Below are 72,089 nucleotides of genomic sequence, written 5' to 3'. Positions count from 1 at the left end.
ACGCAATGGGCGAGGAGGAGGCCAGGAGATCGCGCAGCGGCGGCAGAGTTCAAAGAGTGGCAGTACTTTCAAATTATCAAGGGACTTTACATATTCCTACGCTGTGGCGCCATCTATGGGCAGGCGGCATGCTGGCTTGGGCGAGTGCTCCGTTTCGCAAGACAGGTAAACGCTCGGCGGTAGTTTCTGGTGTTTGTCTTCGCACTCGCACGGTCTATTAGCAGGACGTGCGTCTTCTACGCGCTATGCGGTTCTGTGAGACGTACTAAAGCGGTTTAAGTCACTATGGCCGGACTTTCTACTGGCGTTGAGGCGGACGGAGCACGCAGCGCGGTGTGTGCGCGCATGTTCGAGCCTACAATTAGCCTCGGAGATCAATTGTGCATTACTGACAGTTCCATTCACTAATCTGAGCTTATTGCAGTATTATCCTCAACATTTAAGCTACCGTTTCGTAGAACTGCAACATACATGACGATTGTAACAGCGTGGGAACCGTTCTGCTACAATAGAAGCTGTACCGTTGTACTTTGACAAGCGTTCAAGCTGTTAGCTGCAGATTACATTGCGTGATTACTTGGTTCTGTGTATGAGGTTTCTACCCATGAATATAATATAGCTTTCGTTAGTAATAACAGCATGCCTTATAGTGTAAATTATATTTTTTTGAGCACAGCGAACGTTTACCAACTGTGCGAGTATCCTAAGCAGTGGTAGGTGCTGGATTATAGATATCTTTGTTCCATATAGCGTATGTTACAAGCATGCGGCGTCAATGTTTATGTATCTATAAACGTTGTGCGGTGTAACTATTCGAGCTTCTACTGTGGCGTTGGAACGTGTTTCACGAGAAAGAGGATGATAACCGATTTTTTTTTAGGTTGTGTTCCTTCTGTGCTTTGTGACGCACTCACATACCGTCTAGCAGCGCCGCGCTCCCTTTCCTTCTACCCCAATGAAAAGCTCTATATACATGGAAAGAGCGTGGCGAAGAAGAGACGAGAAGAACTCGTTTGGACCTCACCGCGTCGAATGTGCACAATGCCTCCTGAAGCTTCCGGGTCAAGGCCACATTAGCCTTTTGACAGCTGTAATTATCCGTGACCCCTCGCAAACACTTACCTCTTTACCAACGTGCCGATCCAGAGTTTAGCTAGATAGAATGGAAGGAAGGAGCGAAAAGAGAAGGCAGAGAATGTGTTGAACAGACGCAGTCGCGAATCGAGAGACTAACAGCCTTGCCACCTCTTGTTCGCAGTTTTCCTACAAATACAACGGGAGAGGGGTGGAATAGAAAAAGGTAACCGCAGGGGGCAAATAAACGCTAGATAAACTTAAGTTCAAGGTACGGTACGGTCCGCTTCTGTCATTTATAAAAATAAAACCATCAAATGTCTAGCGGTAAGCATAAACAGGACATGCGTAAGCAGAGTAGCGTTCATTAAAGGGCCCCTCAGGGTCTAGACGACAAAACGGAGGCGGTCGCACGTCAAATAAGCACTTCTGTTCCCGCCGAAGTAGCACTGCGGCTATGGAATTGCTCGAGGGCGCAGATTTGACCGAGGCACCCGCATTTTTACGAGGGAGAAATAAAAAACGCTCGCGCACTTTGATTTAGGGACACGTTAACGAGCACCATGGTGCCAAAATTAATCCGGAGTGCGCCACTACGGCATGCCTCATAATGCGATCGTGGTTTTGGCACGCAGAGCCCCGTCATCAAATTCAAGTTTAAGGCTTCTCCCATGATGCGATGTGCCATGTGAGGCAATGACAATGCTCCGCCCTCTCTGAGGTGACGAGATATGGCGGACACCACCTAAAAGCAAACTCCTCTCCATTTGTACGTGTTTTGTGTATTAAGCAGACAAACTGTAATGTTGCAAACAGCGGAACGTTCAACATCAACTCACCACACTCGTCTTGAGAAACCGTTAAAAAATTTAAATATTTGCCGTCAACATCACCAGTAATGACATCACCAGATCACTAGAGGCCATCTACAGACGTCCGGCAACAGGTGGAAAGCAAACATGAGGTTCGTGTTCCAACTCCGCGCCGCCCTTAACCAAGCAAAAAAAAACAAAGAATACATTTTTATGTGCTCAAGTGCGTCCATTGTGCCGGCTATGGTGGTGTTCTTATAATTGCTACAATAACGGAATAAACATTTCTTGCATGTGTGAAATGAAAGCGCTTTCAGAGCAGGTTTCGTCGATCGGCGCATGTCCTGGTTTGGGAATTTGGCTTGTTTTCATTTTTTTCAGCCACTCTTCATTACGTTCACCTAATGAAGAGCCACTCTTCATTACGTTCACCTAATGAAGAGTGGCTGTTGTCAAGCGCCGTGTAGCGCCACGGTGTTTCTTCCCTGCCACTCTTAGCCGACATTATCCTCATGCTCATTCATTTGCTACAGTTTCAACTAATGTTAAACACTTTTTTACTCTTGAAAACTTTCTTAACAGTGGTTTAACCATCCCCCATGTCATGGAAAACTTTGAGAGCTACACAATAAATATAAATTATCAAGTCCCCCTTGGATATTCATCACCAAAGTTCTCAAAGTATCTTCAGCCAAAAGTCTCCAAAAATTAACTTTTTGGCATAGAGGTTCACAAACCGTTCTTTGGTGAAACATTTCGGAAGTGAATTATTTCGGAAATGGCGCCGCTAACGTGCTTTGCGTAATCAAAATTATTACTGTCAATACACCCTTAAGGAGAATAATCGTGTTGCGAAGTATGTGGATTATTTCTTTACTGTCGGGTCATGCTTCAAGTCCGAGAGCAGGAGCACCTGTGGAGAGCAGCGTCCGGGTAGACAAGCGTATATGGTGACCTCCTCCTCTCCTATTGTTCAACAGTTGGACCCATTAGCGAGCACCTCCGTGCCAGGGGGCCACAGTTGGGTGCCAGTAGCACTTCCAGCGCCTAAAACGAGCGGAGGATCGGATTTTTTAGCGGATCATTTGTCCTGCGCGACTAGAGAACTCTTCGGTCCCGCAAAAGACGGCACCGTCATTTGACTAATACCTCTGTCTCACGGGCACATTTGGAAGGCCTTCCAGTCAACGGCCTTTGAAACGCCACAACTCTATCGACTCAAAGGAGTTGTCGCGCTGCTACACGGCACTTTTGAAAGGCCGTTGAGTGGTTCAGGTGTTTCTCGCAAAATTGTGTGGCGCTGCGGATCTTTATTTTCGTTTTCATGTCACGAAAAGTTAAACAATATTAAAACCATTTAAAAGCACTATAATTTCTTTTGTGTTCGTTTATACATTAAAAAAAAATTGTTTATACATTGCCATACATAGATGTTTAGTTTTTAAGTTGTTGAGTAGCGAAACTGCGGCAACGTTTGCGCCGCTCGATGCGGCTGCCGTTTTGGTGTGTGTTCGCGCATGTCAAGTGGCAAAAACACTTTATTGAATAATGAATAACACACATATATAGTACTTTAGAGCATTTGGTTTGATTTGTTCTTTCTGACCGTGAGTACGAGCACACTGTGAACGAGAGGGCATGCTGGGGCTGTTTCCGCTTCTTTTGCTCAAAGGCCATCGAGATTTCGATAGAGTTGTAGTACAGTGTATTAGAATACTTCTAGTACACTGTAGTTGTAGGGTGCTCCGTTGACTCGATAGACTATTGACTTGGCGGCCTTAGAAACCGCCCGTGTAGCAGCTCGAACTTGACCTTTGAGTCAACTGAGTATTGGTTGAAAGGCCTTGCAAACGCCAATGTGACACGGGTATAACTCCAAATGAAACCTCTTTAGATACGTAATACAGACTGGCTATTTTCAGACTCCTAAGTTAGCTTACCAATTAACACTGTCCACAAAACCAAGTCTGGTTCTCTTAATTGACATGCATATTCGATTAAATTATTTACGCGGGCCAGAAAATTGAAAATCACCTTGAGGCCTTGCCATAAATATCTGACTGCCTAAATACTAACGCTGAAATCGTCAGACAAGTCAGGTGTTCCGTTTCATAAACCATCAGAAGTGGCGAGGGAACAAAAAAAGTTGACCCCGATTAGAGTGCAGATAATTTGGGAAAATGCTTGTCATTCTGCTATCTCTGCATCATTCTACTTACGTGAGAGAAATAGCTGTCACGGTAACAACTGTGATCGGGGAATCAGACATCAGGTACACATTCAGCATACCGGCAACTAAAAGGAATCGTCTATATTCTCAGACGCAAAATAGATGTTATGTACCTGCTTTCGCGAAGCATTTAGGTGTCTGTCAAAACAGAAAATCATGTCTGATTCCACGAATTGTACAAACGTGTGATTTTCCTTCAACTGCGTAGAAAAAAAAAAGCTGTGTTGCATATGGCAGTTCTGCAGCACTGCTTCCAAAGGCTATCGACTAGGTCCGCGCACATTGTGATCCGCGAAAAAAATTTTAATTATGCAGATCCCACGCACTGTAGAATCTCTGCAAGTGAAGCTTTCTGTGCTGTTTGCTTTGACTCTCATAATAACTGGTGATGTTGACGGCAATTATTTCATTTTTTCAACGGTTTCTCAACACGAGTGTGGTGATTTGATGTTAAACGTTACCTTGGTTGCCGCTTGTTTGCCGTTACCTTGTTTGCCATTACTGTTTGCCTGCTTAGTACACAAAATACAAAGGGAGAGGTGTTTGCTTTAGGTGTTGTCCGACATATTATGTCACCTCAGAGAGGGTTGAGCATTGTCATTGCGTCACATGGCATATCGCATCATGGTAGAAGCACTAAACAATATTAATTTGATGAAGCGGCCCTGCTTGCCAAAACCACGATCGGATTATGAGGCATGTCGTAGTGGCGCACTCCGGATTAATTTTGGCACCATTGTGCTCATTAACGTCTCCCTAAATCAAAGTGCCCGAGCGTTTTTTATTTCTCCCTCGTCGGAATGCGGGTGCCTCGGTCAAATCTGCGACCTCGAGCAATGCCATAGCCGCAGTGCCACTTCGGTGGGGATAGAAGTGTTTATTTCACGTGCGACCACTTCCGTTGTGTCGACTAGACCCTGAGGTTCACTTTATTTACGCAACTCTGCTTACGCATGTCCAGCGTATGCTTACCGCTAGACATATTTGATGGTTTTATTTTTATAAATAGGAGAAGCGGACCATACCATACCTTGAACTTAAGTTTATCTAGCGTTTATTTGCCGTCTGCGGTTACCTTTTTCTATTCCACCCCTCACCCGTTGTATTTGTATGAGAACTGTGAACAAGAGGTGGCAAGGCTCTTAGTCTCTCGTTTCGCGGCTGCGTCTGTTCAACCCATTCTCTGCCTTCTCATCCCGCTCCTTCCTTGCATTCTGCGTACATTCCACTCCTTCCATTTCATTCTGCGATTCTTCAATCTAGCTAAACTCTGGATTGGCACGTTGGTAAAAAGGTAAGCGCTGGTGGGAGGTCACGGCCAATTACAGCTGTAAAAAGGCTAATGTGGCCTTGACCCGAAAGCTCCAGCAGACATTGTGCACATTCGATGCGGTGCGGTCCAAACGAGTTCTTCGCGTTTCTTCTCTGCCACGCTCTTTCCGTGTATATAGAGCTTTTCATCGGGCGAGAAGGAAAGAGTGTGGTGCTGCTTGACGGTATTGCTATCGCGAGCTGCGGAACGATTTCAGGATGGTTTACATCTTATTTTGTAAAATTTACACATGTCCGTTCATATATGGTCGTGAGGGAAGCCTTTCGGTGCACCGGTGACTACAGTACACGCTTGGGCCCCCTCACCTCTTTTCTTTCACTCACTCTCGCGCTGCATAGGTTCAAGACTGGGATGGACTCAGCCAAGAGGACAGATTGTTCTTGAACCTATGCAGTGCGAGATTGAGTGAACGAGTGAGTGGTGTTCTTCAGCCTAACCACTGCGTGACATCTGCGAGAGGTACGGGGAACGTTACCCGCTCCTCCGCCAGATGTCACGTGGTGGTGACGCTGAAGAACACAGAAGCAATACTGTGAAAGACAAAACTACTTTTTATTGGTCGAACCTGTGCCCACAAAAACAGGCTACACTTATAACTCAACGATAGCAGCGAACAGGGTCGGCGATCGTCGAAAATCTGATCAGCGGTTTAAGCGCGTCGGCTTTTATACAGCAGTCGTCGAATGTTCTAGACTAATCACTCGGACCCGCCTGCCTTCCACAAAGCTCTACACCATTTCCGTCACGCGATGAAATCAGATAACACAAAGTTCGGTGACAACAGACAGCCAGATAGAAGCATCGATAATTTTCCAGAAACTTCGGATACATGCAGGCGCATCCCACGCTGTGCGAGAAAATTTGTTAGGCGGCGAAACGGGGTCGCCCGATAAAGATAACTACACGTAACAGTATAAGCGTGGGCAAGAGAGGGGGGGGGAGAGGCCTGCAGGTGGCTCTTCTTGGCGGCAATCTGCGGTGGTTGTAAACGCTAAGCAATCAGGTATGATTGATGGCTTCCAGAATGATGTGTATGTTTTCCCAAGCATAATTTGCGCTAAGGTCAGAGGCAACGGGACAGGTAATTGGCTGACCACTGCGGCCACTCTTCATCACCCCAGGTTTGCGACACCAAGTGGACGTGATCATCGACAGAGATGTGCTCGTGAGTTGCCGTACGTGTGTCTGAACACGTTCTTTAATTTATTAGGAGAGGAACGATTAGTGGAATTTCTACGGCGGACAAAAAAAATAACTCTCTTTGTGTAGTTTTCTTTGGCACAAAGGTACGTGACACGTGCATCTGCCGTCGCGTACCGATGCTACACAACGTGGCAGATGTTACATTGTCTTGTATTTCCTTTTCATTTCTTCTTGATTATTGCGCATGTACAAGTTGCTTCATCACAGATCACCTGGGATGTGCCAATGTATGGAAAATATATTCCTTGACAACAAGCGGAAATGATGTAAAAGAGCTACGGACACTATTCTTGACAGTGTCGATTCCGCAACGTCGTGGAATTGGGCAATGACAGCATTTTGAGCCAATTAGAGATGCCCACAGGTGCCTCCGATATGATCTAAATGCCGCCATTACCAAATATGACAAGATGACAGAATTCAACACTGTCCAGGATAGTATCTCCAGTCGGTTGCACGATATGTAACGGCCACTTCTTGGTAAATACCCCATTGTGGGTATGTGCAGTAATAAAATCATCCCATGTAAAGTACAATATATCATATCTGCTACGCTGTGTTTTATGCGCCGCAACGATAAAAGAAACAAAGAAAACCTAAAGCAAAGCCCCTATGTCGTTTTTTATATGTTGGAGTGACGTTTCACCTTTGGATAGCCTAAAAACAATAAACAATTCATTAATTAGCACAATAAATAGGTTACACCATAAAAAATATTTCTTGGTTCTTTTTCAACGTATGTACTCTCCATGGCCCCCCGAATAACTGTGAGCAATTTGTTCGAAATTTCCTTGATGAGCAACTGTGCTAGGACATTGGAGACAATCAAAACACGGACACGGTTCTTTGCCAATTTTCTGTTGTGGCCATGTGTTATAGAATGCACATCACTATATTTAACCCGCAGTGACCATATGAACTGGCTACCTGGTGTGGGGAAGAGAGAAGTATACGTCAATGCTTACTTTGTAAGAAGCTGCAAACTATATCAAGTATTTTCATGGTCAGTGGAGATTCCAGTGATTTCTTGGACATTATCCTGTGTACCATCGATAACGAGTTGCATTTACCCTAACAGATAATTTGATTTCTTGCAGTTGAATACACGGCAGCTGTACAAAATTATTTTATCTTGATCCTAAGCTTCCGCAGTTTATGTAACACACGTGTGGAATCGAGGCACCGAGATGTCAACGTACCTCCTCGCGTAAAACCTTCATCGAGATTGCCGCATATGTAAGAGTGACCTAACGGGCACGGTCTAAACCTCCCGAGTGGACCAATGTATTTGATACGATGATTAGTATTAGAAAAATTAAATAATTTGTTTCCGTCTCAGATTTCCCGACCACCATGTGGCCTAACATGGGCAGATGGAATTTTTACGAGAAGGGAATTTGTGGAACACCGCTAGAAAAGCTGCTTCTGCAACACGACATTTCACCACGTCCAAAAATCCGACATGCTGTTTGTTTGCCGTGGCGGTTACAGATGGCGCCGTCATTACGTTGTAGTGACATCGCAAGCTGCCTGTATGAGACCCTAAGCAAGGCCTTGATCCCTGTCACGGTCCGTTTATGGAAAGCGACCTAAAATAATATCGCTATCTATGTTTTCCATTCAAATGAAGGATGAAAGCGGTAAATTTCAGAAGTGAAAGAAGAATGTGTATTGACACATGAAAGTGGAAAGAAAACACCCATTGAAAAGCACTCTACACTGCTTGTAACAAACGCAGTTCTCATTAATCAAAGTCACCGCAATTCTAATCCTAAAGTTGTTAGGTGTATGCGAATACACAAGGACATTAGAATAAGAGGGGGTTCGGCTCACCAACAGTTCTTGTCACGTGGTCGCGAAGTTAAAAAGCGCCGAGCCGTCGTGGCAACTCAAGGTTGCCACGCGATGGGACCTTGTGCTGACTGAGCAGGTTAGGCAGTCCAGGTTCTGCCTGTGGTAATCTGCAAGCTCGGGCCCACGGCCCGACTGCTTACTCCCGCTGCCAGTGGACGCTGACTTGTTCGGCGCTCACTTGCGTCCGAACACCACCACGCCGTTCTAGGGTCTCGATGATGATGACAATGGCCTCACGTTATGGCTCTTACGCACACGTGGGATTGGCGAAGGTACGCTAGACCATATGATATGGGAGTGTGCTGGCTCCCCAGGGGCCAAGGAAAACATTGTCAGTAGAGAAGCCTGGGAGGCCTTGCTCCAGAGCGAGGCTGAAGACGACCAGCGTTGAGCAATCCGCCTGGCCGTTGAGGCCGTGAAGACTCACCGTCCTCAACGCGCGGGGACTGCTTCGTCCTCCTCCCCTACCTACGTGTAGGTTAAGAGGCGGGCACCCCAGCTCGGTGGAACAATAAAGTTTTCAATCAATCAATCAATGGCGAAGAATTGCGTGCTGAAACGATTACCTATACTTTTGGAATGTTACGAATTCGATGTGAGCAAAAAAGAAAGAAAATGAAACATACAAAAAGAAGCAAATTGTAAGAACAATGAAAAAGTTATTCGTTTTGTTGATTATATGTAAATGCAAACGGCATCAAACACGGCCTTTGGTCTCTCGCTCATCTATTCGTCTTCCTTCATTTTCTCCTACGTCACCCGACGTGTACGGTCCTTAATGGTTCATTTCTTCTTTGTATTTTGTTTTGACGTCGCATCAGACATCACGCGCGTCGCTTCTTCTCGTCGCCTTCTTGCGCTCACCCGTTCGCTCTCGATGTTAAGTTGTCTTCGCCCCACCGGTCCCTTTATCTGCGACAGTGGCTTCGCACACTGTCACTCACCAATGCACAATAATCCCTCAATATTCAACATCACTTTGAATATGTATGTCTAGATAACACCGGAACGCAGCATACTAGCTTACATAGGGCGCCGCGAAAAATCACAGCACAACTTACTTAAAACGTGAAGGGGGCGAACAAGTTCGAAGTGGCTGCCGATCCCGCATGAAATGGGTGGCAAGGTTAGGCGATCAAGTAACATCAGCTGCATTCAGAAGTCTGCGTTTAACCTCGAGAATTTGTGGCATGAACAAAAGCAAGCGCAAGTTAGGAGGCTGAGTATAGCGTATGCTTCTACGGAAAATGAAAAAAGAAGAAACTTGAGAGGGAAATGGCGAAGTGCGGCATTGGCATTGATAGCGTGTACTGGCGTTAACACATGAACGCGTAAGCGCTGAGTCGTCGACGGCAGCGTCGCAGGGGCCTATAGTTTCTTTCACATAATAGCTGCAGCCAATCAATCAGTTGTGCGTGCTGTATGGTCATTCATAATGCTTCCTCTATTCAAAAAATTTGGGACAACTCAATTTAAGCTAAAATCAGAAATCCTTATACTCTGCAATGCAATTTTACAGCACTTATCTACAGTCCCAGCTGATACATGCTTAAGGGAACAATATTTCCTCACTGATTGGCTTTACTATACCTTTAACCAAGCCTACGGGGTGTAAATAAATGTGCTTCACTCGCACCCGGTTCCTGTATAGCACACACCACATGCGTCTTCGGGCTATTCAAGCCAAATGGCGTAGAACTGCAGCGGTTAATAACGGAAAAGCCACCGTGTTTCCCTGTAACTGAGCGAAGACGAAAAGCTGACACCCTCCTCGACTGTCATGGCCGCGATGTCCCACTGACGGAAAAACAATTTCAAAATGTTGACCATGCATGGTGGATGTTCAATCGTCCGGTTAACGCCGTCCGAGTTAAACATTATACAACGCTGAATTGGAGCACGAAGTCGAGTGAAGGAAACGCACCTGATATACGGAACAATGAACTATACAGCAGCCAGTTTGCAGCTCGGACGCGAACGCTGCTAGGAAAGACACGACTGTTTTCCGCGCTTACCTTAAACAGTCATGACAGAACGTCAATCGTTTAAGTGTGGATCAGTCTCGTTTTCAAACCTGACTATTTATGTGTTCGTTGGGAGAGCAGCATGGTGTAGTGGTAATTTTCGGCTTTTGTATTGCTGCCGTCGCCACAGGTGGGAATGTCTGAGCCGGGACAAGGTAAACATATTCCAAATTTCTTTGCATTACAAATGCGCAATTACTCCTCCGTTTTATGTTAAAGTGTGTCGGATCCAGCTCCTGCGGGGGGGGGGGGGCAGCACGAGTATGGGCGGGGCCTGAGATACATTGACCTTGCACGGCCGCTTCCTAACCAACCACCCCATTGGTTGGTGCAGTGGGAGAGGGAAAGGGAAAGACACGCGTTGCCTTGCGAGAGAAAAAAAATTCATTCGACGCCAGACTTCGTTGTGTGCGGACGTGCATCGGATTCGCTGTACCGAGCAAAGGAGTCATGCCAGCAAAGCGAGTGCGTTTCACCCTGCCCAGTGACCGCGTGGTGAGCCCAAGGAGAGTGGAGCTGGCTGCCCGAGATACGGTCATCCTAGCGACAGGCGCTGCAGTGGCCTCCAAGCGGGCTGCATGCGGTGACGCTGTTTCCGAGCCCGGCCCTTCGTCAGGACCCGCAGCTCAGAAACGCATCGTCTACCGTGGTGGTGAGTACTTTTTTTGCATTGCAGAGTTTATGACAGTTTTTAACACTGATTTAGGCTTCTTTTGTGGTTGGTTTATTCGTGTATACTGCAATTTGTTGCCAGACGTGCGAGATATGTACAGGATGTCCCAATTACCATGAATTATATTTTAAGAAAAATACCTCGCCTTCGATGCAGATAAAACACTGTTTCGTTCGGTAATGTGTCCATCGTTTCTCTATAATTCTTAATTGTTAGGTTTGTAATCAATATTGAAGCATATAATTAATATGCTAACAGCAGGTACGCCAACATAACATTTTAGACGGAATTGGAACATATTACCATGACTTGTGCGGCAGGTACATCTCGTGTGGCCTTTGTTGCCACATCATGTTGAAAGCTTCCGAAATATCTGAAAAAGTGATAAAGCTTTCCGCTTGCTTGCCCCCGCAGGGCCGTCCTCAAATAAGTGTGCCGCTATTTTTTGGGTATTTCGCCTAAGCGCAGGGCTTCCAATTTTGATATAAACATATTCTGTACTGCAACATTTATATCCAAAACATTTCACGTGAATTTTGTTTAATGTGGATCGTCTACTGCTCTCAACGCTCGCAGTCGTATTAGGTGCGCATGTGTGTCTTACGTTTCATTTTTTTGAAGTTTTAGCATTGGTAGTCCGCTTAGCGTTCTCACAAAAGGTTTGCACAGAAGCGAGGCTTGTCGCTAGCGGGACTTTCTCGAGCATGCCAACATTTACAACGTGTCCTATCGATGCAATACGCAATACTTTTAAAGCGCCGTTTTGCGTGGCAGCTCTGCTGCAAGCAAAACGGCGCTTTAAAAGTGTTGCGCATTGCATCGACAGGACACGTTGTAAATGTTGGCATGCTCGAGAAAGTCCCGCTAGCGACAAGCCTCAGCATTTCTTTTGTATTCTTTTTAAATACTAGGCGTCCTAACAAACTCTTCACAACGTTTCAAAATTGGCCGAAACATTTGAGGAGAGCGTGAGTAATCTAGTTTGTTTACGGTGGTACGCACCACGTCACACTGATTTTGTCGTGTGCCCGATTGCATAACTTTTCAAAATTGATTATTCAACGTTACAAGTTAAGCTACAGCGGTAAACTTCCAATAATATAACCGCACAACTTTCTATGAAATATCTTGTTCAGCAGCTTATATTTCCTACTTTCTAAGCAATAGCAAAACGAGAACAAGGTGAAGTCCACTTGTCGAAACGTTGCCTCCCGCTTTCACCTAGTTCTCGTCTTGCTCATCTTCTTGAATTTCCACCTCCCGTCTTCCACCTGTTTTACTTGGTAAGCAATAATTTCTTACGCGCACCCAGGGAAAGACTGTGATATATGAAAACAATAGGGTCAACAAGGTTCTCTGGATCTCTCGAGAACTTTATAAATGTAGGCTTGTCCCTATTCTCAATACTTGAGAACTGTGGTAATTAGCATGCCTAATTAGGCCGATAAGGAGAACATAAAATATTTTGCGACTTCCCCCGTAATGTTCAGAACACGCATTTTGCCTGGGATAGAAACCTACTTCGGTTGATAAGTTTGTTTCCTTCTCTGTATTGTTTCTTCTTGCAAAATTCCTGTGATCTTGCGAGATGTATGTTTCTGCCTTGATTTCTAAATTTCGTATCTTCGAGAACCCTAACCTATGGCCTTCCATTTATTGTGCTATGCGCAGGCATTCCTCTGAAGCGGTTCAAGGGATGCCGCAGTATCAGCGACGTTGCAGTTGAAGAAACCATCAGAGTTGGCGCCGAGACAGCGTCACGCGAGCACAGGCTGGATATCAACCGTGACCTGGTGTCCTGTGCCAACAGTCCCGCAACGTGTCACCATTCCACCGTGAATGACGGGTTCATGGAGGAGCTCATGGCCATGGCCGACGACTAGTCCGGCAAGAAATGAATATTCTAGAGACCGCGAATATTCTAGAGACCGCAGAGCGCGAAAGTGAAGATAGTCACATGACGTTTTCTTCAAGTAGTTCATTCATTGTTCAATTGTTGAAGGTGTTGGGCAGGGACCAATGAATTCGTTCTTTCATTCACCCTCCATTGTGTGCTATGGTTTCTGCTTTTGTTTTTGCAGTTTACGGCATGCAGGACTTACTCGGATTTAGGTGGTATACTCGATGCTAGTCTAGTACGAAATGCTAATATGTGCTTATGTGAGTTTTAAAGCGAAATTTTCTCTGCGTTTTCTTTCGTCCTTCCCACTGTTCCTGCTGCTGCTGTCGGGGAGCGGCTGAGAGCGGGTATACACCGTTTTTTCACAGGCGCCAACATGGATGGATGGATGCTATGAGCGTCCCCTTTGGAACGGGGTGGTGGGTTGCGCCACCAAGCTCTTGCTACTATACTGCTAAATATTCTACCTAATCGGATGGATGTTATGAGCGTCCCCTTTGGAACGGGGCGGTGGGTTGCGCCACCAAGCTCTTGCTAATATACTGCCTAATATTCTACCTAGGTTAAATAATGAAAAAAGACAAAAAAACACTATGAACTACCACGCCCACATTTTCTGATCCCCTATTGCGAACTGTGCTTTTGTACGTCTCCGCCTTATGTCGTTTCCCTACTTTTCTTCCACCAATCCTCCAGTCGCCTCTTACTAATGTCTATTGCGGACATGTTTGCATTACCACTGCTTCCACTGAACCCAAGGGCTTCAAGGAGGCCAGTGGAGCCTAAATCGACCGCTGGGTAGACGTCTTCACATTCTAATAAAACATGCTCCGTAGTTTCCCTAGCTTTACCACAGCAAGCACATGCTTCTTCTTCCTTCTTATATCTCGCTTTATAGGTGCGTGTTCTAAGGCATCCTGATCTCGCTTCGAAAAGTAATGAGCTTCCCTTTGAGTTATCATAAATGGTTTCTTTCCTGATTTCATTTTTTCCTCTTGAGTAGTTACTCATGGCAGGTTTCTTTTCCATTGCCGCCACCCATGAGAATAATTCAGCTTCTCTGACTTTCCCCTTGACCTTTGTTGTTGTGTTGTCCACCCTACAGGCCGCATACTTGCTGGTAAGCTTCCCAGTTCATTTCCTCCACTGTGAATCAATGTTTTTCCTGTACAGATACCTGAACACTCGCCTAGCCCATTTACTTTGTTCTATATTCCTCAGCCGTTCTTCATACTCAATTTTACTGCAAGCTTCCCTCACTTCAAAACCAGTCCAGCCCATATCACCCTGCACAGCTTCATTTGTAGTCTTCCCGTGAGCGCCCAATGCGAGGCGACCCACTGACCTTTGGTTCCCGTCGAGTCCTGATTGTACCCCTGATTTATAGCAAACAACTGCATTTCCAAAAGTAAGTCCTGGAACCGTTACACCTTTCCACATACCTCGGAGGACCTCGTACCTATTGCATCCCCATAGCGCTCGATGCTTCATTATGCCTGCATTTCTCTTCCCCTTTACTGTTATGGTTTTTTCCTGTGTTTCCATATATCCATTGCCTTCGTTTATCCATATAGCAAGGTATTTATATTCTGTTACCCGAGGTATTTCTTGGCCCTGTATCTCCACTGTCTGTTCACAGTTTTCATTGAATACCATAACACCTGATTTTCTAACACTAAACTTCAAGCCTAAATCGTTGCCTTCCTGTCCACAGATATTAGCCAGACTTTTCAAATCACTTTGCTTATTAGCTAGCAACAGAATTTCATCCGCATAAAATAAACCTGGGAGTTGCTGCTCTATTACTGTACCCGCGTGTTTGTATGAGAGATTAAACCCGATATTACTTCATTCTTGCGCCCTCTCCATCCTCACCATGTACATCATAAACAACAGCGGGGATACAGGGCACCCCTGCCTCAGTCCCTTGTTGATATGAACTTTCTCCTCGCTCCTCATCCCTTCCAGTTCAACGCAAACGGTATTTTCTAGGTAAATCTCTCTCAAAAGCTGTATACAATCGTTACCTACGCCTTCCCCTTCCAGGATATCCCACAATATGTTGCGGTCCACGTTGTCGTAGGCTCCTGTAATGTCTCAAAAGGCCACATACAACGGTCTGCTTTCTGCTTTTGATATTTCAGTACACTGAGTAAGAACAAACAAGTTGTCATCCAAACGCCTACCTATTCTGAAACCATTCTGAAGCTCTCCCAAAATGCCATTATTCTCTGTCCATGCTTGAAGCTTTAATTTGATTGCCTGCATTGCTAGCCTGTATATTACCGGTCAACGGTCTATACGAGTGAATTCTGTCTTTCTCCCCCTTTCCTTTATAAATCAAATTCATTATTCTTTGTCGCCAGCTGTCTGGTATTCTTCTATCTTTTAAAGTTCTTTCCACTGCTTTCACCAGAGCTTCCTTACCTTTTGGTCCTAGTTCATTTATCAGCCTAATGGGAACCTCGTCTAGCCCTGTGGCTGTACGCTTAGGAATTTTCTCTTCCGCTTTCTTCCAGTTTAAATTTGATAGCACCAGCTGCTTTTCCCCTTGGGTCTATTTCATGCTCTTTTTTTTCAACAAGTATAACTTCGTCTTTGCCTTGGAAATTTTCGGATGTAATTTATTGCCGCTTCTCCTTCGAGTCTGTTTTCATCTTCGTCTAGGATATGTTGTTCTATTGTTGTTGACTTCCTGCCTAATAATTTTATGTGGTTCCAAAACATTCTAGGTGCGGCCTTCTGTTTCTCACGTATTTCTGACAACCAACGTTCACTTTCACATTTTAATTTTGTTTGCACCAGTATTTGAACCATAGACTTTCTCTCCCGGTATATTTCCCATTTACTAGTTACTTCATCCTGTGGCGACTGCGCCTTCTTTGCCTGCCTGTGCTCTCGAGATGCTTTCTGTCGTTCGGCGATCGCTTCTCGTATCTCCTTGTTCCACCAGCGTTTCGGTTTCTTTTTTCCATTCCAACGAACATGTTGGTTCTCTTTCCGTATTTCTGTCTTTATTACACTTATACGCTCACCATATTCCCACTCTTTACTTGGCCATTTGCCAAGTTGTTCCTCAACTCTAGTGACTGTATTTGCTATTTGTTCAGCGTTCAAATTTGGACTGGCCATTTTGCTCTCCTTGCTCCCTTTCCCAACTACATATCCCATTTTCAATATGATGCGTTTATGGTCGCTCCCTATGCTGTTAAACCCTTCCTCATCGATGACCGTTTCTCTCAACTTATCATGAATTCCTTCTGTCATCAGACAGTAATCAATGGTCGATTGCCGGTTTCCCACTTCCCACGTGATCTGTCCTTCACACTTAGGCCCTGTATTCACGATCACGAGGTTATTTTGCTCACAAAGGTCCAGCATTGACTTTCCGTTATTGTCGGTATAGCCATCTTAATCCTGTATGTGGGCACTCATGTCACCTAACAGGGAAATTTCAGCACCACTCCCGAAACCCTTAATATCAGCGCTTATGCATTCCACTAACTCTTTATTTTTCTCTGTGCAATTTTTTCCGGCCCACAATAACGTAACGCCCAGCCAAGTTTCTTTGCCATTTATTTTACCTGATAACCAAAGATGCTCTTGACATTGTGAATTTACTCTTTTTCATTTGGCTTCCCTGATGGATGGGCGTTCCGACTCCCCCTCCCTTTCTTTCTGACTTAGTTCTGTTGCACCCTTCCCAAACATAATTGTCAATAACTGGTGGCTCTTATGAGTTTCTAAGGTGCGTTTCCTACGCTGTGGCGCCATCTATGGGCAGTGGGCATGCTTGCTTGGACGAGCGCTCCCTTTCGCATGGCAGGTATACGCTCGGTGGTAGTTTCTGGTGTTTGTGTTCGCGCTCGTACGGTCTATTTAGCAGGACGTGCGTATTGTACGCGCTAAACGGTTGCGTGAGACGTACTGATGTGGGTTAAGTCACTTTCGCAGGGTTTTCTACCGGCGTTGAGGCGGAGGGAACACGAAGCGCGATGTGTGCGCACATGTTTGAGCCTACAATCAGCCTCGGAGATCAATTGTGCGTTACTAACAGTTCCATTCACTAATGTGACCTTATTGCAGTAATATGGTCTAGTTTTAAGCTGTGGTTTCGGAGCAAGAAAACATACACGACGATTGTAACCGCGTGGGAACCGTTCTGCTTTGATAGGTGCTGTACTGTTATACTTTGACAAGCGTTCAAACTGTTAGCTGCAGATTACATAGCGTGATTACATGGTTCTGTGTATGAGGTTTCCACCCATGAATATAAAATAGTTTTGATATGTAATAACAGCATAACACACATTGTGAACAATACCAACTGTGCGAGCGTCCCAAGCAGGGGTAGGTGCTGGATTATAGTTACCGTTGTTCTATACAGCGTATGTTCCAAGCATGCAGCGTCAATGTTTATATATCTATACACGTTGTGCGGCGTGACCATGCGAGCTCGTATTGTGGTCTTGGCACGTGTTTCTCTGTTTTTCCAGAAAGAGGATGATAATCGAATTTTTTTTCGGTTGTGTTCGTTCCGTTCTCTATAATGCACTCACAGGTATTACGGAAATGTTGACCTCAAATATAGCCATGGCTTTCTTATTATGCGATCGCTCTCATATGTTAAGGCTTTAATGGGCAAAAAATCAATGCCGACGCACATACCTTATATATGTATCATGCTGGTTCACCAGCCGCAGTAATCGCTGTGTTGAGCAGCGCCATCGACCTCGTGCAGGAAGGCTAGCGTACACATATAGTGATTTCAAGCCTACTAGACTTCAAATGCCTGAAAACGATGACGGTGTACCACAAATATTTGCTAGCGCCTGCCGCTTAGATGTTTCGTGATTGCCTTAGGTTGACCGCACGCGAGCATGTGCACTTATGTTTTAGTCCCTACGCCAAGCCATCAGATAGAAAGCAGATTTACCATATCATGCTGGTCACACAGAGACACCGGTTCTATTCTATTCGTTTCATTGAAACGAATATACGCAAAATAGTTCACAACACTTACACACACCGCGGCTTATAATCCGCCTCACATGTTTGGGCCCCCAAGCGCGTACTGTAGTTACCGGTGCATCGAAAGGGTCCCCTTATGACCTCATATGAACAGGCATGCGTAAATTTCACAAAGTAAGATCTAAACCATCCCGAAATCGTTCCGCAGCTAGCGACAGCAATACCGTCAAGATGCGCCGCGCTCCCTATCCGTCTCCCCAGATGAAAAGCTCTATATACATGGAAAGAGTGTGGCAGAGAAGAGACGCGAAGAACTCGTTTTGACCGCACCGCGTCGAATGTGCACAATGCCCCCTGGAGGTTCAGGGTCAAGGCCACATTAGCGTTTTGACAGCTGTAATTGACCGTGACCCCTCACCAGCGCTTACCTTTTTACCAACATGCCAATCCAGAGTTTAGCTAGACAGAATGGAAGAAAGGAGCGGGAAGAGAAGGCAGAGAATGGGCTGAACAGAGGCAGTCGCGAAACGAGTGACTAAAGCCTTGCCACCTTTGGTTCGCAGTTCTCATACAAATACCAGGGGTGAGGGGGGGAATAGAAAAAGCTAACGTAAGACGGCAAAGAAACGCTGCATAAACTTAAGTTCAAGATACGGTATGGTCCACTTCTCCTATTTATAAAAATAAAAGCATCATGTATGTCTAGCGGCAAACATACGCAGGACATGTGTAAGCAGAGTCGCGTTCAATAAAGTGCGCCACAGGGTCTAGGCGACACATCGGAAGCGGTCGCACGTCAAATAAACACTACTGTGCCCGCCAAAGTAGCACTGCGGCTATGGCATTGCTCGAGGTCGCAGATTTGACCGAGGCACCCACATTTTGACAAGAGAGAAATAAAAAAAACTATCGGTTACTTTGATTTAGGGAGACGTTAAAGAGCACCACGGAGCTCAAATTATTCAGGAGTGCGGCCCTACGGCATGCCTCTTAATCCGATCGTGGTTTTGGCATGCAGAGCCTCATCATCAAAATCAAGTTTAAGGCTTCTGCCATAATGCGATGTGCCATGTGAGCCAATGACAATGCTCAACCCTCTCTGAGGTGACGAAATATGGCGGACAACAACTAAAGCAAACACCTCTCCCTTTGTGTTTTGTGTACTAAGCAGACAAACAGTAGTGGTGCACAAAAGGTAACGTTTATCATCACCTCACCACACTCGTGTACAGAAACCGTTTTAAAAACTAAACATTTGCAGTCAACATGAGCCAGTAAATATGGCAGTCAATACAAACAGCACAGAAAGCTTCGCTGCCATATATTCCCATAGTGCGTGGTATCTCCGTAATTTAATTTTTTTCGCGCTTCACAAATTGCGGAGCCAGTCGACACCCATCGGAAACAGTGCGGCAGTACCGCCAGATGCAACACAGCCTTTTTTTTTTCTACAAAGATGAAGGAAAATCACACGTTTGCGAAATTCCTGGAATCAGTCATGATTTTCTGCTTTGACAGACACCTAAATGCTTCGCTAAAGCAGGTACATCGCCTCTATTTGGCCTCTGAGAATAGAGATGGTTCCTTATAGTTGGTATACTGTATGTGTAGCGGACGTCTCTGATACCGCGATCACAGTTTTTACCTTGATCACTATTTCTCTCCCGTGGGTAGAAAGATGCAGAGAGAGGAGAATCACAAGCATTTTCCCCAATTATCTGCACTCTAATCGGGCTCAACGTTTTTTCTTCCACGCCACTTCTGATGGTTTATGAAACGGAACACGTGATATGTCTCACGATTTCTCCCTCGTCAAAATGCGGGTGCCTAAATCTTGTTGATTTGAAATAAAAGTTTACGCTCTCTGGTCAAATCTGCGACCTCGAGCAATGCCATAGCCACAGTGCTACTTCGGTGGGCACAGAAGTGTTTCTTTGACGTGCAACCACTTCCGTTGTGTTGCCTAGACCCTGAGGTGAACTAAAACAACTCTGCTTACGCATGTCCTGCGTATGTTTTCCGCTAGACATATTTGATTATTTTATTTATATATAGCAGAAGGGGACCGTACCGTACTTTGAACTTACGTTTATTGTTACCTTGCGCCGCACACCCTTCTTAATTTCACTGAAGGTTCACCATTATGTTTCGGCTGGGACCCTTGATAGCAGTGAAGTGTCGCCATGTGGCCTTACACCATTGTCCCCAGCGAGACGAGTGAATGAAAGCATGCTTCCACGCATGCGATAGCCAAGCTTCTTTGCCTTTTATTGTCAGGCGATTGTATGGACACTTCAGGCGAATTTCCTCCCTCGTCGGCGCGCGTTGTATGCTGCAGATTCGACGGAAAGCGTTCGAGGGTGGGCCGAGATGGACGGCGGCTTCATGCGTCGGGTCTCGTCGCGTGCGCACAGGGGGCCGAGGGAAGGTGAGCGCCCACTAAGAGGCAAAGTCTGTCGAAGAGTATGTATTGTCACGTGGTGGTGACGTTGAAGAACACAGTAGAAACACTGCGAAAGACAAAACTAACTTTTATTGGGCGAACCTGTTCCCACAAAAACAGTCTACACTTATAACTCAACGATAGCGGCGAACACGGTCGGCGATCGTCGAAAATCTGATCAGCGGCTTAAGCGCATCGGCTTTTATACAGCAGTCGTCGAATGTTCCAGACTAATCATGCGGACCCGCGTGCCTTTCACAAAGTTCTACACCATTCGCGTGGCGAGATGAAATCAGATAACACAAGGTTTGGCGACAACAGACAGCCGGATAGAAGCATCGATAACTTTCCAGAAACTTCGGATACGTGCAGGCGCATCTCATGTTGTGCGATTACATTTGTTAGGCGGCGAAACGTGGTCGCCCGATAAAGATAAGTAGACGTGTCAATACCCCCCTCTTAAAAAGCATCGTCCCGATGCTACAAATATAGGAGAGCGAAACACAAAAGGACACCTATTAAACATAAGTAACAAAACAACGAAAAGATGAAACTCACAATGTGCTTGTAACGTAAAAAGACACAAGAACTTCTTCGCACACAAAACAAGGTGAAATTAAGCAAAATAAAAATAAATTTATGCACGTGAGACGCGACTAGCTTGGTGCCAACTTAAATATGTGGATGTAAATATACGCTGAATCTAAACAAGCAGCACAATCGAACGAAAGGAAAAAAAAGACAAATACGACCAAAGTTCGCATACACAGTGAATTGTGTACATTGTTTCTCGTCTTGTGAACGAGTGCGTTTGCTTGTTCTCAACCAACGTGTCAATGGCAATGTTAAACTCAATGTCGAGTTGACTTTCTAAAACTTGGCAGATTTTCATTGCTCTGCCGAGAATGTAAAAAAAGAGTTTCGTGTAAATGCGATCACGGACACCGCAGCCACAGGAAGCAGTCACGATTTCTCTGTGAAACCGAGCTACTGCGTTATCACGTCCTTCCTCTCTGTGACTCGGTTCTGATCTGTAGTGCTCGATCAGGATGCTAGAAACACGACCGTCTGAAGTTCATGAGTAAAAGTTCGTTTTAAATGGGATTACTTGAAAGATGATTTCATTCAACTTAATTGCCTGAAATCTGCACAGAAAAAAAAAACAATGTGATGCGGCCAAGGAGGCGCACACACTTTTGTTCCGAGGAGCCCCTGACATGGAAATCCCCCCTTTTTTGTGTTTCCTTTAAATTGTGAAACATTAAATCAGTATTCGTGTGTTTTTGTCTGCATGCGTGTGCTTGTTAGTTTCGGTTCAACATTTTTTGTGGGGGCGTCATGGTCATGCGCTCTCATTTTGGAGCACTTTCCTAGTTTTTCCATTGGCCCGTGCAAGTCGGTGACGTCGATCGGGTGTTGCGTCTGTGAATGATTGCCCCCTCACCTCTTTTCTTTCACTCACTCTCGCGCTCCATAGGTTCCAGACTGGGATGGACTCAGCCAAGAGGACAGATTGTTCTTGAACCTATGCAGTGCGAGAGTGAGTGAACGAGTGAGTGGTGTTCTTCAACGTAACCACCGCGTGACATCTGCGAGAGGTACGGGGAACGTTACCCCGCACCTCCACCAGATGTCACGTGGTGGTGACGCTGAAGAACACAGTAGCAATACTGTGAAAGGCAAAACTACTTTTTATTGGGCGAACCTGTGCCCACAAAAACAGGCTACACTTATAACTCAACGATAGCAGCGAACAGGGTCGGCGATCGTCGAAAATCTGATCAGCGGTTTAAGCGCGTCGGCTTTAATACAGCAGTCGTCGAATGTTCCAGACTAATCACTCAGATCCGCTTGCCTTCCACAAAGCTCTACACCATTTCTGTCACGCGATGAAATCAGATAACACAAAGTTCGGCGACAACCGACAGCCAGATAGAAGCATCGATAATTTTCCAGAAACTTCGGATACATGCAAGCGCATCCCACGCTGTGCGAGAAAATTCGTTAGGCGGCGAAACGTGGTCGCCCGATAAAGATAAGTACACGTGACAGTATAGACCGTTTCATCGGGCGAGGAATATCGGGCGCGCGGAGAGCCTTTCCTCCTCTCTGGCATGGGCGATCTGGCGCGGCGCTGCTTGAAAGTATTGCTGTCGCGCGCTGCGGAACGATTTCGAGATGTTTTAGATAGTACTTTGTGAACTTTGCGCCATGTCCGTTCATATAAGGTCGTCAGGGAAGCATTTCGGTGGATCAGTAACTAGAGTTGGCGGAAATATCTCTTGGGGGCGCAAAAATGTGACGCGCTTTATCAGCCGCGGTGTACGAACATTATCAGTCGCGATGTGTGCATGTGCTGTGAACTATTTTGCTTATATCGGTTTTCATTCAACAAAGAAAACCAGTGTCTCTGTATTAACAGCATGAAATAGTAAATCTGCTCACTATCTGATCGCTTGGCGTAGGGAGCAAAACCTAAAGCATAAGAGCACATGCTCGTGCACGGCCAACCTAAGGCAACCAAGAAACATCTAAGCGGCAGGCGCTATAAAAAAATTGCGATGCACCGGCATCGTTCTCGCGCGTTTAAATTCTAGTAGGCTTCAAATTACCACGTCTAGGCTAGCATTCCTGCATGAGGCCGACGGCGCTGCTCAACACAGCGATCACTGCGGTTGATGAACCAGCACGATAAAAAATTGGAGGACGCTTAAGCTTCGCCTTCAAGAGTGGGACGCGACAGCGTTCCCGTCGACCCGCCAAGGGGTATAAGACAATGCGCTACGGCACAGCAATCACTTACGATGCGCCCCGCATCGGACTTAGCGCCCACCTATCACGCGGTGAGCGTCAAGCAACGCAGCGTTCGGCGCGGCGACGAAACGTGCGCCTGAGCGAACGAAACGAACCAAAGAACTCGGTGTCTCGGAGGGGAAACCATCTACGCCAGCCAAACGTCGTGATCGGCACGGGCAGAGAGATAGATAGTAATCTAAACCGGAAGCACGGCGAAGCGTCGTCAGGGGAGAGGGAGTCCCGCGACGCGCCTGGCAGCGGTCCCAATGCGCGCGCGGCGCTCCTCCTGTCGGGGCAGCGCCGTACATTGAGAGGAGGGGGTCTTCTGTGTTTGCCGCAAGATGGCTCTGCGTGTGCGGAAAGCGCAGAAGAAATGCAGTGGAAACGCACTTCGCAACTCGTGTAATTGTGACTTCTGTACGTTACATGTTCATAATTACCGATATACACCGCAGTATAACTTTCCACGGCGCGTTTCGAAGGCAACACCGCATTCACTAGAGGCGCGTTTGCACCGCTTGGAAGCATCGAACTCGTGGCTGAGTGGTAGCGTCTCCGTCTCACACTCCGGAGACCTGGGTTCGATTCCCACCGGGCCAATCTTGGAAGTTGCTTTTTATTTATGAAGCGCCTGCCGTGATTTATCGCTCACGGTCAACGCCGCCGACGCCGACGACACCGGCTTTTCTGCGACACGAGCTCCTTAACGCTATCGCGTTAATATGTAAGCTGTGCGCTTCGGCACTGTCTTTTTGGCCTGCATACAGCCATAACATGTGAGAGGGATCGCATAAAAAGAATGCGATGCCTTTTTTGAGGACAAAATTTCCGTAATACGTGTGAGTGCGTCGTAGAGAACGGAACGAACACAACCGCAAAACTAAATTCGGTTATCAGCCTCTTTCTGGAAGAAGCAAGAGAAAACTGGCTAACGCCGCCATAGGACCTCGCATACCCACTCCGCACAACGTTTATAAATATGTAACCGCTGATGCCGTATGCTTGGACCATGCGGTATATAGAACAATTTTATATGTAATCCATCACCTACCACTGCTTAGGACGCTCGCGCAAATCGTAAACAGTCCCTTTGCTGGAGAAGCGTAATTCAGACTGTAAGGCATGTTGCTATTACTTGCCAAGACTATTTTATTCAGGGGCGGAAACCTCATCCATGGAACCAAGTAGTCACGCAATGTAACCTGCAGCGAACAGTTTGAACGCATGTCATAGTATAACGTCACAGCTCCTATTGTATAGCAGAACGGTGCCGGCGCTGTTACGATCGTCGCGTATGTTTCATGGCTCGTAAACCGCAGCTTACACTGTAAACGGAAATAACTCCGAGGTGGGAGTATAACGCTTGTCCTCTAGCGACCCCCCGGTTCGGAGTTTATTATGCTCCGTATGATCGGAGTAGAATTTTTACTCCGTGCGAGCGGAATTTTTGCGTGGAATTATGGGAGTTATTTTTTCTATCTTTTCTATCTTTTCTTTCTTTTTTGCTTTGCAATGGACGGAGTTTTTTCGAGGTTCGACGGGAGTATAAAAAGAGGCATCGCGTGAACATCTTTACATACAGAGGCTGCTGGTCAAATTTCGAAATATGTGCACGAGACCGCATCAAATTCGACGAAACAAGTCAATGAAAGCACGTATATCATGACATACATAAACATTTCAGAAACGCCCAATACAGAAATTTGAAAGACATCCCACGTGCACGCGATATCCAAATAGCAACGGTGCCAGTATACATACCCACGATATTGTGTGCCTCTAAACCGCCTAGGGAGCAGCTGTGCTGTTTTTCAGAATTACGGCTCACATGCTCGTTCATACGAGATGTGCCTCTCTGATATTAACAGAATACCTTAATCAACACAAAACTGTTAATTCAGAATAGTGAGAGAAAAAAGTTAATGGCGTAGATTTTCACAATTACCATGCCATTCTGAGTGCTGGAGCGACTTCGCACACTGCCGGCGTTCGCGGTCAAAAAGTAGTGCGTCAGTTACAGTAAGCAAGAAAAATGTAAGTGCGTCTGCTTCATAGCAAAATTAAATTTTCGCGATATAGTGGTAGCGTAGCAACAAATTATTACGTGTGAGCATGACCCGCAGCAGCCGACGCAACACCGAAAAATGCGCAGTCATACATATTATACACCGCACTAGTTGCTCCGCGTCCAAGCAATATCTCTAGGTTGTGAAAAGGAGCTACATAGCTGATCTATCGAGTTAATGCCGAAACTCGGAGCCAACAGGCATGCGTCTAAATCAGTGTCTCGGATAGAGCGTAATGTTAATGCAATATCGGAAGCAATGACGTGACCAAAGCCTATATGCGCGATAACAATTCGATGCACATCGCTCAATAAGAAGCTTTATTTACGGTACGCATACTTATGTCCTACCGTTTTTCTTCGGGTGAAAATATCCGTTCGCAGATACATAAAAACAGTTGCTTGCTCTCCGATCTTTCTCACTGGCAACACAGCACCGCAACGAACTTGGGGTACGCCATACATGTGCGACTGGCACGGACGTCTTCGCTCGAACAGTGGCTGCTGTTGCCATTGCTACGCGGTCCTTTCAAACATTACACCGGACGTTGTCAGCACGTACCCAAAAGAACTTAAAAGTCGCATTTCACTTATTGAACAACACAAGCCAGGGTCACGGAGCACGAAAACACAGTCAGAACCTGAGCCGACATCACGAGCCAGTGAGCAGCTTCGAGGTATACCTACACTGTAAAAAATTTCCGTAATTTTAAGGTCAAACCTGCCGTAAAAATTACGTAGACCGTTCAGTTTCATGAAAAACGGCGGAATTCTACGTAAAAAACGGACGTGAGCTCTGTTTTTTGAAATATGGAGAACCGTCCGTAATTTCATGTGGAGGGCAACTGAGCATGTTAAGAGCGAAAAATCAACCCTCAACGAATATAAAGAAAAGACACCGCCCACGTTTACCAGCAGTTACATAATATCACCATAGGTAACGCTGCTTGAACATTATTCGTAGGCGAATCGTAGTACGCACGCACAAACGGAAGAGGTTTCAGCGGTGGCGCTGCTTACCACCCTTCATCGCTTCTACACGACGGGTTGCATTTCTCCGCCTCAACAGTATAGAGTGGACAACGGCTGGAAATGGCGGTGTGCGGTGGTGGTATACCTTTAGCATTTGGGATTTCACTGAAAGAATAAGAAGGAATCGACGATGGACTGCTACGCAAGTAAGTGATTTAAGTGTCCTTTTTTGTTGTTGGTGCACGTCGCGCGTGCGAAATGCACCGCGATGGCCGGTGACGGGCTCAACTGTGTTGTGTGAGCATGCCCTGTCAATGCCCTGTAACGACATTCCCGCTTGGCCATGAGGATTGATAAAGCCGCGGCATTGCGAGACTGTGATAAACGGTGTAGCATTTGTTGTGCTGATTGCATATAGAGTACATTGAGGCGCGTAGGCAACATCAGCGAAGATGTCGTCTGTAGCAGTTCGTTATCGGCTGTATGTGCCAGCTGGTTTACTGACGTTGGCATTCCAGTTTTGCAATTTGTTGTGATGTGTTTTTGGCATTCCAAAATAATGTGCAGTTAGTGTTCCCCTTAGCAATCTCTCACGGCGTGGTGTAACACTATGTTAGCCGTATTCGGCGACGCATTGCATCACAGCGGAATTCTATTTTTCCTTCAGCTTAGGATACAGTGTGCTTGGCGTGCATAATCGCTGTGTTCATATGCGTAATTGAAAGACTGCTTCTGGAATCGAAAGTCTGCTTGTGTATGAAGACCTCATAGAGCATGTTGCATGCGATGCTTCTACATCACAATGAATGGACGGTGTAGCGTGCTTGCTGCCGTAACCTCGTGCGATCTGCAGTGTTACGTAACACTGGTGTAACACGGTGCCTTGGAACACTTTGGGATCGAGCCCGAGCAATGGTGCGCGATCGCACTTGAAAGTGTCCGCGTGGATACCCATTAAGGGTCGCTGGAGAAGAAATTGATTATTTTGCTAGCTGGTAATCGGCATCAGATGTCTCGCGAATTTTTGTTTTTGTTTTGTTTTTACTTCAGACAGCTACCAGGCTGACTATCAACGTTCTGACGCAATACGTCAGCATTTAACGTAATCTGGGAGTGGATTGCCACGTAAATTTTGCCCATCTGCGGCCATAATTGTAAAGCAAGTGCATGTGATAAGCAATTTTTAACGTAACCTTGACACAGAATAGCGGTGCCCAAAAGTGTGTAATGGACATCCAAAATTACAAATGTTCCAAACTGGTATAAGAAAATCAAAAGATGTGTCAACACTGATGTTAAAGGCTGGTTCTAATACTGACTGTCTCTAGTTGCGTAGACTAATTTTCAGCATATAGGCATCAATACAATAATTATTCTAAAATACATGTTGTGAGTTATGTAGAGCAAAATGTCTGCTGTTTTGCCGAATAGAAGGTGCTTCATGAAGTCTTTTTTTAAATGAGCTTAATGATACAATTGAAGACACCAAACAATACCACAGCAATCGGTAATTCGGTGACAAGCTTATGTGCAAGAGCATTTGTATATGAAAATGTTTTTGCTTTACTGTGGATGACCGTCTGAAAATACCTGATAATATTTGCTTCAATTGCAGCTATTGCACCACTGAAGGATGTCTGTGTGCCGGTTTGTGCTCAGTTTCTCAGCCAGTGGGCCTGAGAAAGTGTGCCACAGTAGTCTGTCTAGTAGTGCTCTTTGTTCTGGTAAGCTGTGCCATTCTATTGTATATCTGTCTTGCATATGCAGTCTTAATAGACAGTGACTGCAAATGTTGGTGGAATGACGAGGCCTATGCAAGTAGAGTAATTTTTGCAGATGCATTCAAGAATAATTGATGATTTGTTTTCCTGTGGCAACAAATTGGTTCAGTATGAGCACGTCGACTTGAAAGGGATGTTGTTTCGTACCTGACTTGGTTGCACATATGAGTGGTGTTTAAAAAACACTTATAGTGCCAGAGTTCAAGATTTGAGGCAACAGATAAAACATGCACCAATAAAATAACTGTTTGTCTAGTGTTAGCTTAATGAGTATGCAACAACACTGCACACTGATCGTTAGCACTGTCATGCATGGGCTCCATGGTAACTAAGATTAGCCACGAATAAGCTCACTGTGAGCTAGTGTTGAGCTAACTATAACAGGTGAGTATGCGATGATGTAATTAAGTGCAACATTAGAAGGCAATGTAACAATGTAAAATAGCCTGAGCTCACAGCTGCGTTGCGTGGTCAGGCGACCAAAAGATATAAATATTTAAAAGGGAACGAACAGTGCTACTGCCAGTATGAAGTGACAGTGTTGTACACAGCAACATATTCCCTTTGTCCTGTCTGTAGCCCTATTCGGTTCCCTTATAAACATGCACCAAGCAGCCCAATTCAGAACGTTCGGCAGGTTGATCTGAATACTTCAATTTGCCAAGCAGGTTAAGTGATGGCACGCTAGCATAGTGGGAGCTATTCTGAAAGTAATGTCTGCTATGAAAATTTGTCATGAAGATACTTCACTGCTAAAAATTTGGTGTACAACTGCACAAAGCAGCATCAATAGCTATGTTGCTCCCCCATGTGTCAAGGGTCTGTGCATGTTTTGTGAGATAATCCTTGAGTCGTCGGCCGGTTTGTCCTACATAATTGCGGCTGCAGGACAGTGGGATATTGTAAACAGCACCAACCGTAGTACCTATGAACTCCAGCACATACTTTTTGATGTAAACTTCACGTGTTGCCCTGGTCCGGTTAACATTTTGTACATGCCCAGATTGCTTGGCACTGAAAATAAAAAGGTAGTTTCAACTCTCTGAGCAATTTGCTTGAATTGATGGTTGCCTTTGTGTACAGATTGCATAACAGTCATAGGCCTTGGCTTTCTCGAAGTTGTCTGACCTGAGACGTCAACTACGTTCAACTCCATTAAATGCTTCTTGGCAATGCATGCTAAAAGGCAGTGCGAACGCACTGTTAAAAGCAAACATTTTACTTGGTTATGGAAGCTCCCCTCCACGTCGGGGTGGTACCAAAGGTTAAATGTGCTCTCTAGTGTTCCTGTAGAAACAACATGCTTCAGTGTTCAGGTGCACCAATAGAAAAGTTAAAAACACCTTTGAGTGCAAGGAATAGCTCCAGCTCGATGCTCACCACAGAAAATCTTCAGGCCCAGATAGTGGAGCTTGCCTTTCAGTAGTATTGCTTACTTGAACATGCGTGGCACTTTGTAGGAGACATTAAAAAGTTGCTCAACCACTTTAATTGCGGCTTTTCACTGCCGAGAACACTGTCAGCTAGTCGTAAAACACTAGCTGCTGTAAGAACCAGCGTAGTAAAGGTATTCTGCTTCATTGGAAACTTTTTGCCATATATGACGTGAAGTAAGGCTACTAAATGGGTTGAGTGATTTGTTTTCTGTCTTCTTTACCGTGCTAGATGAGCTCATGGAAGGGGGAAAGCTACATTTCAATAGATGAAGTGCCAACAGAGAAAGCACAGTCAGAAAGAACAAATACAGGACAAGGTGCTACTTGCAACTGTTTATTGAGGTCAAAAGCACTGAATATATAGCCATGAAGAGAGGGGGAAGAAAAAAAATACGCACTGATTATGTGAATGCGCATGTGCAAAAATATGTAAGATGTATATGAAGGGAATCATAAGATTAACCAAAATCAAAAATTTATCTAAAAACATGCGTTCATTTCTGTAAATAGTCGGAGACGGGGTGTCGACACAGGTGTCCCCCCTTTTCTTAGTCTGGTTGGCCTCCAAAAGTTCATGTGCCACAGTGTCATTGCTTTTAAACATGATTGTTGTATCAGGAAGCCTTGCTTCACGTACTTGCTTATTCTCATTCTCACATGCCTTGCAATGAAGCAGCAAGTTTGAGCCATAACCATTTTTGAGTGAAAGCTTGTGCTCCTGCAGGCGTTCATTAATACATTGGCCAGTTTGTCCGGTTTACTCCTTCCCACACTTCAGCGGTATGCAGTATACGACCCCTTCTCCGTACTTCACAAAAGGGTTTGTGTGTTTACTAGAACACTCTACTTTCTTAGTCATCATATGCAATCAGACGGCACAAAGTAGCAAGTTTTTGGGGCTCGGAAGAAACCACAGGAATTTTGTATTTCACGATGACATGTTTATGATTATGCGCTGCTTTGTGAGAATACGGTATCACCACTGGTTTAGCTTTCTTTCCCAATGTTTGACCTTCTTCACTGCTTCAGTTTCTTTCTTTTTGCACCTTTTTCAACAACGCCTCTGAAACTTTGCTCAAAACCAAACAAGGAAAGGCAGCTTTCTTCAACTTCAAAATCTGTTTGTCAAAGGTTTTGTGTGCCTTATGACAGCACAATTTTTTAAGGGTAAATTCAAGGCACATAGTGGCAATCGCACGTTTAACAGTCTTGGAGTGCATAGACTTATACTGCAACAATTAATTGCAGGGTCAGTATACCGACCTCGTGCCCGCAAGGAATTTCTGCCTTATCCAGTGGCGATACCCTATTCTCACGAAGTGGCGCGTAATCTTAAACACGTCGCCGCTAAATATAAAATTCTTGTAGTTTTTGCTGCGCCCCGAAAGCTTGCTACTTCGTGCCTCCTGATTGGATCTCATGACTCTAAAAGTAGAGTGTTCTGTTAAACATACAAATCCTTTTGTGAAATGTGAAGAAGCGGTCGTATACCGTGGAAGTGTGGGAAAGAGTATATCGGACAAACTGGCTCATGTATCAGCGAACACCTGTGGGAGCACAAGCTTTCGCTGAAAAATAGTTATGGCTCAAACTTGCCACTTCATTGCAAGGCCTGCAGGAATGAAAATAAGCAAGTATGTGAAGCAAGGCTTCAGGATACAACGATCGGGCTTAAAAGCAAATACACTGTGGCACGTGAACTGTTGGAGAACAACCAGATTAAGAATAGAGGGGATGCCTGTGTCAGCATGCCTGTGTCTAAATATTTACACAAATGAATGCATGTTTTTAGATAAGTTTTAGATTTTGGCTAATCTTATGATTCCCTTCATCTTCTGTGTTCTCGCGCGTGCACCTTCACACAAGCAATGCTTCTGTTTTTTTCTTCCCCTTCTCCCCATGGCTATATATTCAGCTGCTTTTGACCTCAATAAACAGTTGCAAGTAGCACCTTGTCCTGTCTTTGTTCTTTCTTACTGTGTTGTTTCTGTTGGCGCTTCATCTTCTGAAAGCCCTTCACCAAGTAGCGCCACAACGTGTTCTACTGGAAAACTACCACTAGACAGTGATCTTCCATTTCTTGACCTCATTGTTTTCTTTGGTGAGTGTCATGTGCACTGCATCTATGCCCCGTCTTTTAAGGAGGGAATTCTGCCTTTCACATCAGTGCACTGTTCGACTGTGAAGCTCTGTCACAGAAGCACGAAATAGCATCCTCAACAAGTCGAGAACTTCTATACCTAGGTCTAACATTGGCCTACAGTGGTGTGACCACTGTTAGATCACATTCAGAAGGTCAGCCATAGTCTCAAAATCTGTGTTCAAAAAGGTGAATCAGACCAGGCCTTGACGCAACGTAGCAAGAGGCACATGCAGCAGTTCAACTGTGTGGTTGTTTACAACATCCCGCTGTCATGCAGCTGCAACTAGGCAGGACAAATAGGCCTAATATTTGTTTGTGTGTGTGTGTGTGTGTGTGTGTGTGTGTGTGTGTGTGTGTGTGTGTGTGTGTGTGTGTGTGTGTGTGTGTGTGTGTGTGTGTGCGCGCGCGCGCAATTAACCAAAAGTCTTAGCCTGCGCTCGTGTTGTTTGGCCTTCTGTCTTTTCATGTTGTCCCCAAGTAATCAGTCGCTGTCACATTCTTATAGAATTTGTAGTTATGAGATTCATGCTTTGGAACATGATCAGAAGCTACCAAATGGATGACATAATCCATCTACATGTGTTGGTGTAGATAAATGTGTCTGTGCAGTAGGGGTAGGGGTAGGGCATCATATGTGCTTGTTTAGCGCTTACGTTGTTTCCAGAGCTTGTGACACAGTGATTCAAACTATGTCTGTGAAAACATTGCTGCACGTTGCAAGGAACTGTTACAACACTTGTAGGTGAAGCTCGGTGTTGTGAGAGGTTATAGAAACTTGCTTTTTGCAAGTTTCTAGAGCATTTTTTAAAGATGCTTAACTCCCGCGTGCACCGCGTTCACGACTCGCATGAAACTGTCAACAAGTATGTCCTTTACGCCATCCGTTTCTAAAGATTACATGAATATAATTAACCCTATGAAGGTCGATCTTTTTCGCCATATTCGACCGCCCAGGGCCGATTTTTTTTATTGCAGATTCCAATTCTTAGGGACTTATTTCGAAAAAAATTCACCGTAATTTTTCTAGGGTGTCCGTAAAGCCAGAAAAAAATTATTATGCGTTGGTATACTATATGTACTCTTTATTCATGGATAACAATAATAAAAAAGGAAATAAACCTATAAGAGTAAAAAATTTGTTACATTGTTATAGTTCAAGGCTTTGAAAATGTGCACATGAGAATACTTTGCAAGACTCAAATGTTCCTGCTCTTACACTAATACATACTATTATGAGCAATATCTAAGGGAACACAGCAACGCGTAGAAAACACCCTCAGACCCAGCTATATGGGTGATACGCAGCGGCCACCATCAGAAACAAAGTGGAAAGGGGGACGCTGTTATAACAATTGTTCACACTCCCGCCATGCGTCTGCAAAGTGCGGAATTTCACATCGCCAGCAGACAGTGATAACACTGTTCGATATTGCGTCACTGGTAACCTTTTGCGTCGAATCATTACAAAAGATAGCACTGCTCCGGACTTCTATATTGATTTGTGGTAAATCTTCTAAACCGTGAAAAAATTGTCTTTAAGGGTGAGTTCGAAATAAATTTATTGGCGCTTGCCGAATATTAAAAAGATATTGAAGCAAATGAAATAAGGCAATAGCGTTATTGCAGCTTATCCTCGTCCTTTGCTTTGTTCGTTGGTGTCCTAATAACGCGTCATGCCGCCGTCGACTTAACGACGGCCTCCATTCTTTGAGGCAAAGACGCGTAGACAGCCTCGATGAATGCGGTATCACGCTGAAGGTGGGCTTCCACACAAGTTCTATTGCTTCCCATAGTTGGTCGGAGTTCGCCAGTTCTAGTGAGCTCTTCGAAAGGTTCACTTTCATACGGCCCCAAACGTGCTCTGTAATGTTCATGTCGGCACCCTTCGCACACCACTGAAGTTGCATTACCCCTCGCTCTTCCAAAAGGCGCGCCACGTCCTTCGATGTGTGAACGGGAGACAAGTCCTGCTGGAAAAAATAACACCCATCCGGGTGCGGCCTGTTCAACACATAGGGGATCATCTGGTGCTCGAGCAGAGTGCAATACGCAGCACTGGTGAACCTCCCATCAATTCTCACCAGTGGGCCTAGGCCTGCGTGGGAAATCGCCCCCCAGACGTTCACAGACACGTGTCCACTGGCGGCCACCTCCTGGATATTCTGCGGACTAAAGCGTGTGTTAGCGGTCCACCACACTCTCTTTCGTTGGTCCCAGCGGCTCGAGAATGTGAACTCATCAGAGAAAACTACATACTTCTACTTACTCTCACTCCAGCTGCGGTGTTCATAGCGAACCTCAGGCGAGCCGCTTTGTTGGCTGCGGTGAGCAGAGGTTTCTCTGCGGCGATGTGACTTTGCAGTCCTGCTTCTCTAAGCCTTTGTCCTACCGTGCTGTCGCTCAAGTTGTTCAAGCCAAGAGCACCTCGAACGTCTTTTGCACTTTGAAATGGCTTGTCGCTGATGGCAGCCACGATGCAAAGGTCTTGGTCGTTCGTTGTTGATCGAGGTCGTGTGCAGTGCGGTGCATCGTTTATGCATCCTTCGTCTCGGTAAGCCTGGATAATCCGGTTGACCGTTTTCAATGGGCGGCTTGTTACGAGAGCAATATTGCGCTGCGTATAACCTCTTTTAGACATTTCTATTATATCTTCCCGCTCTTTAAGAGGCACTCGAGGCATCTTGAGGCTACAAATTCAGAGTTGACTGCTCTGCGTGGGCCACTGCAGTGTGCGACGTGAATTTTTTCTGAACGAACTTCGTGCAACAGTTGCATGAGAGACAGTTTGTCAATGTTCTTTTTAAAATTTTTCTTTATTCTATTCCTCTGTCGTCATTGGTTCGAGCGTCGCCGCTGTTCAAGGTGCCACTGACAACCGAGTGCGTCGATTCAAATAAAGAATTGGTTTGAAATACAGGGCAAACTTCTCGGGGTACTATCAAGCGGTTGCACGAACAAAAAAAGAGAATGAAAGAAAAGAAAGTGAAACGGTGTAGGTCACTGGCGACGATCACCGTCTTATCGGCTGTTGGACGATCCATGACGTAAGCTGCTCCTTTGTAGAAATGCCAGCGTGGTGGGAGTGCCAACAGTTAGTGGAAGAGCGCTCTCCTTTCCCCCTTCGTTTTTCACAGCGCCATCTGTGTATCGCTCCGAGTCTGTTTCAAGGCTGTTTGCCATGCGTTCTTGTGTTCCCTTTCATATTGCTTATGATAGTATATCCATAGCGTAATCTAACTGTGTAGGTGCACGCACTGAAGAAAACTGTGCGGTTGTGTGCCCATCAAAAAATCAAAGCGTGTGACAAACTTCCACTAATCTTCATCTTATCGCCAACCAGATGCAATTAGTTTTCGCGAGTCTAAAAAAAAAAAGGAGCAACAGAAGCGCATGCACGGCAGCAACCTTCCTATGCGCACCCCTGCAAGCACTAAATGAGCGAGAAACAAGGAGTAGCCTTTTCAGCGATTAGTAACGAGATAGCCATCAGTTTTGCAAGCGCAAGAAGCCGAAACGGCCTGCGAAAACAAAACCCAAACCGCCACCCGCCCTCGCGCATGCCAATGCGCTAGCGGTAGTACATAGACGCGCAGGAGCAAACTAGCTCTAAAACAAACCATGCAACGAAAACTGAGAGAGCGAGCCGTGCTAAAGAAATTCCCTGTATTTCCACATAATGGCAGCACATGACAGAAAAGAAAAGGTTAGGAAATTGTCGCGCTTTTTAAACCTACAGACAGCGCCGTAAATATACGGCATTGACCATTTTTGTACTTCGCGGTGCGGTATATTTACATCATTGACCCTCGAAGGGTTAAGGAGTCATGCTCCTTGAAACAATTTCCCATAACAACATTGCAAAATACCACCTGAGGGTCTCGCATCTCTTACATCTGCTGTTTTGCACATCATAATTTAATAAAACTGCATTTAGTAGCTGCTCAGCACAGGCCCCATTTTGGTTTATCACACTTTGTCTTTTCTCCCCCTGCCCCAGGTCTTATTTCAACAACTGCTATCTGCAGGCCGTCATAAAATTGCTTCAACATTGTTGACAGATTCCAATATTTTTTTCGAACCATTCTCTCATGTGATCTAAAGAAAATTAACTTGATTAGCCTGACATGAAGATGAATTTGAAATAATTTATTTATTGTACTTGCTTGGTAGCACTGAACTGTTTCTTTAATCAATATAATACTTACAATTCACCTTTGTGTTGCTGGGTACCCGTAGAGATATGGTTAGTTATTCACCAGAAAGGATCCCGAATTTTCCACCTTCTTAGTGTAGGTTAGACACTCACTTGTTGCACTTCACAAAGAGCAACTTGTGGTTGCTAGGAAAGAAAAGTTCACTGAGAATTGTCATGCATCCAATTTGATTCTGTGTACTAGCATGTTTGTATTAGCATGTATTTCATGGAGTTGAGGCTCCATAAAAGTACATTCTGTCATTCAATGTCTGTGACGTGGTTGAGCAGGTTGACCATATCTAATTAGAACTTCCTATGTTCTCGGGCACTTGTTTGCAACTTAAATTATGTGGTTTGGTGCTGTCAGTGCAAGCCTAATGTCGTTTCTTGTTCTCCCAGGAAGGACGCAAGCATTGCAAGGAGCCATTTGACCTGCCGCCACACTAATATTGTATTTGGTAAGGTCTATTACAGATATTATTTCGTGTAGTATGTGCTATAATTGTGTACAATGTGTTCAAAACTTCAGTAGGTGGGCTGTTCGACAACAGGTGTTTACAAATTAATAATTATAAGAGATGTTCAAGGTCATTAGTGATACAATTGCTGCTCACTGCTGAATTTTTTTCCAAATTAAATGATGAGCCATCCAGCAAGTGCGGCTCTCCTGGCTAATTATACAAACTTTCAAATACGGTTAATTTTTTTATCACAAGTGTACAGCAGTCGGGGACAATTGTTCACAGCGACAATTTCATAATATTTACTTACATGCAAAAGTGAGTCAAATGTCAGGTGTACTTATGAAGTTTTGTGAAACAAGTTCATCATCATATTGCTTACTTCATTGAAAAGTTTGTCGCGGAATTCTCACTTCTATGAACAGATCAACAGTTGCCGAACGATGGTCGTCTCTATAGCCAATGTTTGGGCAAGAGCCTTGTCTTCACAGCACTAACAAGAGACTTCTTTGCCATGCAGCTTGAGCTGATCAGTATGAAGAGATTACATAGGATAGGAACACAAAGCATTAGTGGGCCTCTTCAATTATCAGTCCTTGACAGTCCTGGACTGCTTAGCACTGCTGTCCCGCATTCGATTTTCTCAATCAGCTTCCGAAGCCCCATCCACCAGTCCGAGGGCAGCCAGTATCGCATTCGTTTTACCAGAAGTCACAGGCTCTGCGGACTCTCGGAGCTGTCAGCAGATATTTGTTCAGACATATGAAAGTAGCTACCAGACGGCGGCTGTCTTAAAAAGATGCATGGGGCTTGACGCCATGTTTTAAAAGAGGCTGTGTGTTTATGTGTACTTTGCGCGTTCCAGACAGAAAATATCATGCACTCAGCTATTCCTTCCGTTAAATCGATGCTTTGTGTGCCATAATGCGAGGTTTTCATGAGTGGTCGAATTGCTGCAACCTTAGTCCTTGTGTTTCTTTAGGGCAAAGCACAGTGATCAGGTGCAAATGCTTGCTTTTCTTGATGTGTTTCGTGAAATCTGTCATGCTCATTGCTATATGCATAGTAAACAGGTACATTTCGCTGTTCAGATGAGTGAAACTGGTGGAGGAGGAAACATATCATATTGCATGTAGATATTTAATGCTGGTAGCTGGCGTCGCATACAGGGTGTTTCACGTAACTTGAGCCAACGTTGAAAATATGCAAATGCCACGTAACTGCACAGAACCAAGGTAATGTTGTTTGCCCTCGCTTCGAGACACTCATTTTTTTCCATTTTGCCAGGTTAAATCATTAGTATTATGTAATTAATCAACTTCTCAAATATTATGATTAATACATGCTACATAAAAGTGTTTTTCCTAGCGTGAAAGAAGCCTGCAAATACACACTAAATTGCAAATACACACTAAATACACACATTCGCAGCACTTTGCGTGTATTCGCAAGCTTCTTTCTCGAAAAAACACTTCTACGCAGCATGTCTCGGGCAACAGAAAGCTGTATGGGGAGCTTTTCATGTTGCTCTACAATTTCCTCATGGACACTTCTAATCTAATTATAATATTTGAAAAGTTGATTAAAAAATGAAGATAAAATATTTATTGTGGTGGAATTAAAAAATATCTAAGTATCTCCAAGTTACAGCAAACAATGTTACCTTGGTTCTGTCGAGCTACGTCACATTTGCATATTTTTATTGTTTGGCTCAAGTTACGTGGGACAACCTGTATAATCAGAGCTTCACCGATTGCCGTTGACATGTGTGCCGATTCCTTCTGTTACCCAAATTCGAAATTTTGCTTTTGGATGTGCAGGATTAGTAGACAGTGTAGACGCGCTTTGTCCTAGACACACGTCAGGCCTTTAGTAGACGGTTTCACGAGCTTAGAGAATATCGGCCTGTGCTTTGTGGGTGAACAGTGATGTGGCACAACCGTGTTTTTGCTTATTTTTGTGTGGCAATGACGCTTAAATTTTACAGGAAATGAATGAGCTGGCTTGAATACAGCGGTTAAGGGGCCCGAAGAGCGAGAGCACGATGTAAACTGAGCTTTGTTAACATGTTCAATGTGCTCAGGCTGCGATTCCATTATGCAAGCTTTATGGTTGTGTCGGCGGCATGGCCTCTGAGACTGCACCATTTTGATGACCACGCTACTGAATTTGCTGTGTAGGGCGCTATCTACAAGTAGCTAAAAGCACGAGGTCACGGGATTGAATCCCGTCCACGGTGGCCGCATATCAATGGGGGCAAAATATGAAAACACCCATGTACTTAGATCTAGGTGCACGTTAACGAACCCCAGGTGGTCGAAATTTCCGGAGTCCTCTACTACGGCTTGCCTCGTAATCAGAAAGTGGATTTGGCATGTAAAACCCCATAATTTAAGTAGCTAATAGCAGACAACAGCAGCCAGGAGAGCGACTTCCAATCACGGTGCTTTCAAACAAAACCTTGGACGGTCCCAGGCAGCGGGATCACCACATGACTGTGATGTGCCCTTCTGTCAATGCAAGCCAGACCAGAAGCCGCAGGTGGTTTGCGGACAGTCTGGGACTGCATAATCGAAGGGGCACAGTGCTCTCACATACATTATGTCCACTGCGGGACGAAAGCCTTTCCTAGTAATCTGTAAATATATATGGCTTGCGCCAACTGACTCCATCCTATGCTTGCATATTTACAAATTTCGTCATGGTGCCTAGTTCTTTACCGTCCTCATCAGCGCGTTTTTTTAAATTTATCATGCATCATTTTTTGTCGTTCTGTTGCTTGTTGAGCAAGCCTTCATTCTCAAGCTCCATTTTTATCATGTCAGGTTTCAGTCTCTTAGGTTAGTTTTAGCACAATGCAATGATGGTACCTTTATGTGACTCAAGTCTTCTAAACAATTTATAGTCTTTAAATTTTGTCCTACTGATCCAGGACTACTGTGACTAATTGCCTTAAGTAACATACTTCATTGCCTTCTTGCCCTAGAAAATATAACCGGTGCCTTCTTGCGGGCCTTTAAAGTGGCAACTTGTGTACTGCGGACAGTAGGGCATGTTCAGATAAATTCAACTGGACATGCCTGGCGATAACTTTTAATTTTGATTTAAAAAATTATTTTGCTGCCCGAGCCTGGCGACAATAAAATTAACCTTAGTTTTCCAAGAAAAAAAAAGGTGTCTCTGCAAAAAACAATATAGAATTACCTGTTTAGTTAAAGGCATTTTCCCTGGATTTTACCGAATCTGCATTTTGAATAGATCCGAAGGAAATAGTGTTGTCGCTGCGGTTTTAAAAATATTTTGTACCAGACTGCAGGCCAATAGCATTAATTCCAACTAATTATCACAGAGTATCCCCACTATGGTATAAAGAAGAAAAATTTCGGAAAGAAACATTGCATAAATTTACCAAAGTTTTTTTTCTTTGCATTTACTAATAGCACGGAATTTGGCCATCCTGTTGCCATGAGTCGTAGAAATTTGAGCAAATAGCTCTGTCCTCATTGGCTCTCAAAATCCACGGGAAGTGCTCATGTTTAGGCACGTTAATGAATTACTCTACTTTAAAATTTTTTAGGAGAGGCTTGATTCCTTTCAGAAATTTCCCAAATTAAGCACATTCACATGAAGCAATGCAATCTGGAAAAATGTGTTGCATTATTTGTTTCGTTATGGGATTGCAAGTCAAGAAACGGACAGAATAAACAGTACTGCCTGCCAGAGCCATGTATGGGGTCCAGGCATAATTGCAGGCTTCGTTACAAAAAGGGCAAATTTTTCGGTGAACACAGTGCAATATTATAACTTTTTATGAAGATGGGAAGGGTATGTTGATGCATTCATGACCGTAACTTTCAATTTTCACTGCTTGAGTAAAAAGAATATTACACATTGATACTTCTTCCGTGACACAAACCATATCCGAAAGGGGCTGACAGCTGTTGACACAGTTGTGGTGCAAGCATGGTTTTTTTGTATTGTTGCTATTGTTGCTATTCTACCAGCCTATCAGCTGGACAATATCTTTGGCTTGCTTGTTCTGGGTCGGAAGTAAACAACATGCATGGTTTGCGCTTGTTTCAAGAGCACTTCATTGTTTTGGGAAACAGTAAAATCTGCAAGGTTGTTTAATGGAGCAATGGAGCAGTGAAAGTTGAAAGCTATGGTCTGCAGTATGTGGCCATGGCAGCTCTACCTAAATATGGGAGATGTAATCTCCGAATGTCATAATGTGCACGTGACATCCAAGCAAACCATCAATTGACTTGGGTCCTTTCTATCTGAAGCTTTTTATGCTATAAGGCTACGAATGAATATATACCAACATGGCTGAGTCTGAACCATTTCTTTTGACAAGAGCACTTGTAGTGACAGTTGTGAATACGAAATCATTGTTTATCTGAAAAACAATAGCGATGATGATAGTAAATAATTGAACAGCCTTAATTGATTGGTGTTTCTTTCTTTCCAGGCAAAGCCGAAAGCCTCTGCAAGCAGCCAGTCATTCCAAGTCTCAACCAATCCTTCCTCCAGTCAGCTAATTTCTAGTGTCCATGCGGAGAGGACTTGCGCAAGAGTGGACACTGGACACTAAAAAGGCGACAAGGACAGACGTAAACTTCCAACCGGTGTTCATTACAAAAAGGTATGTATATGTACTCTTGCACACTTGATCATAATCTGTTACAATCGTGCAAGTCAACATGGCCATCACAAATAAACGAGCGCACCAAGGCCTAAGGCGGCTTCCTGCATACAGACCCCAGATAATCAAATTCTTTAACAGTCAGTGCTATAGGGATGGCTTGCTAACGCAGTTGCATTCTACAATAGCCGCCGCCTCAATGATGAGTCTAGTGTTTTCTTTCACACTGCTTGCTATTATTTCTGTTTTTTCAAACAGCCGATGACATTTGCATTGGGAGCAATGGATTCCAAAGAAACCTTCTTTCCCTTTTTGTACTTTCCGATTATGTTCCTGTAGTCTCAAGTTTAGGGAACTTCCCATTTGTCCCACGTAACGCTGCCCGCAGGCAAGAGGTATGCTATACACTATTCCTCTTGAGCATTTGATGAAACCCTTTCTCTGCACAATGTTGCATGATTTTGATTGTCTACTGACAGGGCTGGTTTTGGCACATAACTTAGATAGCTTGCGGGGCGCGGAAGAAATGACCAAGACTGCAGTCATTTGGCCTATTCTCTTTAGTTACACCTCTGTGATACTGCTCGCAGGAATCTAGCAGTCATCCCATACATTCACGTTATCTTGCATAAACTAAAGAAAATAGGCGAAAGGGCGGGAGTTTCGGTCGTTTTTCTCGCACCCGACAAGTTATCTCAGTTATGTGCCAAAACCAGCCCTGTCAGCAGACAATCAATTTCATGCAACATTGCTCACAGAAAAGGTTTCGTCGAAATGCTCAGGGGGAGCAGTGAATAGCACACCTCTTTTCTGTGGGCAGCGTTACGTGGGACAAACGGGAAGGTGCCTAAATATGAGACTACAGGAACATTACACAAAAGTACAAAAGGGAGAGAGTATTTCCTTGGAATCCACAGCTCCCAATGCAAATGTCATGCACTCTGAAAAAACAGAAATAATAGCAAGCAATGCACAAGAAAGCACTAGGCCCATCATTGAGGGGGCAGATAACGCATAAGGCAACTGCATTAGCAAATTATCCCTAGCGTTGACATTAAAGAATTTGCATACCTGGGGTCTGTGTGTGGGAGGCCGCCTTAGGATGTGGGGCGGCCTTAGTGGGCTCTTGTAACTGATTAGGATCAAGTGCACAAGAGTATATATACATGCCTTTTCGTAATAAATACCAATTGGAAGTTCGCACCTGTTCTTGTCACCTTTTTAGTGTCCCGCGTTCACTCTTGCGCTGGTCACTTCAGCATAGAATACCAACTAGCCCGGTCTCACCCTGCTTTTTTCAGTAAAGCAGAATAAACACAGGTTTTTTCAGATTCAAGTGGCTTGTTGTTTCTCGAACACAAATATGTGTGTATGCTGTGTACATGTTGGGTGTAGAACCCAAGTGCAACATGACAACACTGACACGAAGAATAAGCGGTGTAGAAAACAATGACACTAGGAGGAAACATGCAAACACAGCACATTCTGTGTGGTGTATTTCCTGTGTGCTATGATTTCTGCCCCATTTCCAGCTATATCTTAAATGATGTTGCAAGTTATCCACGTTGTAATGTACGACTTGGGTGGTTCATTGCCGAAAATAACTTATTCCAATGAACGAAACAATTTGGCTCGAGAACACAAGCATTCAAGTCCCCGTTTCTTCATTACCAAAGTACGGGCATGTACTATAACCCCAAGTACGGGGCTCAATTTACAGCATTTCCGTTTTACGGAACTCACCGTTTTTCTTAGTTGCAAAATACGGTCAATTCTGTGATCACAACTACGGAGCTCACCGTTTTCCATTTAACGGAAATAATTTTTACGGCCTGTCCGTTCTACGGAAACACCGTTTTCCATTTAACGGAAACATTTTTACGGCCTGTCCGTTTTACAGAAACACCATTTTCCATTTAACGGAAATAATTTTTATGGCCTGTCCGTTTCACGGAAACACCGTTTTTCATTAACGGAAAAGTGTCCGGCAACGTTTTACCTGCAACTTTGACCGTAAACTGAAGAAATTTTTTTTACAGTGTAGGCCTTTTTCCGCACTTCAAAACGTTGCTCTTGCATTCATCGATGTAAGCAAAGTGATCAGAGCTAGCGTACTTGAAGCTGAGAAACAGCGAGCTTCAGGCATGCCTATAACACTTTCTGGAAGGGAATACGGGAAGCAAATTGACGAAACGCTTTCACGGAACGGCACTTCACCAATGTAAACAAACCGTCAGCCATGAGCACTGCCGACTCCGCCGAATGGGCCCGGTCGCTGGCGAGGCGCACAGCCTCATGGGAAGCGCCACGTGACCAACCATTTCGGCGGAGGGGAGTTTATAAAATCCCTGTCGGAGTTTCACGGGAGAACAAGATTTTTAAGCGGAGGAAAATCGCGTCATGTCGCCCTAATACTCCCGCACCTAGCCAGCGGAGTGAAACGAGGGAATGGCGCTGTTTTGCTCCCATACATCGGAGTAAATATTTGAGGAGGGGAGGTTTTAGGGTACATCACCTGTTAAAAACTCCCAGGTGGGTTTATTTTCATTTACAGTGTAGAAATAGAGGATAATACTGCAATATGGTCACATTAGTGATTGAAACGTTCAGAAATACACAATTGATCTCCGAGGCTGATTGTAGGCTCAAGTATGCGCGCACACATCGCGCTGCGTGTTCCGTTCACCTCAACGCCAGCATAAATTTATGCCATGATGCCTTAAACCACTTCAGCACGTCTCACAGAACCGTTTCACAGAATGGCGTAGAACTGCAGCGGTTAATAACGGAAAAGCCACCGTGTTTCCCTGTAACTGAGCGAATACGAAAAACTGACACCCTCCTCGACTGTCATGGCCGCGATGTCCCACTGACGGAAAAACAATTTCAAAATGTTGACCATGCATGGTGGATGTTCAATCGTCCGAGTAACGCCGTCCGAGTTAAACATTATACAACGCTGAATTGGAGCACGAAGTCGAGTGAAGGAAACGCACCTGATATACGGAACAATGAACTATACAGCAGCCAGTTTGCAGCTCGGACGCGAACGCTGCTAGGAAAGACACGACTGTTTTCCGCGCTTACCTTAAACAGTCATGACAGAACGTCAATGGTTTAAGTGTGGATCAGTCTCGTTTTCAAACCTGACTATTTATGTGTTCGTTGGGAGAGCAGCATGGTGTAGTGGTAATTTTCGGCTTTTGTATTGCTGCCGTCGCCACAGGTGGGAATGTCTGGGCCGGGACAAGGTAAACATATTCCAAATTTCTTTGCATTACAAATGCGCAATTACTCCTCCGTTTTATGTTAAAGTGTGTCGGATCCAGCTCCTGCGGGGGGGGGGGGGCGGCACGAGTATGGGCGGGGCCTGAGATACATTGACCTTGCACGGACGCTTCCTAACCAACCACCCCATTGGTTGGTGCACTGGGAGAGGGAAAGGGAAAGACACGCGTTGCCATGCGAGAGAAAAAAAATTCATTCGACGCCTGACTTCGTTGTGTGCGGACGTGCATCGGATTCGCTGTACCGAGCAAAGGAGTCATGCCAGCAAAGCGAGTGCGTTTCACCCTGCCCAGCGGCCGCGTGGTGTGCCCATGGAGAGTGGAGCTGGCTGCACGAGATACGGTCATCCTAGCGACAGGCGCTGCAGTGGCCTCCAAGCGGGCTGCAGGCGGTGACGCTGTTTCCGAGCCCGGCCCTTCGTCAGGACCCGCAGCTCAGAAACGCCTCGTCTACCGTGGTGGTGAGTACTTTTTTTGCATTGCAGAGTTTATGACAGTTTTTAACACTGATTTAGGCTTCTTTTGTGGTTGGTTTATTCGCGTATACTGCAATTTGTTGCCAGACGTGCGAGATATGTACAGGATGTCCCAATTACCATGAATTATATTTTAAGAAAAATACCTCGCCTTCGATGCAGATAAAACACTGTTTCGTTCGTTAATGTGTCCATCGTTTCTCTATAATTCCTAATTGTTAGGTTTGTAATCAATATTGAAGCATATAATTAATATGCTAACAGCAGGTACGCCAACATAACATTTTAGACGGAATTGGAACATATTACCATGACTTTTGCGGCAGGTACATCTCGTGTGGCCTTTGTTGCCACATCATGTTGAAAGCTTCCGAAATATCTGAAAAAGTGATAAAGCTTTCCGCTTGCTTGCCCCCGCAGGGCCGTCCTCAAATAAGTGTGCCGTTATTTTTTGGGTATTTCGCCTAAGCGCAGGGCTTCCAATTTTGATATAAACATATTCTATACTGCAACATTTATATCGAAAACATTTCACGTGAATTTTGTTTAATGTGGATCGTCTACTGCTCTCAACGCTCGCAGTCGTATTAGGTGCGCATGTGTGTCTTACGTTTCATTTTTTTTGAAGTTTTAGCATTCGTAGTCCGCTTAGCGTTCTCACAAAAGGTTTGCACAGAAGCGAGGCTTGTCGCTAGCGGGACTTTCTCGAGCATGCCAACATTTACAACGTGTCCTATCGATGCAATACGCAATACTTTTAAAGCGCCGTTTTGCGTGGCAGCTCTGCTGCAAGCAAAACGGCGCTTTAAAAGTATTGCGCATTGCATCGACAGGACACGTTGTAAATGTTGGCATGCTCGAGAAAGTCCCGCTAGCGACAAGCCTCAGCATTTCTTTTGTATTCTTTTTAAATAGTAGGCGTCCTAACAAACTCTGCACAACGTTTCAAAATTGGCCGAAACATTTGAGGAGAGCGTGAATAATCTAGTTTGTTTACGGTGGTACGCACCACGTCACACTGATTTTGTCGTGTGCCCGATTGCATAACTTTTCAAAATTGATTATTCAACGTTACAAGTTAAGCTACAGCGGTAAACTTCCAATAATATAACCGCACAACTTTCTATGAAATATCTTGTTCAGCAGCTTATATTTCCTACTTTCTAAGCAATAGCAAAACGAGAACAAGGTGAAGTCCACTTGTCGAAACGTTGCCTCCCGCTTTCACCTAGTTCTCGTCTTGCTCATCTTCTTGAATTTCCATCTCCCGTCTTCCTCCTGTTTTACTTGGTAAGCAATAATTTCTTACGCGTCCCAGGGAAAGACTGTGATATATGAAAACAATAGGGTCAACAAGGTTCTTTGGATCTCTCGAGAACGTTATGAATGTAGGCTTGTCCCTATTCTCAATACTTGAGAACTGTGGTAATTAGCATGCCTAATTAGGCCGATAAGGAGAACATAAAATATTTTGTGACTTCCCCCGTAATGTTCAGAACACGCATTTTGCCTGGGATAGAAACTTACTTCGGTTGATAAGTTTGTTTCCTTCTCTGTATTGTTTCTTCTTGCACAATTCCTGTGATCTTGCGAGATGTATGTTGCTGCCTTGATTTCTAAATTTCGTATCTTCGAGAACCCTAACCTATGGCCTTCCATTTATTGTGCAATGCGCAGGCATTCCTCTGAAGCGCTTCAAGGGATGCCGCAGTATCAGCGACGTTGCAGTTGAAGAAACCATCAGAGTTGGCGCCGAGACAGCGTCACGCGAGCACAGGCTGGATGTCAACCGTGACCTGGTGTCCTGTGCCAACAGTCCCGCAACGTGTCACCATTCCACCATGAATGACGGGTTCATGGAGGAGCTCATGGCCATGGCCGACGACTAGTCCGGCAAGAAACGAATATTCTAGAGACCGCAGAGCGCGAGAGTGAAGATAGTCACATGACCTTTTGTTCAAGTAGTTCATTCATTGTTCAATTGTTGAAGGTGTTGGGCAGGGACCAATGAATTCGTTCTTTCATTCACCCTCCATTGTGTGCTATGGTTTCTGCTTTTGTTTTTGCAGTTTACGGCATGCAGGACTTACTCGGGTTTAGGTGGTATACTCAATGCTAGTCTAGTACGAAATGCTAATATGTGCTTATGTGAGTTTTAAGCGAAATTTTCTCTGCGTTTTCTTTCGTCCTTCCCACTGTTCCTGCTGCTGCTGTCGGGGAGCGGCTGAGAGCGGGTATACACCGTTTTTTCACAGGCGCCAACATGGATGGATGGATGCTATGAGCGTCCCCTTTGGAACGGGGCGGTGGGTTGCGCCACCAAGCTCTTGCTACTATACTGCCTAATAGTCTACCTAATCGGATGGATGTTATGAGCGTCCCCTTTGGAACGGGGCGGTGGGTTGCGCCACCAAGCTCTTGCTAATATACTGCCTAATATTCTACCTAGGTTAAACAATGAAAAAAGACAAAAAAACACTATGAACTACCACGCCCAAATTTTCTGATCCCCTATTGCGAACTGTGCTTTTGTACGTCTCCGCCTTATGTCGTTTCCCTACTTTTCTTCCACCAATCCTCCAGTCGCCTCTTACTAATGTCTATTGCGGACATGTTTGCATTACCACTGCTTCCTCTGAACCTCAGGGCTTCAAGGAGGCCAGTGTAGCCTAAATCGACCGCTGGGTAGACGTCTTCACATTCTAATAAAACATGCTCCGTAGTTTCCCTAGCTTTACCACAGCAAGCACATGCTTCTTCTTCCTTCTTATATCTCGCTTTATAGGTGCGTGTTCTAAGGCATCCTGATCTCGCTTCGAAAAGTAATGAGCTTCCCTTTGAGTTATCATAAATGGTTTCTTTCCTGATTTCTTTTTTGCCTGTTAAGTAGTTACTCATGGCAGGTTTCTTTCCCTTTCCGCCACCCAAGAGATTAATTCAGCTTCTCTGACTTTCCGCTTGACCTTTGTTGTTGTGTTGTCCACCCTACAGGCCGCATACTTGCTGGTAAGCTTCCTAGTTATTTTCCTCCACTGTGAATCAATGTTTTTCCCGTACAGATACCTGAACACTCTCCCAGCCCATTTACTTTCTTCCAAATTCCTCAGCCGTTCTTCATACTCAATTTTACTGCAAGCTTCCCTCACTACAAAACTAGTCCAGCCCATATCACCCTGCACAGCTTCATTTGTAGTCTTCCCGTGAGCGCCCAATGCGAGGCGACCCACTGACCTTTGGTTCCCGTCGAGTCCTGATTGTACCCCTGATTTATAGCAAACAACTGCATTTAAAAAGTAAGTCCTGGAACCATTACACCTTTCCACATACCTCAGAGGACCTCGTACCTATTGCATCCCCATAGCGCTCTATGCTTCATTATGCCTGCATTTCTCTTCCCCTTTACTGTTATGGTTTTTTCCTGTGTTTCTATATATCCATTGCCTTCGTTTATCCATATACCAAGGTATTTATATTCTGTTACCCGAGGTATTTCTTGGCCCTGTATCTCCACTGTCTGTTCACAGTTTTCATTGAATACCATAACACCTGATTTTCTAACACTAAACTTCAAGCCTAAATCGTTGCCTTCCTGTCCACAGATATTAGCCAGACGTTGCAAATCACTTTGCTTGTTAGCTAGCAACACAATGTCATCCGCATAAAATAAACCTGTCAGTTGCTGCTCTATTACTGTACCCGCCTGTTTGTATGAGAGATTAAACCCGTTATTACTTCCTTCTAGCGCCCTCTCCATACTCACCATGTACATCATAAACATCAGTGGGGATAAAGGGCACCCCTGCCTCAGTCCCTTGTTGATATGAACTTTCTCCTCGCTCCTCATCCCTTCCCATTGAACGCAAACGGTATTTTCTAGGCAAATCTCTCTCAAAAGCTGTATACAATCGTTACCTAAGCCTTCCCCTTCCAGGATATCCCACAATATCTTGCTGTCCACGTTGTCGTAGGCTCCTGTAATGTCTAAAAAGGCCACATACAACAGTCTCCTTTCCGCTTTTGATATTTCAATACACTGAGTAAGAAAAAACAAGTTGTCATCCAAACGCCTACCTATTCTGAAACCATTCTGAAGCTCTCCCAAAATACCATTATTCTCTGTCCATGCTTGAAGCTTTAATTTGATTGCCTGCATTGCTAGCCTGTATATTACCGGTCAACGGTCTATACGAGTGAATTCTGTCTTTCTCCCCCTTTCCTTTATAAATCAAATTCATTATTCTTTGTCGCCAGCTGTCTGGTATTCTTCTATCTTTTAAAGTTCTTTCCACTGCTTTCACCAGAGCTTCCTTACCTTTTGGTCCTAGTTCATTTATCAGCCTAATGGGAACCTCGTCTAGCCCTGTGGCTGTACGCTTAGGAATTTTCTCTTCCGCTTTCTTCCAGTTTAAATTTGATAGCACCAGCTGCTTTTCCCCTTGGGTCTATTTCATGCTCTTTTTTTTCAACAAGTATAACTTCGTCTTTGCCTTGGAAATTTTCGGATGTAATTTATTGCCGCTTCTCCTTCGAGTCTGTTTTCATCTTCGTCTAGGATATGTTGTTCTATTGTTGTTGACTTCCTGCCTAATAATTTTATGTGGTTCCAAAACATTCTAGGTGCGGCCTTCTGTTTCTCACGTATTTCTGACAACCAACGTTCACTTTCACATTTTAATTTTGTTTGCACCAGTATTTGAACCATAGACTTTCTCTCCCGGTATATTTCCCATTTACTAGTTACTTCATCCTGTGGCGACTGCGCCTTCTTTGCCTGCCTGTGCTCTCGAGATGCTTTCTGTCGTTCGGCGATCGCTTCTCGTATCTCCTTGTTCCACCAGCGTTTCGGTTTCTTTTTTCCATTCCAACGAACATGTTGGTTCTCTTTCCGTACTTCTGTCTTTATTACACTTATACGCTCACCATATTCCCACTCTTTACTTGGCCATTTGCCAAGTTGTTCCTCAACTCTAGTGACTGTATTTGCTATTTGTTCAGCGTTCAAATTTGGACTGGCCATTTTGCTCTCCTTGCTCCCTTTCCCAACTACATATCCCATTTTCAATATGATGCGTTTATGGTCGCTCCCTATGCTGTTAAACCCTTCCTCATCGATGACCGTTTCTCTCAACTTATCATGAATTCCTTCTGTCATCAGACAGTAATCAATGGTCGATTGCCGGTTTCCCACTTCCCACGTGATCTGTCCTTCACACTTAGGCCCTGTATTCACGATCACGAGGTTATTTTGCTCACAAAGGTCCAGCATTGACTTTCCGTTATTGTCGGTATAGCCATCTTAATCCTGTATGTGGGCACTCATGTCACCTAACAGGGAAATTTCAGCACCACTCCCGAAACCCTTAATATCAGCGCTTATGCATTCCACTAACTCTTTATTTTTCTCTGTGCAATTTTTTCCGGCCCACAATAACGTAACGCCCAGCCAAGTTTCTTTGCCATTTATTTTACCTGATAACCAAAGATGCTCTTGACATTGTGAATTTACTCTTTTTCATTTGGCTTCCCTGATGGATGGGCGTTCCGACTCCCCCTCCCTTTCTTTCTGACTTAGTTCTGTTGCACCCTTCCCAAACATAATTGTCAATAACTGGTGGCTCTTATGAGTTTCTAAGGTGCGTTTCCTACGCTGTGGCGCCATCTATGGGCAGTGGGCATGCTTGCTTGGACGAGCGCTCCCTTTCGCATGGCAGGTATACGCTCGGTGGTAGTTTCTGGTGTTTGTGTTCGCGCTCGTACGGTCTATTTAGCAGGACGTGCGTATTCTACGCGCTAAACGGTTGCGTGAGACGTACTGATGTGGTTTAAGTCACTTTCGCAGGGTTTTCTACCGGCGTTGAGGCGGAGGGAACACGAAGCGCGATGTGTGCGCACATGTTTGAGCCTACAATCAGCCTCGGAGATCAATTGTGCGTTACTAACAGTTCCATTCACTAATGTGACCTTATTGCAGTAATATGGTCTAGTTTTAAGCTGTGGTTTCGGAGCAAGAAAACATACACAACGATTGTAACCGCGTGGGAACCGTTCTGCTTTGATAGGTGCTGTACTGTTATACTTTGACAAGCGTTCAAACTGTTAGCTGCAGATTACATAGCGTGATTACATGGTTCTGTGTATGAGGTTTCCACCCATGAATATAAAATAGTTTTGATATGTAATAACAGCATAACACACAGTGTGAACTATACCAACTGTGCGAGCGTCCCAAGCAGGGGTAGGTGCTGGATTATAGTTACCGTTGTTCTATACAGCGTATGTTCCAAGCATGCAGCGTCAATGTTTATATATCTATACACGTTGTGCGGCGTGACCATGCGAGCTCGTATTGTGGTCTTGGCACGTGTTTCTCTGTTTTTCCAGAAAGAGGATGATAATCGAATTTTTTTTCGGTTGTGTTCGTTCCGTTCTCTATAATGCACTCACAGGTATTACGGAAATGTTGACCTCAAATATAGCCATGGCTTTCTTATTATGCGATCGCTCTCATATGTTAAGGCTTTAATGGGCAAAAAATCAATGCCGACGCACATACCTTATATATGTATCATGCTGGTTCACCAGCCGCAGTAATCGCTGTGTTGAGCAGCGCCATCGACCTCGTGCAGGAAGGCTAGCGTACACATATAGTGATTTCAAGCCTACTAGACTTCAAATGCCTGAAAACGATGACGGTGTACCACAAATATTTGCTAGCGCCTGCCGCTTAGATGTTTCGTGATTGCCTTAGGTTGACCGCACGCGAGCATGTGCACTTATGTTTTAGTCCCTACGCCAAGCCATCAGATAGACAGCAGATTTACCATATCATGCTGGTCACACAGAGACACCGGTTCTATTCTATTCGTTTCATTGAAACGAATATACGCAAAATAGTTCACCACACTTACACACACCGCGGCTTATAATCCGCCTCACATGTTTGGGCCCCCAAGCGCGTACTGTAGTTACCGGTGCATCGAAAGGGTCCCCTTATGACCTCATATGAACAGGCATGCGTAAATTTCACAAAGTAAGATCTAAACCATCCCGAAATCGTTCCGCAGCTAGCGACAGCAATACCGTCAAGATGCGCCGCGCTCCCTATCCGTCTCCCCAGATGAAAAGCTCTATATACATGGAAAGAGTGTGGCAGAGAAGAGACGCGAAGAACTCGTTTTGACCGCACCGCGTCGAATGTGCACAATGCCCCCTGGAGGTTCAGGGTCAAGGCCACATTAGCGTTTTGACAGCTGTAATTGACCGTGACCCCTCACCAGCGCTTACCTTTTTACCAACATGCCAATCCAGAGTTTAGCTAGACAGAATGGAAGAAAGGAGCGGGAAGAGAAGGCAGAGAATGGGCTGAACAGAGGCAGTCGCGAAACGAGTGACTAAAGCCTTGCCACCTTTGGTTCGCAGTTCTCATACAAATACCAGGGGTGAGGGGGGGAATAGAAAAAGCTAACGTAAGACGGCAAAGAAACGCTACATAAACTTAAGTTCAAGATACGGTATGGTCCACTTCTCCTATTTATAAAAATAAAAGCATCAAGTATGTCTAGCGGCAAACATACGCAGGACATGTGTAAGCAGAGTCGCGTTCAATAAAGTGCGCCACAGGGTCTAGGCGACACATCGGAAGCGGTCGCACGTCAAATAAACACTACTGTGCCCGCCAAAGTAGCACTGCGGCTATGGCATTGCTCGAGGTCGCAGATTTGACCGAGGCACCCACATTTTGACAAGAGAGAAATAAAAAAACTATCGGTTACTTTGATTTAGGGAGACGTTAAAGAGCACCACGGAGCTCAAATTATTCCGGAGTGCGGCCCTACGGCATGCCTCTTAATCCGATCGTGGTTTTGGCATGCAGAGCCTCATCATCAAAATCAAGTTTAAGGCTTCTGCCATAATGCGATGTGCCATGTGAGCCAATGACAATGCTCAACCCTCTCTGAGGTGACGAAATATGGCGGACAACAACTAAAGCAAACACCTCTCCCTTTGTGTTTTGTGTACTAAGCAGACAAACAGTAGTGGTGCACAAAAGGTAACGTTTATCATCACCTCACCACACTCGTGTACAGAAACCGTTTTAAAAACTAAACATTTGCAGTCAACATGAGCCAGTAAATATGGCAGTCAATACAAACAGCACAGAAAGCTTCGCTGCCATATATTCCCATAGTGCGTGGTATCTCCGTAATTTAATTTTTTTCGCGCTTCACAAATTGCGGAGCCAGTCGACACCCATCGGAAACAGTGCGGCAGTACCGCCAGATGCAACACAGCCTTTTTTTTTTCTACAAAGATGAAGGAAAATCACACGTTTGCGAAATTCCTGGAATCAGTCATGATTTTCTGCTTTGACAGACACCTAAATGCTTCGCTAAAGCAGGTACATCGCCTCTATTTGGCCTCTGAGAATAGAGATGGTTCCTTATAGTTGGTATACTGTATGTGTAGCGGAGGTCTCTGATACCGCGATCACAGTTTTTACCTTGATCACTATTTCTCTCCCGTGGGTAGAAAGATGCAGAGAGAGGAGAATCACAAGCATTTTCCCCAATTATCTGCACTCTAATCGGGCTCAACGTTTTTTCTTCCACGCCACTTCTGATGGTTTATGAAACGGAACACGTGATATGTCTCACGATTTCTCCCTCGTCAAAATGCGGGTGCCTAAATCTTGTTGATTTGAAATAAAAGTTTACGCTCTCTGGTCAAATCTGCGACCTCGAGCAATGCCATAGCCACAGTGCTACTTCGGTGGGCACAGAAGTGTTTCTTTGACGTGCAACCACTTCCGTTGTGTTGCCTAGACCCTGAGGTGAACTAAAACAACTCTGCTTACGCATGTCCTGCGTATGTTTTCCGCTAGACATATTTGATTATTTTATTTATATATGGCAGAAGGGGACCGTACCGTACTTTGAACTTACGTTTATTGTTACCTTGCGCCGCACACCCTTCTTAATTTCACTGAAGGTTCACCATTATGTTTCGGCTGGGACCCTTGATAGCAGTGAAGTGTCGCCATGTGGCCTTACACCATTGTCCCCAGCGAGACGAGTGAATGAAAGCATGCTTCCACGCATGCGATAGCCAAGCTTCTTTGCCTTTTATTGTCAGGCGATTGTATGGACACTTCAGGCGAATTTCCTCCCTCGTCGGCGCGCGTTGTATGCTGCAGATTCGACGGAAAGCGTTCGAGGGTGGGCCGAGATGGACGGCGGCTTCATGCGTCGGGTCTCGTCGCGTGCGCACAGGGGGCCGAGGGAAGGTGAGCGCCCACTAAGAGGCAAAGTCTGTCGAAGAGTATGTATTGTCACGTGGTGGTGACGTTGAAGAACACAGTAGAAACACTGCGAAAGACAAAACTAACTTTTATTGGGCGAACCTGTTCCCACAAAAACAGTCTACACTTATAACTCAACGATAGCGGCGAACACGGTCGGCGATCGTCGAAAATCTGATCAGCGGCTTAAGCGCATCGGCTTTTATACAGCAGTCGTCGAATGTTCCAGACTAATCATGCGGACCCGCGTGCCTTCCGCAAAGTATTACACCATTCGCGTCGCGCGATGAAATCAAATAACACAAGGTTCGCCGACAACAGACAGCCGGATAAAAGCATCGATAACTTTCCAGAAACTTCGGATACGTGCAGGCGCATCTCACGCTGTGCGATTACATTTGTTAAGCGGCGAAACGTGGTCGCCCGATAAAGACAAGTAGACGTGTCAATACCCCCCTCCTAAAAAGCATCGTCCCGATGCTACAAATATAGGAGAGCGAAACACAAAAGGACACCTATTAAACATAAGTAACAAAACAACGAAAAGATGAAACTCACAATGTGCTTGTAACGTAAAAAGACACAAGAACTTCTTCGCAAACAAAACAAGGTGAAATTAAGCAAAATAAAAATAAATTTATGCACGTGAGACGCGACTAGCTTGGTGCCAACCTAAATATGTGGATGTAAATATACGTTGAATCTAAACAAGCAGTACAATCGAACGAAAGGAAAAAAAAGACAAATACGACCGAAGTTCGCGTACACAGTGAATTGTGTACATTGTTTCTCGTCTTGTGAACGAGTGCGTTTGCTTGTTCTCATCCAACGTGTCAATGGCAATGTTAAACTCAATGTCGAGTTGATTTTCTAAAACTTGGCAGATTTTCATTGCTCTGCCGAGAATGTAAAAAACTAGTTTCGAGTAAATGCGATCACGGACACCCCAGCCAAAGGAAGCAGTCACGATTTCTCTGTGAAACCGAGCTACTTCGTTATCACGTCCTTCCTCTCTGTGACTCGCTTCTGATCTGTAGTGCTCGATCAGGATGCTAGAAACACGACCGTCTGAAGATCATGAGTAAAAGTTCGTTTTAAATGGGATTACTTGAAACATGATTTCACTCAACTTAATTGCCTGAAATCTGCACAGAAAAAAAAAACAATGTGATGCGGCCAAGGGGGCGCACACACTTTTGTTCCGAGGAGCCCCTGACATGGTAATCCCCCCCTTTTTTGCGTTTCGTTTAAATTGTGAAACATTAAGTCAGTATTCGTGTGTTTTTGTCTGCATGCGTGTGCTTGTTAGTTTCGGTTCATCTTTTTTCTGGGGGAGTCATGGTCATGCGCTCTCATTTCGGAACACTTTCCTAGTTTTTCCATTGGTCCGTGCAAGTCGGTGACGTCGATCGGGTGTTGCGTCTGTGAATGATTGCCCCCTCACCTCTTTTCTTTCACTCACTCTCGCGCTGCATAGGTTCCAGACTGGGATGGACTCAGCCAAGAGGACAGATTGTTCTTGAACCTATGCAGTGCGAGAGTGAGTGAACGAGTGAGTGGTGTTCTTCAACGTAACCACCGCGTGACATCTGCGAGGGGTACGGGGAACGTTACCCCGCACCTCCACCAGATGTCACGTGGTGGTGACGCTGAAGAACACAGTAGCAATACTGTGAAAGGCAAAACTACTTTTTATTGGGCGAACCTGTGCCCACAAAAACAGGCTACACTTATAACTCAACGATAGCAGCGAACAGGGTCGGCGATCGTCGAAAATCTGATCAGCGGTTTAAGCGCGTCGGCTTTAATACAGCAGTCGTCGAATGTTCCAGACTAATCACTCGGACCCGCCTGCCTTCCACAAAGCTCTACACCATTTCCGTCACGCGATGAAATCAGATAACACAAAGTTCGGCGACAACAGACAGCCGGATAGAAGCATCGATAATTTTCCAGCAACTTCGGATACATGCAGGCGCATCCCCCGCTGTGCGAGAAAATTTGTTAGGCGGCGAAACGTGGTCGCCCGATAAATATAAGTACACGTGACAGTATAAGCGTGGGCAAGAGAGGGGGGGGGGAGAGGCCTGCAGGCGGCTCTTCTTGGCGGCAATCTGCGTTGGTTGTAAACGCTAAGCAATCAGGTATGATTGATGGCTTCCAGAATGATGTGTATGTTTTCCCAAGCATAATTTGCGCTAAGGTCAGAGGCAACGCGACAGGTAATTCGCTGACCACTGCGGCCACTCTTCATCACCCCAGGTTTGCGACACCAAGTGGACGTGATCATCGAGAGTGATGTGCTCGTGAGTTGCCGTACGGGTGTCTGAACACGTTCTTTAATTTGATAGGAGAGGAACAATTAGTGGGATTTCTACGGCCGACAAGAAAAAAGAACTCTCTTTGTGCAGTTTTCTTTGGCACAAAGTTACGTGACACGTGCATCTGCCCTCGCGTACCGATGCTACACAATGTCGCAGATGTTACATCGTCTTGTATTTCTTTTTCATTTCTTCTTGATTATTGCGCATGTACAGGTTGCTTCATCCCAGATCACCTGGGATGTGCCAATGTATGGAAAATATATTCCTCGACAACAAGCGGCAATGATGTAAAAGAGCTACGGACACTATTCTTGACAGTGTCGATACCGCAACGTCGTGGAATTGGGCAATGACGGAATTTTGAGCCAATTAGAGATGCCCACAGGTGCCTCCGATATGATCTAAATGCCGCCATTACCAAATATGACAAGATGACAGAATTCAACACTGTCCAGGATAGTATCTCCAGTTGGTTGCACGATATGTAACGGCCACTTCTTGGTAAATCCCCCATTGTGGGTATGTGCAGTAATAAAATCATCCCATGTAATGTACAATATATCATATCTGCTACGCTGTGTTTTATGCGCCGCAACGATAAAAGAAACAAAGAAAACCTAAAGCAAAGCCCCTATTTCGTTTTTTATATGTTGGAGTGACGTTTCACCTTTGGATAGCCTAAAAACAATAAACAAATAATTAATTAGCACAATAAATAGGTTACACCATAAAAAATATTTCTTGGTTCTTTTTCAACGTATGTACTCTCCATGGCCCGAATAACTGTGAGCAATTTGTTCGAAATTTCCTTGATGAGCAACTGTGCCAGGACATTGGAGACGATCAAAACACGGACACGGTTCTTTGCCAATTTCCTGTTGTGGGCATGTGTTATAGAATGCACATCACTATATTTAACCCGCAGTGACCATATGAACTGGCTATCTGGTGTGGGGAAGAGAAGTATACGTCAATGCTTACTTTGTAAGAAGCTACAAACTATATCAAGTATTTTCATGGTCAGTGGAGATTCCAATGATTTCTTGGACATTATCCTGTGTACCATCGATAACGAGTTGCATTTACCCTAACATATAATTTGATTTCTTGCAGTTGAATACACGGCAGCTGTACAATATGATTTTATCTTGATCCTAAGTTTCCGCAGTTTATGTAACACACGTGTGAAATCGAGGCACCGAGATGTCAACGTACCTCCTCGCGTAAAACCTTCATCGAGATTGCCGCATATGTAAGAGTGACCTAACGGGCACGGTCTAAACCTCCCGAGTGGACCAACGTATTTGATACGATGATTAGTATTAGAAAAATTAAATAATTTGTTTCCGTCTCAGATTTCCCGACCACCATGTGACCTAACATGGGCAGATGGAATTTTCACGAGAATGGAATTTGTGGAACACCGCTAGAAAAGCTGCTTCTGCAACACGACATTTCACCACGTCCAAAAATCCGACATGCTGTTTGTTTGCCGTGGCGGTTACAGATGGCGCCGTCATTACGTTGTAGTGACATCGCAAGCTGCCTGTATGAGACCCTATAGCAAGGCCTTGATCCCTGTCACGGTCCGTTTATGGAAAGCGACCTAAAATAATATCGCTATCTATGTTTTCCATTCAAATGAAGGATGAAAGCGGTAAATTTCAGAAGTGAAAGAAGAATGTGTATTTACACATGAAAGTGGAAAGAAAACACCCATTGAAAAGCACTCTACACTGCTTGTAACAAACGCAGTTCTCATTAATCAAAGTCACCGCAATTCTAATCCTAAAGTTGTTAGGTGTGCGCGAATACACAAGGACATTAGAATAAGAGGGGGTTCGGCTCACCAACAGTTCTTGTCACGTGGTCGCGAAGTTAAAAAGCGCCGAGCCGTCGTGGAAACTCAAGGTTGCCACGCGATGGGACCTTGTGCTGACTGAGCAGGTTAGGCAGTCCAGGTTCCGCCTGTGGGAATCTGCAAGCTCGGGCCCACGGCCCGACTGCTTCCTCCCGCTGCCAGTGGACGCTGACATGTTCGGCGCTCACTTGCGTCCGAACACCACCACGCCGTTCTAGGGTCTCGATGATGATGACAATGGCCACATGTTATGGCTCTTACGCACACGCGGGATTGGCGAAGGTACGCTAGACCATATGATACGGGAGTGTGCTGGCTCCCCAGGGGCCAAGGAAAGAATTGTCAGTAGAGAAGCCTGGGAGGCCTTGCTCCAGAGCGAGGCTGAAGACGACCAGCGTCAAGCAATCCGCCTGGCCGTTGAGGCCGTGAAGACTCACCGTCCTCAACGCGCGGGGACTGCTTCGTCCTCCTCCCCTACCTACGTGTAGGTTAAGAGCCGGGCACCCCAGCTCGGTGGAACAATAAAGCTTTCAATCAATCAATCAATGGCGAAGAATTGCGTGCTGAAACGATTACCTATACTTTTGGAATGTTACGAATTCGATGTGAGCAAAAAAGAAAGAAAATGAAACATACAAAAAGAAGCAAATTGTAAGAGAACAATGAAAAAGTTATTCGTTTTGTTGATTATATGTAAATGCAAACGGCATCAAACACGGCCCTTGGTCTCTCGCTCATCTATTCGTCTTCCTTCATTTTCTCCTACGTCACCCAACGTGTACGGTCCTCAATGGTTCCTTTCTTCTTTGTATTTTGTTTTGACGTCGCATCAGACATCACGCGCGTCGATTCTTCTCATCGGCTTCTTGCGCTCACCCGTTCGCTCTCGATGTTAAATTGTCTTCGCCCCACCGGTCCCTTTATCTGCGACAGTGGCTTCGCACACTGTCACACACCAATGCACAATAATCCCTCAATATTCAACATCACGTTGAATATGTATGTCTAGATAACACCGGAACGCAGCATACTAGCTTACATAGGGCGCCGCGAAAAATCACAGCACAACTTACTAAAAACGTGAAGGGGGCGAACAAGTTCGAAGTGGCTGCCGATCCCGCATGAAATGGGTCGCAAGGTTAGGCGATCAAGTAACATCAGCTACATTCAGAAGTCTGCGTTTAACCTCGAGAATTTGTGGCATGAACAAAAGCAAGCGCAAGTTAGGAGGCTGAGCATAGCGTATGCTTCTACGGAAAATGAAAAAAGAAGAAACTTGAGAGGGAAATGGCGAAGTGCGGCATTGGCATGCATTGATAGCGTGTACTGGCGTTTGCACATCAACACGTAAGCGCTGAGTCGTCAATGGTAGCGTCGCAGGGGCCTACAGTTTCTTTCACATAATAGCTGCAGCCAATCAATCAGTTGTGCGTGCTGTATGGTCATTCATAATGCTTCCTCTGTTCAAAAAATTTGCGACAACTCAATTTAAGCTAAAATCAGAAATCCTTATACTCTGCAATGCAATTTTACAGCACTTATCTACAGTCCCAGCTGATACATGCTTAAGGGAACGATATTTCCTCACTGATTCGCTTTACTATACCTTTAACCAAGCCTACGGGGTGTAGATAAATGTGCTTCACTCGCACCCGGTTCCTGCATAGCACACACCACATGCGTCTTCGGGCTATTCAAGCCAAATGGCGTAGAACTGCTGCGGTTTATAACGGAAAAGCCACCGTGTTTCCCTGTAACTGAGCGAAGACGAAAAACTGACACCCTCCTCGACTGTCATGGCCGCGATGTCCCACTGACGGAAAAACAATTTCAAAATGTTGACCATGCAAGGTGGATGTTCAATCGTCCGGTTAACGCCGTCCGAGTTAAACATTATACAACGCTGAATTGGAGCCCGAAGTCGAGCGAAGGAAACGCACCTGATATACGGAACAATGAACTATACAGCAGCCAGTTTGCAACTCGGACGTGAACGCTGCTAAGACACCACTTTTTTCCCCGCTTACCTTAAACAGTCATGACAGAACGTCAATGGTTTAAGTGTATCAGTCTCGTTTTCAAACCTGACTATTTATGTGGTCGTTCGGAGAGCAGCATGATGTAGTTGTAATTTTCGGCTTTTGTATTGTATTTCCAATTTTCTTTGTATTACAAATGCGGAATTACTCCTCCGTTTTATGTTAAAATGTGTCGGATCCAGCTCTTGCGGGGGGTAGGTCGGCACGAGTATGGGCGGGGCCTGAGATACATTGACCTTGCACGGACGCTTCCTAACCAACCACCCCATTGGTTGGTGCAGTGGGAGAGGGAAAGGGAAAGACGCGCGTTGCCTTGCGAGTGAAAAAAAATTCATTCGACGCCTGACCTCGTTGTCTGCGGACGTGCATCGGATTCGCTGTACCGAGCAAAGGAGTCATGCCAGCAAAGCGAGTGCGTTTCACCCTGCCCAGTGGCCGCGTGGTGTGCCCAAGGAGAGTGGAGCTGGCTGCACGAGATACGGTCATCCTAGCGACAGGCGCTGCAGTGGCCTCCAAGCGGGCTGCAGGCGGTGACGCTGTTTCCGAGCCCGGCCCTTCGTCAGGACCCGCAGCTCAGAAACGCATCGTCTACCGTGGTGGTGAGTACTTTTTTTGCATTGCAGGGTTCATGACAGTTTTTAACACTGATTTAGGCTTCTTTTGTGGTTGGTTTATTCCCGTATACTGTAATTTGTTGCCAGACGTGCGAGATATGTACAGGATGTCCCAATTACCATGAATGATATTTTAAGACACATACCTCGCCTTCGATGCAGATAAAACACTGTTTCATTCGTTAATGTGTCCATCGTTTCTGTATAATTCCTAATTGTTAGGTTTGTAATCAGTATTGAAGCATATAGTTAATATGCTAACAGCAGGTACGCCAACATAACATTTTAGACGGAATTGGAACATATTACCATGAATTTTGCCGCGCGTACATCTCGTGTGGCCTTTCTTGCCACATCATGTTGAAAGCTTCCGAAATATCTGAAAAACTGATAAAACTTTGCGCTTGCTTGCCCCCGCAGGGCCGTCCTCAAATAGGTGTGCCGTTATTTTTTGGGTATTTCGCCTAAGCGCTGGGCTTCCAATTTTGATATAAACATATTCTGTACGGCAACATTTATATCCAAAATATTTCACGTGAATTTTGTTTAATGTGGATCGTCTACTGCTCTCAACGTTCGGAGTGGTATTAGGTACGCATGTGTGTCTTACGCGGCGTTTTTCTTTTTTTGAACTTTTAGCATTGGTAGTCCGCTTTGCGTTCTCACAAAAGGTTTGCACAGAAGCGAGGCTTGTGGCGTGCGAGACTTTCTCGAGCATGCCACAATTTACAACCTGTCCTATCGATGCAATACGCAATACTTTTAAAGCGCCGTTTTGCGTGGCAGCTCTGCTGCAAGCAAAACGGCGCTTTAAAAGTATTGCGCATTGCATCGACAGGACACGTTGTAAATGTTGGCATGCTCGAGAAAGTCCCGCTAGCGACAAGCCTCAGCATTTCTATTGTATTCTTTTTAAATACCAGGCGTCCTAACAAACTCTGCACAAGGTTTCAAAATTGGCCGATACATTTGAGGAGAGCGTGAATAATGTAGTTTGTTTACGGTGGTACGCACCACGTCGCACTGATTTTGTCGTGTGCCCGATCGCATAACTTTTCAAGATTGATTATTCAACGTTACAAGTTATGCTACAGCGGTAAACTTCCAATAATATAACCGCACAACTTTCTATGAAATATTTTGTTCAGCAGCTTATATTTCCTACTTTCTAAGCAATAACAAAACGAGAACAAGGTCAAGTCCACTTGTCGAGACGTTGCCTCCCGCTTTCACCTTGTTCTCGTCTTGCTCATCTTCTTGAATTTCCATCTCCCGTCTTCCTCCTGTTTTACTTGGTAAGCAATAATTTCTTACGCGTCCCAGGGAAAGACCGTGATATATGAAAACGATAGGGTCAACAAGGTTCTTTGGAACCCTCGAGAAATTTATAAATATAGGCTTGGATCTATTCTCAATACTTGAGAACTGTGGTAATTAGCATGACTAATTAGGCCGATAAGGAAAACATAAAATATTTTGTGACTTCCTCCGTAATATTCAGAACACGTATTTTGACTGAGATAGAAACTTACTTCGGTTGATAAATTTGTTTCCTTCTCTGTATTGTTTCTTCTTGCACAATTCCTGTCATCTTGCGAGATGTACGTTACTGCCTTGATTTCTAAATTTCGTATCTTCGATAACCCTAACCTATGGCCTTCCATTTATTGTGCTATGCGCAGGCATTCCTCTGAAGCGGTTCAAGCGATGCCGCAGTATCAGCGACGTAGCAGTTGAAGAATCCATCAGACGTGGCGCCGAGACAGTGTCACGTGAAGACAAGGTGGACGTCAACCGCAGCCTGCTGTCCTGTGCCAACAGTCCCGGAACGAGTCACCATTCCACCGTGAATGACGGGTTCATGGAGGAGTTCATGGCCATGGCCGACGAGTAGTCCGGCAAGAAACGAACATTCTATAGACCGCGAATGAGAGGACCCAAAAGGCACAGAATAATGCACATGCATGTGAGCAGAGCGCGTGAGCGAAAATAGTCACATGACCTTTTGTTCAAGTAGTTCATTCATTGTTCAATTTTTTAAGGTGCTGTGCAGGGTCCAATGAATTCGTTCTTTTATTAATCTTCCATTGTGTGCAATGGTTCCTGCTTTTCTTTTAGCAGTTTACGGTATGCATGACTTACTCGGGTTTAGGTGGTATACTCAATGCTGCCATTAGCAAAAAACACACTTGGTGTAGTACGAAATGCCAATTTGTGCTTATGTTAGTTTTAAAGCGAAACATTCTGTGCGTTTTCTTTCGTCTTTCCCACTGTTCCTGCTGCTGCTGTCGGGGAGCGGCTGAGAGCGTGTATACACCGTTTTATCACAGGCTCCATCATGGATGGATGTTATGAGCGTCCCCTTTGGAACGGGGCGGTGGGTGGCGCCACCAAGCTCTTCCTACTATACTTCCTAATATTCTACCTAGGTTAAACAGTAAAAAAGACAAAAAAACACTATGAACTACCACGCCCAAATTTTCTGATCCCCTATTGTGACCTGTGCTTTTGTACGTCTCCGTCTTTTGTCGTTTCCCTACTTTTCTTTCACCAATCCTCCAGTTGCCTCTTACTAAGGTCTATTGCGGACATGTTTGCTTTACCACTGCTCCCTCTGAACCCAAGGGCTCCCAGGAGGCCAGTGGCGCCTAAATCGGCTGCTGGGTAGACGTCTTCACATTCTAACAAAACATGCTCCGTAGTTTCCCTAGCTTTGCCACAGCAAGCACAAGCTCCTTCTTCCTTCTTATATCTCGCTTTATAGGTGCGTGTTTTAAGGCATCCTGATCTCGCTTCGAAAAGTAATGAGCTTCCCTTTCATCATCATCATCAGCCTAGTTACGCCCACTGCAGGGCAAAGGCCTCTCCCATACTTCTCCAACTACCCCGGTCATGTACTAATTGTGGCCATGTTGTCCCTGCAAACGTCTTAATGTCATCCGCCCACCTAACTTTCTGCCGCCCCCTGCTACGCTTCCCTTCCCTTGGAATCCAGTCCCTAAACCTTAGTGACCTTCGGTTATCTTCCCTCCTCATTACATGTCCTGCCCATGCCCATTTCTTTTTCTTGATTTCTACTAGGATGTCATTAACTCGCGTTTGTTCCCTAACCCAATGTGCTCTTTTCTTATCCCTTAACGTTACACCTATCATTCTTCTTTCCATAGCTCGTTGCGTCGTCCTCAATTTCAGCAGAACCCTTTTCGTAAGCCTCCAGGTTTCTGCCCCATATGTGAGTACTGGTAACACACAGCTGTAATGCGCTTTCCTTTTGAGGGAGAGTGGCAACCTGCTGTTCATGATTTGAGAATGCCTGCCAAACGCACCCCAGCCCATTCTCATTCTTCTGGTTATTTCAGTCTCACGATCCGGATCCGTGGTCACTGCCTGCCCTAAGTAGATGTATTCCCTTACCACTTCCAGTGCTTCGCTACCTATCGTAAACTGCTGTTCTCTTCCGAGACTGTTAAACAATACTTTAGTTTTCTGCAGATTAATTTGCAGACCGACCCTTTTGCTTTGCCTCTCCAGGTCAGTGAGCATGCATTGCAATTGGTCTCCTGAGTTATTAAGCAAGGCAATATCAAGGTATTCTCCATCAACTTTTATCCCCAATTCTTCCCACTCCAGGCCTCTGCATACCTCCTGTAAACATGCTGTGAATAGCATTGGAGAGATCGTATCTCCCTGTCTGACGCCTTTCTTTATAGGGATTTTGTTCCTTTCTTTATGGAGGACTACGGTGGCTGTAGAGCCGCTATAGGTATCTTCCAGTATTTTTAAATATGGCTCATCTACCCCCTGATTCCGTAATGCCTCCATGACTACTAAGGTTTCGACTGAATCAAACGCTTTCTCGTAATCAATGAAAGCTATATGTAAGGGTTGGTTATATTCTGCACATTTCTCTATCACTTGATTGATAGTGTGAATATGGTCTATTGTTGAGTATCCTTTACGGAATCCTGCCTGGTCCTTTGGTTGGCAGAAGTCTAAGGTGTTCCTGATTCTATTTGCGATTACCTTAGTAAATACTTTGTATACCGGACAGTATGCTGATCGGTCTATAATTTTTCAAGTCTTTGGCGTCCCCTTTCTTATGGATTAGGATTATGTTAGCGTTCTTCCAAGATTCCGGTACGCTCGAGGTTACGAGGCATTGCGTATACAATGTGGCCAGTTTCTCTAGAACAATCTTACCACCATCCTTCAACAAATCTGCTGTTACCTGATCCTCCCCAGCTGCCTTCCCCCTTTGCATAGCTCCTAAGGCTTTCTTTACTTCTTCTGGCATTACCTGTGGGATTTCGAATTCCTCTAGGTTATTCTCTCTTCCACTATCATCTTAGGTGCCACTGGTACTGTATAAATCTCTATAGAACTCCTCAGCCCGTTCAGCTATCTCATCCATATTAGTAACGATATTGCCGGCTTTGTCTCTTAACGCACACATCTGATTCTTGCCTATTCCTAGTTTCTTCTTCACTGTTTTTAGGCTTCCTCCGTTCCTGAGAGCCTCTTCAATTCTACCCATATTATAGTTCCTGATGTCCGCTGTCTTACTCTTGTTGATTAACTTAGAAAGTTCTGCCAGTTCTATTCTAGCTCTAGGGTTAGAGGTTTTCATACATAGGCGTTTCTTGATCAGATCTTTCGTCTCCTGCGATAGCTTACTGGTTTCCTGTCTAACGGCGTTACCACCGACTTCTATTGCGCATTCCTTAATGATGTCCATGAGATTGTCGTTCATTGCTTCAACACTAAGGTCCCCTTCCTGAGTTAAAGCCGAATACCTGTTCTGTAGCTCTATCCGGAATTCCTCTAGTTTCCCTCTTACCGCTAACTCATTGATTGGCTTCTTGTGCACCAGTTTCTTCCTTTCCCTCCTCAAGTCTAGGCTAATTCGAGTTCTTACCATCCTATGGTCACTACAGCGTACCTTGCCGAGCACGTCTACATCTTGTATGATGCCAGCGTTCGCGCAGAGTATGAAGTCGATTTCATTTCTAGTCTCACAATTCGGGCTCCTCCACGTCCACTTTCGACTAACCCGCTTGCGGAAAAAGGTATTCATTATCCGCATATTATTCTGTTCTGCAAACTCTACTAATAATTCTCCTCTGCTATTCCTAGAGCCTATGCCATATTCCCCCACTGACTTGTCTCCAGCCTGCTTCTTGCCTACCCTGGCATTGATGTCGCCCATAAGTATAGTGTATTTTGTTTTGACTTGACCCATCGCCGATTCCACGTCTTCATAAAAGCTTTCGACTTCCTGGACATCATGACTGCATGTAGGGGCATAGACTTGTACCACCTTCAATTTGTACCTCTTATTAAGTTTTACAACAAGACCTGCCACCCTCTCGTTAATGCTATAGAATTCCTGTATGTTACCAGCTATTTCCTTATTAATCAGGAATCCGACTCATAGTTCTCGTCCCTCCGCTAAGCCCCGGTAACGCAGTACATGCCCGCTTTTTAGCACTGTATATGCTTCTTTTTCCTCCTAACCTCTCTGAGCCTTATTATATCCCAGTTACTACCCTCTAATTCTTCCAATAACACTGCTAGACTCGCCTCACTAGATAGCGTTCTAACGTTAAACATTGCCAGGTTTAGATTCCAATGGCGGCCTGTCCTTTGAGTTATCATAAATGGTTTCTTTCCCGATTTCGTTTTTTCCTCTTAAGTAGTTACTCATGGCAGGTTTCTTTTCCATTCCCGCCACCCATGAGAATTATTCAGCTTCAGCTTGTCATGCGCCATATTCCTAAAGCCCCTTGATAATTTGAAAGTAGCGACACTCTCCTCCTCACGGCGCTTTCTTCCTCTATTCTCTTCGCCCGCCGGCTGCGCACAGCACGCTATTCCTCCTGGTATCCCGCGGACTGGCCGCAGGATTTTATGGAGGTGTGTTATATTGGGCCAGTTGCGCGCCCCAGTGGGGTTGAAAATTTTGAGAAATGCTAATAACAGCATCGATAATGCTGGAGGCAACGTTTATGAGGAGGTTGGTTTTTTTCTTAAAGCCGTATGATCGGGGTATACTGATTTAAAGGGAGCTTTGAGGCGAGTTCTATATTCCAGACAATTTGCCACATGATCAAATGCTTTACTTCGTGCGTCTGGTCTAGTATTGCTTGTGACACATCCCTTTGTGTGTGGCTTATTAAGCGAAAGCCTTAGACCTCTGTTTCAAGGTCCCGTTGTGAGCTACAGAAAATATCACGTGACCGAAGGAAGGCGGGAAGCGAAACAAAGCATGTGCAGCCGCGTATAAGAGATAATTAATGATTACCAATGTAATGATTGATTAGTGATTGGATTGTTGTTCATGCACCCTAATCCACCCCAATTGGTCTTAATACCCTTTCATCAACACTTCATCTTAATCCGCCTGAATTCTCCTCCACGCACCTAAATCTTTATTCATACATCTTAATCCTTCGTAATGCACTCTAATCCACCTTAATCTTCTTTGATACACTCTAATCAACCTTATGTCAGCCACTAATGATTCATTAATTAACTTGGGTAATCATTCTCTCATACAGGGGTGGACATGCTTTGGGTCCCCTCTGGCCTTCCTTCGGTCACGTGATACTTCCAGTTTAGAACTCGACCTTGAAACATAAAGATCTAAAGGCTTTCGCCTTAAAACTTAAAGAAAAGCTCAATTTTGACTAGTGAACGCTCATCACCTACAATACTACGGTGATACTTGCCACTAATTTTTTCAGGGCGCAAAGCAGAATCAGTAATACTGCGCTTCCGACTGAATAACAACAGTTAGCGACGGGCGAAGTGATGGAGCCACCGCAGAATATTAAGCATACTGAGGACAACCGCAACAAAAACGCTGGTGAGCAGGCCGGAAGAATGATAAAAAATGCAGCATTACGGGATGCTTTGCTACGAGCTATAAGAAAGACTCCTCAGCTCGCAAACAACGCTGTTCTTTGTCAGAACAAAGTTGCTTTGGCCAATGCCATGCAGCCACTCAAGCCGTTACGCTTTCGTTGTGGTATCATAAAAACGGCATAAGCATCTTCAGGCTTCTTGTTGCAGTTATATGCGCAACAGCCCGGCATAGCGCTAGCACATAGACCAGAAACACTGCGCATGACGTTCGCTACGGCGAGCTAAAGCACCGAGCCAGCCGTGCTCAGGGGGAAAATGGCGCGAACAAAAAAGAAAAACACAAGCAAAACTCAAGATCCGCGCGTTTCCAAGGGCAACGGCAGGGAGACCAATCGTCGTGCAGAAAAACGGGGGCAAAACTGGTTGCCGCAGGGGGGACACGCAGTGGGCGAGGAGGAGGCCAGGAGGTCGCGCAGCGGCGGCAGAGTTCAAAGAGTGGCAGTACTTTCAAATTATCAAGGGACTTTACATATTCCTACGCTGTGGCGCCATCTATGGGCAGGCGGCATGCTGGCTTGGGCGAGTGCTCCGTTTCGCATGACAGGTAAACGCTCGGCGGTAGTTTCTGGTGTTTGTCTTCGCACTCGTACGGTCTATTAGCAGGACGTGCGTCTTCTACGCGCTATGCGGTTCTGTGAGACGAACTAAAGTGGTTTAAGTCACTATGGCCGGACTTTCTACTGGCGTTGAGGTGGACGGAGCACGCAGCGCGGTGTGTGCGCGCATGTTCGAGCCTACAATTAGCCTCGGAGATCAATTGTGCATTACTGACAGTTCCATTCACTAATCTGAGCTTATTGCAGTATTATCCTCTACATTTAAGCTACGGTTTCGTAGAACTGCAACATACATGACGATTGTAACAGCGTGGGAACCGTTCTGCTACAATAGAAGCTGTACCGTTGTACTTTGACAAGCGTTCAAGCTGTTAGCTGCAGATTACATTGCGTGATTACTTGGTTCTGTGTATGAGGTTTCTACCCATGAATATAATATAGCTTTCGTTAGTAATAACAGCATGCCTTATAGTGTAAATTATATTTTTTTTAGCACAGCGAACGTTTACCAACTGTGCGAGCATCCTAAGCAGTGGTAGGTGCTGGATTATAGATATCTTTGTTCTATATAGCGTATGTTACAAGCATGCGGCGTCAATGTTTATGTATCTATAAACGTTGTGCGGTGTAACTATTCGAGCTTGTACTGTGGCGTTGGAACGTGTTTCACGAGAAAGAGGATGATAACCGATTTTTTTTTAGGTTGTGTTCCTTCTGTGCTTTGTGACGCACTCACATACCGTCAAGCAGCGCCGCGCTCCCTTTCCTTCTACCCCAATGAAAAGCTCTATATACATGGAAAGAGCGTGGCGAAGAAGAGACGAGAAGAACTCGTTTGGACCTCACCGCGTCGAATGTGCACAATGCCTCCTGAAGCTTCCGGGTCAAGGCCACATTAGCCTTTGCGCAGTCATGCGCAGTCATACGCAGTCATACATATTATACACCGCACTACTTGCTCCGCGTCCAAGCAATATCTCTCGGTTGTGAAAAGGAGCTACATAGCTTATCTATCGAGTTAATGCCGATACTCGAAGCCAACAGGCATGTGTCTAAATCAGTGTCTCGGATAGAGCGTAATGTTAATGCAATGTCGGAAGCAATGACGTGACCAAAGCCTATATGCGCGATAACAATTCGATGCACATCGCTCAATAAGAAGCTTTATTTACGGTACGCATACTTATGTCCTACCGTTTTTCTTCGGGTGAAAATATCCGTTCGCAGATACATAAAAACAGTTGCTTGCTCTCCGATCTTTCTCACTGGCAACACAGCACCGCAACGAACTTGGGGTACGCCATACATGTGCGACTGGCACGGACGTCTTCGCTCGAACAGTGGCTGCTGTTGCCATTGCTACGCGGTCCTTTCAAACATTACACCGGGCGTTGTCAGCACGTACCCAAAAGAACTTAAAAGTCGCATTTCACTTATTGAACGACACAAGCCAGGGTCACGGAGCACGAAAACACAGTCAGAACCTGAGCCGACATCACGAGCCAGTGAGCAGCTTCGAGGTATACCTAGGCCTTTTTCCGCACTTCAAAACGTTGCTCTTGCATTCATCGATGTAAGCAAAGTGATCAGAGCTAACGTACTTGAAGCTGAGAAACAGCGAGCTTCAGGCATGCCTATAACACTTTCTGGAAGGAAATACGGGAAGCAAATTGACGAAACGCTTTCACGGAACGGCACTTCACCAATGTAAACAAACCGTCAGCCATGAGCACTGCCGACTCCGCCGAATGGGCCCGATCGCTGGCGAGGCGCACAGCCTCATGGGAAGCGCCACGTGACCAACCTCTTTCGGCGGAGGGGAGTTTATAAAACTCCCTGTCGGAGTTTCACGGAGAACAAGATTTTTAAGCGGAGAAAAATCGCGTCATGTCGCCCTAATACTCCCGCACCTAGCCAGCGGAGTGAAACGAGGGAATGGCGCTGTTTTGCTCCCATACATCGGAGTAAATATTTGAGGAGGGGAGGTTTTAGAGTACATCACCTGTTAAAAACTCCCAGGTGGCTTTATTTTCATTTACAGTGTAGAAATAGAGGATAATACTGCAATATGGTCACATTAGTGATTGAAACGTTCAGAAATACACAATTGATCTCCGAGGCTGATTGTAGGCTCAAGTATGCGCGCACACATCGCGCTGCGTGTTCCGTTCACCTCAACGCCAGCATAAATTTATGCCATGATGCCTTAAACCACTTCAGCACGTCTCACAGAACCGTTTCACAGAATGGCGTAGAACTGCAGCGGTTAATAACGGAAAAGCCACCGTGTTTCCCTGTAACTGAGCGAAGACGAAAAACTGACACCCTCCTCGACTGTCATGGCCGCGATGTCCCACTGACGGAAAAACAATTTCAAAATGTTGACCATGCATGGTGGATGTTCAATCGTCCGGTTAACGCCGTCCGAGTTAAACATTATACAACGCTGAATTGGAGCACGAAGTCGAGCGAAGGAAACGCACCTGATATACGGAACAATGAACTATACAGCAGCCAGTATGCAGCTCGGACGCGAACGCTGCTAGGAAAGACACGACTGTTTTCCGCGCTTACCTTAAACAGTCATGACAGAACGTCAATGGTTTAAGTGTGGATCCGTCTCGTTTTCAAACCTGACTATTTATGTGTTCGTTGGGAGAGCAGCATGGTGTAGTGGTAATTTTCGGCTTTTGTATTGCTGCCGTCGCCACAGGTGGGAATGTCTGGGCCGGGACAAGGTAAACATATTCCAAATTTCTTTGCATTACAAATGCGCAATTACTCCTCCGTTTTATGTTAAAGTGTGTCGGATCCAGCTCCTGCGGGGGGGGGGGGCGGCACGAGTATGGGCGGGGCCTGAGATACACTGACCTTGCACGGACGCTTCCTAACCAACCACCCCATTGGTTGGTGCAGGCGGAGAGGGAAAGGGAAATACACGCGTTGCCTTGCGAGAGAAAAAAAATTCATTCGACGCCTGACTTCGTTGTGTGCGGACGTGCATCGGATTCGCTGTACCGAGCAAAGGAGTCATGCCAGCAAAGCGAGTGCGTTTCACCCTGCCCAGTGGCCGCGTGGTGTGCCCAAGGAGAGTGGAGCTGGCTGCACGAGATACGGTCATCCTAGCGACAGGCGCTGCAGTGGCCTCCAAGCGGGCTGCAGGCGATGACGCTGTTTCCGAGCCCGGCCCTTCGTCAGGACCCGCAGCTCAGAAACGCATCGTCTACCGTGGTGGTGAGTACTTTTTTTGCATTGCAGAGTTTATGACAGTTTTTAACACTGATTTAGGCTTCTTTTGTGGTTGGTTTATTCGCGTATACTGCAATTTGTTGCCAGACGTGCGAGATATGTACAGGATGTCCCAATTACCATGAATTATATTTTAAGAAAAATACCTCGCCTTCGATGCAGATAAAACAGTTTCGTTCGTTAATGTGTCCATCGTTTCTCTATAATTCCTAATTGTTAGGTTTGTAATCAGTATTGAAGCATATAATTAATATGCTAACAGCAGGTACGCCAACATAACATTTTCGACGGAATTGGAACATATTACCATGACTTTTGCGGCAGGTACATCTCGTGTGGCCTTTGTTGCCACATCATGTTGAAAGTTTTAGCATTGGTAGTCCGCTTAGCGTTCTCACAAAACGTTTGCACAGAAGCGAGGCTTGTCGCTAGCGGGACTTTCTCGAGCA

General features: G+C 45.1%; 1 long non-coding RNA gene across 1 annotated transcript; it reads left to right on the top strand.

Annotated features, from left to right (window-relative positions):
- Window positions 1–27,992: 27,992 nt before the first annotated feature.
- LOC139055487 (uncharacterized) lies at window positions 27,993–41,196 on the top strand. Its single transcript, XR_011511794.1, has 3 exons — window positions 27,993–28,074; window positions 36,305–36,363; window positions 40,838–41,196. It is a non-coding gene; the product is annotated as an uncharacterized lncRNA (long non-coding RNA).
- The last annotated feature ends 30,893 nt before the right edge of the window (window positions 41,197–72,089 follow it).

The sequence above is a fragment of the Dermacentor albipictus genome, chromosome 2, assembly GCF_038994185.2.
Source record: "Dermacentor albipictus isolate Rhodes 1998 colony chromosome 2, USDA_Dalb.pri_finalv2, whole genome shotgun sequence".
NCBI classification, from domain to species: Eukaryota; Metazoa; Arthropoda; class Arachnida; order Ixodida; family Ixodidae; genus Dermacentor; species Dermacentor albipictus.
This window is presented reverse-complemented; position numbering and strand designations above follow the sequence as displayed.